Source organism: Erinaceus europaeus, chromosome X (assembly GCF_950295315.1).
Source record: "Erinaceus europaeus chromosome X, mEriEur2.1, whole genome shotgun sequence".
NCBI lineage: Eukaryota > Metazoa > Chordata > Mammalia > Eulipotyphla > Erinaceidae > Erinaceus > Erinaceus europaeus.
In genome coordinates, this window is record NC_080185.1 from 61,702,082 (window position 1) to 61,773,759 (window position 71,678).

The window sequence follows — 71,678 nt, forward strand, 5'->3', positions numbered from 1 at the left end:
AAATTCCTGAAGATAGTGGAGTCTATATATAGCAAACCTACAGCCAACATCATACTCAGTGGTGAAAAACTGGAAGCGTTTTCCCTCAGATCAGGTACTAGACAGGGATGCCCACTATCACCATTACTATTCCACATAGTGTTGGAAGTTCTTCCCATAGCAATCAGGAAAAGGCAAGGAATTAAAGAGATACAGACTGGAAGAGAAGAAGTCAAACTCTCCCTATTTGCAGATTATATGATAATATACATAAAAAAACGTAAAAAAATCCATCAGGATGTTTTTGCAAATCATCAGGCAATACAATAAGGTGGCAGGCTACAAAATTAACATAAAAAGTCAGTGACATTCCTCTTTTTTTTCTCTTTTTTTATTTAAGAAAGGATTAATTAACAAAACCATAAGGTAGGAGGGGTACAACTCCACACAATTCCCACCACCCAATCTCCATAACCCACCCCCTCCCATGATAGCTTTCCCATTCTCTAGCCCTCTGGGAGCATGGACCCAGGGTCATTGAGGGTTGCAGAAGGTAGAAGGTCTGGTTTCTGTAACTGCTTCCCTGCTGAACATGGGCATTGACTGGTAGGTCCATACTCCCAGTCTGCCTCTCTCTTTCCCTAGTAGGGTGTGTCTCTGGGGAAGCTGAGCTCCAGGACACATTGGTGGGGTCTTCAATCCAGGGAAGCCTGGCCAGCATCCTGATGGCATCTGGAACCTGGTGATTGAAAAGAGAGTTAACATACAAAGCCAAACAAATTGTTGAGCAATCATGGACCCAAAGCTTGGAATAGTGGAGAGGAAGTGTTGGGGGGGTACTCACTGCAAACTCTAGTGTACTTCTGCTTTCAGGTATATATTTTGCAATAGTTTATGGATACTTGTGAACATAAGCTCTCTCTCACAGAAACTGGCGTATATCTAGGTTATGGGACTTTGTTAGAAAGTGAACCACCTGAGATGAAATTAGAGTGTACTATAAAAGGAAAGGTCTCACCCGAGTAATGAAGCTGAAGGATTGTCATTCCACTCGTGAAGTCTCTGGACACAGTCTGAGGTGAAGCATGTTGAGGTGGCAATCGTTGAGTTGGTTAGGTTGTGATCGGCGGATGCAATATTACTTGGCATGGATTGGGAAAGGCATACGGGAAAGTGGACCCTATCCAAGGGTTCCAGGACTGGGGGAAGTAGGGGCTCTATAGTGGAGATGTGAGGTTCCTGCTGTCTTAGGGTTCAAAAAGACAATCAATAGTTAATGTTATCATCACATTATTTGGTAATTGGGTTAACTTTGAAAAGTCCTTCTGTTATGGTTTGCTGTACAGTATCCAGTATCTTATATATAGCTGTGCTATTGGATGCTTCTAATCTACTTGGTCTAGGCTTTTGAGAGAGCCCATATATCAAATACACAGCCTATATATTAAAAAGATTCAGTTTGTGTTTTGAAAAACTTTGAGACATACAATTGATTTTCCCCCTCTCATATTAATCAACTACTGATTTATATGTCTACATTTTGCTAGGAGTGTACATACACACCATTCCCACCATCAAAAGACTGTGACCCATACCTCCCACCCACTCCCACCCCCCACTGGCCCAGGAAGCTGCATGTCTACCCCTCACCACTGGGTTTTTACTTTGGTGCCCTACTTACAATTTGATCAGGTCCTGCTTTTAGTTTCCCTTTCAGATCTTCTTACTCAACTTCTGTTGATGAGTGGGATCATCCCATACTCATTTTTATCTTTCTGACTTAGTTCACTTAACATAATTCCTTCTAGCTCTGTCCAAGATGGGTCAGAGAAGGTGGGTTCATTGTTCTTGATAGCCGCATAGTATTCCATTGTGTATATATACCACAGCTTGCTCAGCCACTCATCTGTTGTTGGGCACCTGGGTTGCTTCCAGGTTTTAGCTATTATGAATTGTGCTGCTATGAACATAGAAGTACACACCTCTTTTTGGTTGGGTGTTATGGAGTCCTTGGGGTATAACCCCAGGAGAGGAATTACTGGATCATATGGAAGGTCCATGTCTAGCCTTCTGAGAGTTTTCCAGACTGCTCTCCACAGAGGCTGTACCAATTTACATTCCCAACAGCAGTGCAGAAGGGTTCCTCTGTCCCCACATCCTCTCCAGCATTTGTTGCTGCTGTCCTTTTTGATTTATGCCATTCTTACAAGGATGATGTGGTATCTTAGTGTTGTCTTAATTTGCATTTCTGACAATCAGTGACCTAGAGCAGTTTTTCATATGGTTGTTAGCCTTTTGGATCTTCTCTGTAGTGAATGTTTTGTTCATATCCTCTGCCCATTTTTGGATGGGGTCATTTGCTTTTTTGGTGCTAAGTTTGCTGAGCTCTTTATATATTTTGGTGATTAGTTTCTTGTCTGATATATGGCATGTGAAGATCTTCTCCCATTCTGTGAGGGGTCTGTTTGTTTGTTTAATAGTTTCTTTGGCTGTGCACAAGCTTTTCAATTTAATGTAGTCCCATTGGTTTGTTTCTGCTTTAGTATTCCTTGCATTTGGGTTTGATTCATCAAAGATGTCCTGGAGGTGTAGGTGGGAAAGTGTTTTACCATTGTTTTCCTCTAAGTATTTGATAGTTTCTGGTCTGACATCTAGGTCTTTCATCCATTTGGAGTTGATTTTTGTTTCTGGTGAGATAAAGTGGTTCAATTTCATTCTTCTGCATGTTACAATCCAGCTTTCCCAGCACCATTTATTGAAGAGAGCCTCCTTTTTCCATTTAATCCTTTGGGCCCCCTTATCAAAGATTAGATGCCCAGGGGGTGTTGGGATTTATTTCTGGGCTTTCAGTTCTGTTCCACTGGTCTGTGTGCTTATTTTTGTTCCAGCACCATGCTGTTTTGATGATGATGGCTTTATAATATAGTTTAAGGTCTGGGAGTGTGATGCCTCCATTTCTGTTTCTTTTCCTCAAGATGGTTTTGGCAATTCTAGGTGTTTTCAGGTTCCAGATAAAATGATTGTAGTGTTTGTTCTATTCTTTTTAAGAAGCTTGGTGGAACTTTGATGGATATTGCATTAAATTTTTATATGGCTCTGGGGAGAATATTCATTTTGATGATATTTACTCTTCCAATCCATGAGCATGGGATATCTTTCCATTTCTTGGTATCAGTTTCTATTTCCTTGAGTAGCAACTCATAGTTTTCAGCATACAAGTCTTTCACTTCTTTGGTCAACTTTATTCCTAGGTATTTGATTGATTTTGCTGAGACAGTAAATGGGAGTGATTTCTGGATGTCTTCTTCTTCAGATTTAGTGTTTGCATAAAGAAATGCCACTGATTTTTGTACATTGATTTTGTAGCCTGATACCTTGCTATATTGCTTAATAACTTCCAGTAATTTTCTGCTGGATTCTTTAGGTCTTTCTATGTATACTATCATATCATCTGCAAATGGTGAGAGCTTGACTTCCTCCCTTCCAATTTTTATTCCTTTGATTTCTTTCTCTTGCCTGATTGCTATGGCAAGAACTTCCAATACTATGTTGAAGAGTAACGGTGACAGTGGACAGCCCTGTCTAGTCCCCGATCTGAGGGGGTATGCTTTCTTCTGTCCATTGAGTATGATGTTGGCTGTAGGTTTGCTATATATAGACTCCACTATCTTGAGGAATTTCCCATCTATTCCCATTTTTTGTAGAATTTTGAGCATGAATGGGTGTTGGATTTTGTCAAAGGCTTTCTCTGCATCTATTGAGATAATCATGTTGTTTTTGGCTTTGCTTTTATTGATGTGGTGAATGACATTGATTGACTTACGGATGTTGAACCAACCTTGCATTCCTGGGATGAATCCCACTTGGTCATGATGAACAATCTTTTTGATATGTTGCTGTATCCGGTTGGCCAAGATCTTGTTTAATATTTTGGCATCTATGTTCATCAGAGATATTGGTATATAGTTTTCCTTTTTTGTTCTGTCCCTATCAGCTTTTGGTATCAGGGTGATGTTGGCTTCATAGAAGGTGGAAGGGAGTATTCCTGTTTCTTCAATCTTATGGAAAAGCTTAAGAAGTATGGGTACTAACTGTTTCCTGAAAGTTTTGTAGAATTCGTTTGTGAAGCCATCTGGTCCAGGACTTTTGTTGTTGGGAAGATTCTTAATAACTGTTTCAGTTTCTTTGTCTGTGATTGGTGCATTTAGATTTTTTAGTTCTTCTTGGTTCAGTTTTGGAAGGGCATATGTTTCTAGGAATTGTTCCATTTCTTCCAGATTCTCTAGCTTGGTAGCATATAGTTCTTTATAGAAGTTTCGCAGAATTCTCTGGATTTCTGTAGTGTCAGTTGTGATATCTCCTCCATCGTTTACAATTCTATTAATTTGAGTCTTCTCTCTTTTTTGTTTGGTGAGTCTGGAGTGACATTCCTTTATGCAAACATTAAGTTAGAAGTAATTAAAATCCAGAAATAAATTCCTTTTACTATAGCAACACAAACAATAAAATATCTAGCAATAAAACTAACCAAAGAAGTGAAAGTCTTGTATACTGAAATTTATGAGTCACTACTCAAGGAAATTGAAAAAGACACAAAGAATTGGAAAGATATTCCATGTTCATGGGTTGGAAGAATTAACATCATCAAAATGAATATATTACCCAGAGCCATATACAAATTTAATTCTATCCCCATCAAGATCCCAACCACATTTAAGGAGAATAGAACAAATGCTACAAATGTTTATCTGGAACCAGAAGAGACCTAGAATTGCCAAAACAACCTGGAGAAGAAAGAACATAACTGGAGGCATCACACTCTAAGATCTCAACTTGTATTATAGGGCCATTGTCATCAAAACTGCTAGGTACTGGAACATAAATAGACACACTGACTAGTGGAATAGAGTTGAGAGCCTAGAAGTAAGCCCCCACACCTATGGACATCTAATATTTGACAAAGATGCCCAGACTATTAAATTGGGAAAGCAGAGTCTCTTCAACAAATGGTGCTGGAAAGGATGGGTTGAAACATGCAGAAGAATGAAACTGAAACACTATATTTCATCAAATACAAAAGTAAATTCCAAGTGGATCAAGGACTTGGATGTTAGACCACAAACTATCAGATAATTAGAGGAAAATATTGGCAGAACTCTTTTCTGCATAAATTTTAAAGACATCTTTAATGAAATGAATCCAATTACAAAGAAGACTAAGGCAAGCATAAACCTATGGAACTACATCAAATTAAAAACCTTCTACACAGCTAAATAAGCTACTACCCAAACCAAGAGACCCCCTCATAGAATGGGAGAAGATCTTTACATGACATACATCAGACAAGAGTTTAATATCCAGAATATATAAAGAACTTGAAAATCTCAACAACAAGAAAATAAATAACCCCATACAAAAATGGGGGGTATGGACTAAATAGTCACCACAGAAGAGATCCAAAAGGCCAAGAAACACAAGAAAAAATGCTCCAAGTCTCTGATTGTCAGAGAAATGCAAATAAAGACAACAGTGAGATACCTCTTCACTCCTGTGGGAATGTTTTACATCAGAAAAGGTAGCATCAGAAAATGCTAGAGAATTTTTGGAGACAAAGGAACCCTCCTGCACTGCTGGTGGGAATATAAATTGTTCAACCTCTGTGGAGAACAGTCTGGAAAACTCTCAGAATGCTAGAAAGGGGCCTACCCTATGATCCTGCAATTCCTCGCCTGGGGATATATCCTAAGGAACCCAACACACCCATCCAAAAAGATCTGTGTACACATATATTCTTGGAAGCACAATTTGTAATAGCCAAAACCTGGAATCAACCCAGGTGTCCAACAACAGATGAGAGGCTGAGCAAGTTGTGGTATATATATACAATGGAATACTACTCAGCTATAAAAAATGATGACTTCACCGTTTCAGCGGATCTTGGATGGACCTTTAAAAATTCATGTTAAGTGAAATAAGTCAGAAAGAGAAAGGTGAATATGGGATGATCTCAGTCTCAGGCAGAAGTTGAAAAAGAAGTTCAGGAAAGAAAACACAAGTAGAACCTGAACTGTAATTGCCATATTGCACCAATGTAAAAGACTCTGGGGTGGGTGGGGGGAGAACACAGGTCCAAAAAGGATGACAGAGGACTTAGTGGGGGTTGTATTGTTTTATGGAAACCTGGGAAATGTTATGCATGTACAAACTATTGTATTTAGTGTTGAATGTAAAACATTAATTCCCCAATAAAGAAATAAAAAAAAAACATCTGGAAACAACCCAGTTTTTCAACAGCTGATGAGTGGCTGAGCACATTGTGGTATATATACACAGTCAAATACTACTCAGCTATAAAAATAGTGATTTCACCGCTTTCAGCCTGTCTTGGATGAAGCTTGGAGAAATCATGTTAAGTAAAATCAGAAACAGAAGGATGAATACAGAATGATCTCACCCTCAGGCAGAAGTTGAGAAACAAGATAAGAAGAGAAAATACAAGTAGAAACTGAACTGACGTTGGTGTATTGCACCAAAGTAAATGACCCGTGGGTTGGTTGAGGGATAATACAGGTCCTGGAAAAGGATGACAGAGGACCTAGAGGGGGTTGTATTGTTATGTGGAAAACTGAGAAATGTTATGCATATACAACCTATTGTATTTACTATTGACTGTAAAATATTAATCCCCCAATAAAGAAATTTTCAAAAAAAGACAAAGGGAGATAAGGAACAATACCAAGGCAAAAAAGCAATCTTATCAACTCCCCATCTTGACACTTTTTGAATAATGCTACAGAAACATAGGCAGGCAAATAACTTTGAGATAGTGATATTATTTTCAGTTCTTGCATCTTGATTCTTGTGACATGTACCGCTGGACCACCCTGGGCCATCCTGAAAATCTTAAATATAGGCAGATGTGAACAAGTTAGTTTGAGTGCTAGTACTCATTTTGCAATATTCAACAAAATTTACTGTGCAATATACATATAGCTTTATATATGTATATTTATCAAAATAATATTAGTATAAAGATAAAACTCCATGAAGAAAAAGGGAGTATAGACCTTGTTCGCATCATATTTAATTTAAGTAGATAGGACAGAGAGAAATTGAGAGGAAGGGAAGATAGACATCTACAGACCTGCTTCACCACTTGTGAAGCATTGCCCCTGCAGGTAGGGAGTGGCGACTCAAACCAAGATTCTTGTACAGGTCCTTTTGCTTCATACTATATGTGCTTAACTGGGTGTGCAACCACCCAGTTCCTCTCATCATTTTGAAGACACATTTCCTCATCTCAGAGGAAGGGGCTGACACTCTTCCTTCACTGGGGAGCCTTGCATATATAACTCTGTCCTCTGTGTGAATAAAGGAGCAAAAAGTCCCTTCCTGCTAATGTTACACTGGGGTGACTGGAAAGTGGAGGGATGGGTCAACAGTGCAGTTTGCTGCACATACAGTGTTCTCCACATACAGGGTAAGAGATACAATTTGGGTCCCCCAGGGGGAAAGGGTCTTGGCAAAAGGAACCTTAGAGAAAAGGCTTCCTATGGGGGCGTCCTGGAGTTATGATTACCTTTATCTGCTGTGGTAATAGCTCCAGCTTTCCTTGGGATCGTTGTTCCAGGATATATTTGGCTTTGAGCTGCTGCTGCTGCTGTTGCTACTGCTAAGCAACAGCTTGCCAGTGAGATCAGATAATAGTCAGGGAAACTGACCTGGCAGCTGTGTTCTCAGTGTGGTATATTGAGGGTGGCAGATAGGGGCAGGGAATGCTTGGGAGGCCTTGCAGGGGTGGAGTCCTGGTTTCCGGCCTAGCCCGCTCTTTCAAAGGGTCCTCTGGACAGTATGGACACTTTACCCACACTGATAAGAAAATTTATTGTATGAAATGGATTATTGAGCAAGCCTTTTGTTTTGTTTCTCTGTTTCCTCATATTGAGAAAAAACACAGACATGGGGTCGTTACCAAGGAGGCGATGTCATGGCAAGAGTTGTGCAAATCCTTATTTCCCATTCACATGTATGCAGATTAACAAACTATTCAGGGAATAGTCTTTGAAAACATTCAAATAATGAGTAGTTACAAAGTGAAATATGTGAGTCCTCACATTCTTTCATTCTATATCACTCACAATCCAGCAAGTGTTCTATAAGAAATCCACAATGACAGACGAACTCACCAATGTGTCCTGAAGTCTCACTTCCCCACTAGGGAAAGATAGAAACAGGCTGTGGGTATGGATCAACCTGTCAATGCCCATGTCCAACATAGAAACAATTACAGAAGCAAAAGAATTTTGGTTCATATTCCCAGGGTGGTAAGTGTTAGAGAAAGATGATCAGAGATCTCTGAACTCCAATTTCATCAGTACCCCAATATAGGAGTTAAAAAAAGGACACTTGGAAATAGTAGGTGTGACTTAGAAAGGAAAAGATTGCAGGACCATAGAAAAATGGATATATGTATGTGGCAACCCATATCTGTGATCTTGGGAGAACTAGTACAGTTTCCAATGATGAGAATGGGGACACAGAACTCTGATGGTGGGAAAGGTGTGGAATTACACCCATTATGTTACAATTTTGTAGACCTTGGGAGAACTATTCCAGTGGTGGGATTGGGGATGAAGAACTCTGGTGATAAGAAAGGTGTAGAATTATACTAGTGTTATCTCGGGAGTGGGGCGGTAGCCATCAGGTTAAGAGCATGTGGCACAAAGTGCAGGGATCTGCATAAGGATCCCGGTTCAAGCCCCTGCTCCCCACCTGCAGGGGAGTTGCTTCACAGGTGGTGAAGCATCTCTGCAGGTGTCTGTCTTTCTCTCCCTGTCTTCCTGTCCTCTCTCCATTTCTCTCTGTCCTATCCAACAACGATGACATCAGTAACAACAATAATAACTACAACAATAAAAAAACATGGACAACAAAATGGAATAAATATTAAAAATTAAAAAGAAATTATCCTTTATACTAGTGTTATCTCATAATTTTCTAAATCAATATTAAATCACTAATACAATTTTAAAAAAAGGTAGTCCGGCAGAAGCACAGCGGGTTAAGCACATGTGGCAGGAAGTGCAAGGCCCGGCTCAAGCCTTTGGCTCCCCACCTGCAGGGGAGTCGCTTCACAAGCGGTGAAGCAGGTCTGCAGGTGTCTCTCTTTCTCTCCCCGTCTTCCCCTCCTCTCCATTTCTCTCTGTCCTATCTAAAAATGACGACATTAATAACAACAACAACAACAACAAAACAAGGGCAAAAAAGGGAAAATAAATAAATAAATAAATAAACATTAAAAAAGAAAAATTGCCTATTGCTTCAAGTCACATACTCACTTCTGTGGGTCTCCAGATAAGAGTGTCTAACTGTCACATTGTGTTCAGAGATCATTTACTGGCAGTGGCATACAACTTTTCTCAATGGTGTTTATTGGAATTCTACTGATGGGTAAGGGCTGATATGTCTTTTAGGGACTTCCGGATGAATGGTGGCCTTATAGTCTTAATTTGCTGCCTTGTGATTAGGACAAGGGAATATCAACGGAGGGTACACCATGTACAATATGCAGCATCATTCTTTATTATGAAAATAAACAGAAATAATGAATTGAAAAATACAAACAATTGATCTTCAGCTCTAGCTTCTAGGTTAGTCAGATGTGTAAGTTGAGTCACAGGTGTAGCGTTAAGTTGCAGCAAAGAGAAACTTAAATCTATGCGAAGACAAAAGTGATTTCCAGGAACTCCAGGAGAGTTGTTGAAAAGCCTCTGAGATTTTGTCTTCAGTCTAGAAGGAAAGAGAGGGTATGTCAAAAGAGCCAACTTTCTTGCATTTCATTCCCAACCTACTCAACCTCCAACTACAGACATTAATGTCCTTATTATATTTATTTATTGGATAGAGGCAACCAAAAATTTAAAGGGGAGATAGGGAAAGAGATACCTGCAGCACTGCTTCAACACTCATGAAACTTTCTTCCCTGGGGGGCTTGAACCTGGGTTTTTCCATATTGTAAATCTTCCTCCTGTAGGTGGAGACTGGGGGGCTTGAACCTGGGTTCTTCCACTTTGTAACATGTGCGCTCAACCAGGCGCACCACAACCCAGTCCCTTAATACCCTCAAATGACTTTATCCCCAGACCTCACCTTGTAGCTGAGTGGAGATCTGACTGCCTCTGGGGTAGTCAGAGCCAATGGTCTGATGACACCTAGTATGGAATAAAAGGAGGTGATCTCTAATAGTGTGTTAGTATAGGAAAAGTAGTCATGTGATACCAAGCCTAAATATGACAATCTTTAGCTGGGAAACATATTCAAATTTAAGAAGTAGGTATAGTTACAAAGAAAGACCTAACAACATTAAAAACTTCTATCACTACATTTATGTTCACGAAAATTGAAAACAAAAATACAATTGTTCAAAAGAACAAGAGAACTAAATATATATATGGAGAGATGTTTAAAACTTTACAAATGTAAATTTTATTTATTTTAAAGTATTTTTTATTGCTACCAGAGTTGTTGCTGGGAGCTTGGTTCTGGCACTATATATCCACTTCTCCTAGTGGCTCATGTCCATTCTCATTCTCTCCCCCCTCCCGTCTTTATTGATAGGACAGAGAAGTATTGAGAGGGGTAGAGGAATAGACAGGCCATTAGGTAAAAATAGTATTTTGCTTCCTAAAAAATGTAGGCATATGGTAAAAGGTATTTTGATTTCATAATTATTTTTGTAAGCATTTTCCAAATTAGTATGCCCAGCCCATAGTATACTGTATATGAAAAATTCCAAATGATCCAAAATAAGTTGCATAATATCTGCATGAGCTATTTATTTTGAAATTCTTGAACTGTTAATTTTAAATTTTGAGTGTAATGGCATTTTCATTATATAGGTAAAATAACTGAAAAATTGTACTTTATAGTTTCCATTTGTCAGGCAGGGGTGACAATTTAATGATTACACAAAAGACTTTTAATGCCTGAGGCTTGAGGTCCCAGGTTCAGTCACAAGTACCACAATAAGACAGAGCTGATCAGAACTCTGGTCTCTACTTCTATTTCATTAAAATAAATATTTTTCAATAATTCTATTTGTCATAGCAATGGTGGCTCAGTGATAGAACACAGAATTTATATGCATGAGACCCCAGTTGCTATGCCTGACATCAGATATCCATTTTACCACTTAACCAATTCCTTCATCATTTCCTACTACTAAGTACTCACTTCTGAGAAAACTGAGGATTCACCCTAGACTGGGTAAAGAAAGACTGCACGTTTCCCTTTTGCTTCTGGAAGAGTGTGGATACAGAAATGGAGATGGGTGTTGGCACTGACACAGAGAAGATATTCTGGGTCTCACTTGGGGTAGCAATTCTCACGAACAGCTCATCATTCATGATGCAAAGACTGGAAAAAAAAAAGATCTTCTGACAACTGGATAGAAAGGCAATTCCGTATCCCTAACAGATCTTGTTCCTGCTGCATATCAGCAACAAAATTCCCTCCAAACTTCAACTATGTTTGCCTCCTAGATTCCTTGGTACTTCAACTACTCTAGCACCGTGTACACTGGCAGTAATTGTCTACCAGTTTCATTGTCATTGTAGGTTTAAACTTAGTGCATACATATTGCATAATACCCAAGGGAGAAGATAGTTTAATTCTAATTTCAGAGGATGATAATCACAAAGACATCATGTGAGTCAATGGAAGTCACACATAGTAAGTACTGGGTCAGGATTCTGACTCCAGATGCCATGTTTTTAAGTAAGCCTTAGGATAGACTGCTCTTTGGATCTCCCATTTGCTACCTAAATTTTGAAGTAAATTCCAAGATCCCCACCTCTTGACCACAGTAAGTGTTCCTATACATACCAAACACATACCTTGAATACTTCTCAGGAGTAGTGACAAAAGTCCGGGTGAAAGCACGAACAGAACCCTGTGATCCTCCTTGCACTTCAACAGCAAGCAAGAAAGAACAAAATCTTCTTAAAGCCACATAGATCTACAACTACACAGTGCCCCCCTACTCAGGTCTTACTAGCCACTCATGCTGAAGGGGGGGGCAATTGTCTTCTGGGAGTCAGGGTGTCTGGAATAGGGAGGAAAACAACAGTAGCAATCTGTTCTCGTGATAGGGACTCTACTGTGTGCCTGGTCCTGTGACAACCATTCATAAGTCCATTCATGCATTTCTCATAGGTGCTAACGAGACAGGCATTATTAGCACCATTTTATAAATGAAGAAACCAAGAGGCTAGCATTCACCCCCAAATTCTCAGAGTGAGAATCTGAGATGAGAGCCATGGAGCCCCACAGGCTGTGTCTCTACTACCTGAGCTGTGCAGGACAGACATGCATGGACACAGATCAACAGGATGGTTTGAGGCAAGAATGGAGATGGAAGAATATGGAGGCAACAGGAAGAAAGGGAATAGGTAAGGGGGGAGGGGAGTTCTGAGAAGGATCCTAGCCTGGTAGTGGGGGAGGTGTGAAGGGTGAAGAAAGGGACCACACACACTCACCTTCTTTTAATAGTCCTTGGACAGAAAAGCAGAGCATAGTGTCCTGAAAGGAAAGAGGCCAGTGACTCAGTCACTACATAACCTTTTTACCTAACTGGCTTTCTAGGTCTCTCAAAGGTAGAAGCAGATACTCACTGTCTGCACCCACATGTCCACCACAAAGGAGTTGAGGTCATGCTGAGTTCTGGGCAACATGCAGAGAGCACGTACAACATCCTGCTTTGTGTGTTTCAATAGTTTAATGCGCAGGACTGTGGAAGGATAAGCAGGTTAAATCAGGACTGAAACACCCTAGGTCCTGTGATTGACCTCTTCATGCCCCTTTCCTGCCCATCTATCCTATCACACACTTACTGGGGTCCTTGAGTTTTTTCATATTCCTGCTTTCCTTGTAGAGTTCATATAAGCAACTTCTAGGAAATAAAGAGGTTTAGGAGATGATGGTCTAGACAGTGTGGGTGTTTCGAAAACCTAGTTATGACTGCTGAGAAATCTGCACATCCCAGGATAGGACACTGAGCATATTTGGTACTCACAGGGTTGGGTCCTTTGGATTGAATGGAATGGACAAAGAGAAGAAGGACTTGTCATGGTAAGCACTGAGGAGACTCTGTCGGTCTCCATAGTCATAGATAAAATAATACCTGTGGTAGTGAAAATGAGTAAGTGAGACTATCTACTTAACTCCTTACAATAATTCCATTACCATCATTTGTGCAAATGTAATGACATGAACACAGAAGTCAGTCTTCTCAAATTGCAACACTCACTATCACATGGTTTTTGGGCTGGTAGACAGAGTTAGGGTTCTTGTATCTTCAACTATCCTGATGTGTTCTCTCTCTTATCCTTCCCCTCCCCTCTTTCCTTTCTTTATTTTCCATTTTCCCCCTTTTGTTGCCTTTATTGTTGTAGCCTTGTTGTGGTTATTATTGTTGTTGTTGATGTTGATGTTGTTCGTTGTTGGATAGGACAGAGAGAAATCGAGAGAGGGGAACACAGAGAGGGGGAGAGAAAGACTTTCAGACTTGCTTCACCGCCTGTGAAGTGACTCCCCTGCAGGTGGGGAGCCAGGGGCTCAAACTGGGATTCTTATTTATGCCGGTCTTTGCGCTTTGCGCCACTTGTGCTTAACCCACTATACTGCCGCCCAATTCCCAAGGATAGAATTTCTATGTGATTAAGGTCCCAATTATCAACTTGGAAACTTCAATTAGCAGACCTGCACCTGGATGACCAATCCTTCCCTAACTAAACGCCCCCTCCTCATGGTTATAGTGGCACTTACTCCTGTAAAAATTGAAGAACGAGATTCTTCATCACATCAGATCTTTTGTGGAATTCCTGAAATCAAGAGATATGTGAAACTATGTGACCAACACAGCTTCCCTTGCAATACCCCAAATGTTGTTTCTTTTTTATCTTTATTTATCTGTTGGAAAGTGACAGTCAGAAACTGAGAGGGAAGGGGGTGATAGGGAGAGAGACAGAAAGACACCTGCAGCACTTCTTCACCACTTGTGAAGCTTTGCAGGTGGGGACCGGGGACTTGAACCTGGGTCCTTTTGCACTGTAACATGTGCACTCAAGCAGGTACACCACCACCTGGCCCGTTTGATTCTTTTTACAGACCTTACAGGGCATTATGAAAGCATGGTAACCAACCTCAATGACAACTGGTGTGGGTAGCTCCTGGCCATCCTGTGGAAGGGGATAATTCAGCAGTGAAAATCAGAGAAGTGACTCTGGATAGTCAGGGGAAAGGCAAGCCCAGGAGATGATGATGAGGGTGAAAGAACAGATGCAAAAGTGCTATCAAAATTCATGGGCAAGAGTACTGTGGGAATTTTTTAAATTTTCTATTTTATTCGACAGAATGGAGAAAACTTGAGAGAGTAAGGTGAGTTAGAGAGGAGAAAGATACCTGCAAAGAGGAGAAAGATACGAGAAAGAACTGCTTCTTGGTGGCTCATGAAGCACCTCTCCTGCCCCCGAAGATGGGGTGCAAGTGCTTTAACCTGGTGCATTCAACCAGGTACATCACCACCCGGCTCCCCTGTGGGAATATTTAGCACAAGGTTCTGGAGGAAGTTTACTATTGCATGTAACCTATGCAAGTGTGTGCACATGCATTTTATAGACAACTGATTCATATATATATTTTCTCAGAGGTGCATTTCCCCCCTTAATGGATAATGATCAGATGCAAGCTTATCATCAAGGCAAGACAGAAAAGACTTAAGGACAGGTTTACAGGCTACTGATGTTTGTAGGAGACTTGTAGGTAAGGAGGCACTTACCAGGCGTAGCAATTTGGGGAAATAATCCCGGATGGCACTGTGAAAAAAAATAGATGTGAGTGGCAGTCCAGGGTTATTAAAAGCCCTTTGCCACATTTTTTTCTATTTCCTCTTTTTCCTCGACAGTAGGTTCCACCTAGACTGCACTTATTTCCTTTTGTAGTGCAATAAGAAAGAACATTTGGAGTCCAAGATGTAATGCCTCCTTCTACTCCCTTATCTACCTCCCTTCTCCGTATCACTACAGAAAGTTCCAGAGGAAAAGGGTATGAGATGGAATTCCAGGGCTCACTTAGGTATCCAGCTTTCTTCCATGACCACTACACTACCCTCCACAGGGGGTGGCCCAGAATACTAGGGTAGGGAGGTGACTGATGAAAAAGATTCAGGAGGCAAGAAAGGGAAGTAGATAAAAATGAAAGAAAGGAGAAAGATGAGACAGACACAGAGACAAAGGGGAATAGAAAGAAAAAAGGAAGGAGCAGAAGTTCCACATGGTGGAGATGTCAAGGTAGGAAAGAGGATTAAAGATAATTCTGCTGTAGCTTTTCTATTCGCCATCCCCTGGAATCCCAAGCAGGAATAGAAAACATAGGCCTGGTGGGCTGGAAATCCACTGATGCTCGTTGATCCTGAACTACATATGTGAAGTGGAGTAGCCTGGAGGTAGGAAACAGTGAAGAGTCTGGTCTTAGCTCATCTCTGGTAGAGAGTCTGTGGTCCCTATTTTATCACCACCCTGGTATCCAGATGATCCTGTGTACCTGAGCCTGTCGTAACTGGCTCCTTGCCTGAAGTATCACGTCCATCCTGAGCTACCTGGGGTTCTTCTCAAGGACAAGACAGGATAATCTGAGATGTGGATATATGGAGGCACCAAAGACTTTGAGAGACCTTTACTTCTGTCTTCTTGATCAACTCTGGCTTCCTTTGATGCCTGGTAATTTGTCTGGTTAATGGTAGTAACCTACCTCTGGCCTCCTGACTCAGAAAACCAGGTTTCACCCCTGAAACTCCCAGCTTCTGATTTAGGGCTGGAGGAACAGATATGATGGCAGCCATTCAGAGTCTCTCTCCACAGCATGGAGCATTGACACCCCATGTCAGCATGGGATTGACTGTGAGGGGTAGATAAGGTAATGGAAAGAGAGTCCCTCCCATAGCAGAGGAAGGAAGGACAATATTAGGACACAATAGTGTTCTATGTTAACATGTGGTTCTGGGCTCAAGGATCATTCCAGGCAACTGTATCTGGTTAATAGCTGGTCAGTTCTGGTCCTTGTGAGAGCCCTGATTCCAAGAATACACTCTTAGGATTACATGTAAGTGAAGGCTTTACAAACAGTCATAAACAGATTCCAGTTCATGCAAACGGGTAAGCAAATCAGACAAAGAAAATTCTTTATTGGTGAGGGCCACAAAAAGAGGAGAGGGTGACTGTATTACTACCAGATATATGAATTTATGCCTCCTGCAGACGTACACTCTTGGAGCAGTTCAATTACTGGGTAAATGTCCCCAGGAAGGGTGACGGGGGTTCACACTGACCTTACATAGGAGGATTGGTCTGGGAAAGTATCACACAGAGGGTTCCCTTCCAGCCACAGTTCTTCAAGTTTCAGGCCCTTCATCTTGCTCACTTCCCATGCTGACTTCAGCTAAGAAATATTTGGAGGAAAATGAAAAAGAGCCAGAAAAGAAGAGAGCCATCTGGACTCTAATATTCCCCCCAGAGACCTTTATCTGTCATCACACTAACGGTACCCTCCCCACAATCATGTTTGATCTCTGTCCCTTTTCTCACTTCATTTTTAGAGAGGTTTAGGATCTTGACTGTGGGGGTCTTCTGTATAATGTCAGCCAGTCCATCCAGTTGGTATAGTTTGTTGTTGCGCAAATTCAGAGATAAGAGCTTTTGGGAAAGATTAATGATTATTCTCTAGTCTGGGAGACAAGACACCTCAATAATTCTATCTCATCATAGTTCAGCACCTAGTATAATACCTCACCTCAGGGAAATTCTTTTCAATGATCTGGAGGGTAGCAGACATGCAGTTTCTTCGATTCAGGATTATATCAACTGCATGGTCCATCAAGTCTACAGGAAACCAAAAGGAGGGAATCAGAGGCTGACATATTTCAAGGTCAGCAACAAACTCTCCACATTAACATAATTATGTGCCCTTCATAAGCAGACTCCTCGGTCCTCACATATCCTAGAAATACTGCTGTTATCAATACCTGGGTCAAAACGGAGTTTCTGGAGATGAAGAGCTTTCTGGGTAACATCATATCTTTTTTTCACAGTTAGCTACAGAGAAACAGGGAAAGAACAGCTCAGAGATTGTGGTGGTGATGGGGAAATCAGGGGCTGATGAAGAGAAGGAGGGTGGGCACACAAGGTGCCTTTAGTTTGTATTACCTCCAGCTGCTCCATTTCTTCTGGTTCCAACTTATTCCGCACAGAGAAGGGTGCAGCAGATTGATTGACATAGATACATATCTGGAGAAAGGAGCACTATGGTAAAACTATCCAAACACTAATTCCGAAGAAGATGACCAACCCTGATCTGTCATTCTGTCTCAGAGTTAAGTACAGGTAATGCCCATGATACGTACCTTTTCATTCTCTTTATCATAAATCTTATTACTGACATCTTTCAATGAAGAGGCAACTGTAGAACGCTGGACAAAGAACCGAGCCCGGTTTTTTATATAGTGAAACTGCAGAAGGGGGAAACATCAATAATATTTTTTTTTAAATAAAGAACTCCTGTTCAGTGCATTCCCCACTCCTATTCCCTTTCCTTAGGCCCACTCATCTGGGTTTATCAACCTCTCTTACATCCACTGGAGTAAAGGAAACACTGCAGTGGCTCTGGATTGAATTCACGAGCCATTCCTTTTCATATTTTTTCCCATTAGGAACCTACGGATAAAAAAAAAAATGATGGGAAAGAGGAAAGAAAACATGGCTTTAATACCAAACAATAGAATTAAAACTGGTTTTGTTTCTTTTTCTACCATCTACTGAGTTTTAAAGGGGTTCTAAAGAAGAGTATAGCCACTGTCATGCATTGTTATTTGGGAACTAAATATGGATTCCTAATAATTCACTTTTGTTTACATTCAAAGCTCTCCTCAAATTTATCAGTTTAACGTATTAGAGAGGAGCTCCTTTTACAATGTGTCAAGGAGCCCTATTTAGTGCTGACCCTGTTTGCACCTCAGACAAGGTTTCCAATGATCTGACTTGACCCCGTATCTCCTACATTCAACATGAGCCAAACCAGTGTGGAAAAGTTCTGCCTGTTATGTAGTAAGTAACTCCTCTCTCTTTCATTTCTTCCCTCTACCCACCTCTTCTCTTCTTCACAGAGCCCAGGCCTTGTCCAGGAACTTCACTGCTTACAGGGAGTTCCTTCACTTGAGCAGAGAGGGATAACACAACATCATAGCTTTCCCCAAAGTTATGGCAATCTCCACATAGTATAGGGGGCTGAACCTGAACCATACACATAGTAAGGTATCCCTACCTGATGAACTATCTCACTGTTCCTCATCTTTGTTGTTACATAATCTTCCCATTATACCTATAACCAGACTTTCCCTTTATTTTACTCCTCTGAATTTTCACTTAGAAGAATAAGGATGTCAACTTTTATTAATAAAAATAAGATTAGAAATAGTCTTGAGAAGAGTACTTAGCATTTCTACACGAAACCAACACAACTCCCCCAAAATTTTTCTGTAGCATATCCCATAAATTATTTTCATGACACGCACTGTGATCTTAAACCAGTTCCCCTGGTTTCTCTTATTTTTTATGTTCTTCGCCATTTTTCTGTCCAGATGTTTTCGATCTCTCCATACAGTGATTTGGGTGCTGCTTTCATAGTGCCATTTTGCTTTCCTCTTATTGGAGACAGTATAAGGAGTGCTGCAGGAATGTGCGGGGGAAAAAGTGCCATATAAATGCCATGAAAGTCTTCTATAAGCCTTTTTGTTCTTAACACCAATGTCATAATTATGATTGCTAAACTATAGTTTCACTTCTATTTTTCTTCAAGTTTCCAGTGGGACAAAGAAAAGATGACCATGGAATGTGAAAGAATCACATAGTTCCAGTTACATCAGCCTGATCACTTACTGTCTAATTTGGGGAGCCTCTTGGATATCCCTAGTCTCCACATTTTCATACTTCTCCTGGAGGTTTAAAGGTTGAGGCCCATATCCACCACTTTCATAGTAAGGATTCTTCCTGCCATAATTTCCTTGGAAAGAATTCCAACCTTTCTTTCTTCCTTGAAGTGAGACACCACCATTATTATATCCTGAAAAGGGAAACAAAAATATAAGTGGTGCACTTGTTGTGAACCAAATTTGAGGTTAAAAGACAGGACATCTTAGCTGTAGTAGGGCAAAGTGCCCAGCTAACTATATATATATATATATATCGAACACACACCATATGCCCCAAATGGAGGATGAGGAAATTGATGAATCTTTTTAAATTATTAATTAATGTTCTGTAAAAATTGGACATTGCACATACTCAGTTTAATCACTCACTGTCCAAATTTTTCATTCATATGGGGGGGTCAAAGATACCACAGTACTGGAACTTCCCCAGTGTTATAGCATTCGCATGTGGCACCAGAGTTTGAACCAGGGTCACTCACATGGCAAGGCAGACTTTCTTGTGAGCTATTTTACTGGTGCAGAGTTTTTTAAAAGTGGGGTAGCATTCAAGAAAAAAAAAATCCATATACATCTATGCATTAGACTGTATACCCGCTATGCATCACCAAGCTGTGAAAATCTTGATTTCTCTCAGGTCTAACAACCATATCAATACCTGGGAGTCAACCTGTTGCACTCTTTTCAAATCATCAGACACCAAGATAATTCCACCAATAATCAGCAAGCTTTATTTCCTTTCCACATGTAGTATAAACTTCTGCGTCAGGCAGGGACTGATATAACATTCTCCCTCAAGCCTTGCTCTCTACAATGCCCTATTTGAATAAATCCAGCATTAACTTTCTTTCTTACTTCTCTGACATCTGTGCATCTTCACCTCTCCCGGTGAACTTTTCCAGATAGAAAGGTGTGTGTGGGTGGGGGGGTGGGTCAACAACAGCATAGAAGCTTCCCCTTCCTTGAATTTAGTGGGGCCTAGACTTGAACCTGGGTTGCACAAATGGCAAAAAACTTCTTTTGAGTTCAGCCAAAAAAGCCACTGGTGCTTTCTAACATTAGTTTGTCCATGACAAAGGTTTACAGGACACATATGAATGATCTGTCACCTGCCAATGCCTACTGCCTAGGGATTCTTCTGCCTATTGCTGTTTTATGCTGTCACTCCATTATGATGAGAGAAATACTCTAATTTCAATTATTTTTAAATGTGCTGAAGATAGTTTGATGGTGCAGGAAATGGTCTTTCTTGGTGAACTTTATATACACACTTGAACAAAAAAGTGTACTCTGTTGTTGAGGGGAACATTCACATCATATAAATCCTGGTATTTTACATCATATAAATCCTGCTATTTACTGTGCTCTTCACATTTCCTGAATGGTTTTGTGGTGGCTGTAGTGAGTTGCATACTTATGTATGCATCTGTTTACTGTAACTATACTTTTAAAATATTTTACTATTGTAAGCCAATGTTAATATAATTATTTTTGAAAAAGATACTAGAATTTCTCTTTGGTCATATGTGGTGCCAAGGATTAAATCCAGGGAAGCAAGCATGCAAAACCTATACTCTACCCATATGTTCTCCTGGCCACTGTTTTTTTTTTTATTACCTGCTATCAGTCTAAAGAAATAAATTTGAATAAGCATGGTCATCTAATATTAATCCTTATCAATAATTGTCAATGTAAACCACCATTTGCTCAGATGATAAAGAAAATAATAAATGCTGTGATGATAGAGAAATACATTTCTTTTAAAAATTTTTATTATTTATTTTCCCTTTTGTTGCCTTGTTTTATTGTTGTTGTAGTTTATTGTCGTTGCTGTTGGATAGGACAGAGAGAAATGGAGAGAGGAGGTGAAAACAGAGAGGGGGAGAGAAAGATAGACACTGCCTGTGGGGAGCCAGGGGCTCGAACCAGTATCCTTATGCCAGTCCCTGCGCTTTGTGCCACCTGTGCTTAATCTGTTGCGCTACCACCCAACTTCCAAGAAATGCATTTCTATTTCCAGTTAACTGAGTGTTAATGTTGCTTAATCTTGACTGGTTGTTAAATTCTATAGTATGCCTTTTTTTTGGGAGGGGGTTGTGTTAATCTCCCCTTTTTTGTTCCGCTGCTCATTAAAAGTTTGAATCATATTATAGCTTTTCTAATATTAAATTAACATTGTCAGCTTGGAATAAATATAGTTTTGTCATGATGTATTACCTGTTATAGCCACTGATGAATTTAGCTATTATCTCTCTTTCTGATATTTCTATAGCTAATTAAGATAATTAAGATGTCCAACAAATTTGCCTTTTCAATCTATGCCAAGAATACTTCTAATGTTGGTAATTTGTAGCTCTTTAATATAAATTTTATGCTTTATATTTTTTCCTAGAATTTACCCATGTAACAAAGTTTCAAATTTTGTTTATTTTTCATAATATTTTTATTTTACATTTCTTCTCTTAAGGACAAGCATGAATTATTTGTCATCTAAATGTGGTTTATCCTTTCATTCCAAATTTTGTGACTCAGCTTGCCAATCATTAGCCTATCCTTTAAAAATAGTAAAAACCACTATTTTTTCAATTCTTTCACAGCTGACATAAATTTTACTATGTTTTGCTTATTTTGTTTCCTTGACATTATGGAAAGTCATGAGATTATTTAAAAATTTTTAATCATAATTATTTATTGGATAGAGACAGCCAGAAATTGAGATGGAAGGGGGTAGCAGAGAGTGAGAGACACACACCTGCAGCACTGCTTCACCACTCATAAAGCTTTCCCCCTGCAGGTGGGGATTGAGGGCTCAAACCCAGATCCTTGCATATTGTAACATGTGAGCTCAGCCAGGTGCACCACCACCCAGTCTCCACGAGGTTATTTTTATTAGTTATAAGTGAACAGTATTTTCATTTGCCATTAAGTTTTATTTTATAATAGCTGTCTTTGAATAGAATTAATATAAAAATATGCAATACATTTACTTGTAAAACATTTATGGCTTACTAATGCTGAGGATTTTAATCAATTTAATTAAGTCTACTAAATTCTACTGTTGGAATGTTGACTGATTTAAAAGGATGGAATGGCTACATTTAATAAAAAGATTTCAATTGAAAGTATATATAAACTTCACTTAAGAGATATTCTATATTGTAATAAAGTGTAGGAGTACAGAGGGCGAAGCCTTTTAAGGTGTGTGTGTGTGTGTGTGTGTGTGTGTGCGTGTGTGTGTGTGTGTGTGTGTGTGTGTTATTCTCTACAGCCTATGTATTTTTTAGGCAATTACATGGTATTTCTGAGTTCTGATAGTGGTGCTGTCATTTCTATACTGTTCCATGCACTTGACAGAAGTCTACTTATTGGCCTCCCCTTGTTTGTATGGTATTCTATATGTGACTTGCTCTGGCTAGTAGGTTGTAACATGAACTATTTCTAGATCGTACCATCTGGCTTTTGGCTTGAGACTCTTTAAGGGCATAGTGACTGTCAATTTTCTAGATGGTGGATACTGTACCAGTTTAGATCTCCAAGTCATTCCAGTAAGAAACACTCAAACCCCCAACATCCAACATCCTTTGATGGATGTGCACCTGCCCTAGACATGTAACAGCAGTGAGGAACAAACCACTGGAATTTGGGGACTGTTTAACACCACAGCACAAGTCACCCTTTCTTACTCATGGATCTCACCTGCAAGCTAAAATACCAGTCTCTCACAATTTTCATGAGGAATAAATTAAACAACATATGTTATCATCATGATACCAGGCATGAAATAGGGACTTAAAGTGGTAGTTATAATGATTAAAAAATAATGGCATTGGTTCTGAAAAAAGTGGAAATTTGGTCTAAAGTGAGAGCTACTACATTTGCTTATCCTTACAGGTAAGTTGTATTTCACTTTTAGAATCAGGCTATCAGTTAAGATTTTTTTTAAAAAAATTATTTTAGTAGTGATCTAATAATGATTGACAAGATTGTGGTATAGGAGGAGTGCAATTCCATACAAGTTCCACCACCAGAGTTCTATATCTCCTTCCCATTCATTGGAAGGCTCCTTATTCTTTTTTTAAAAAATAACTTTCTCTTTTAGAAATTATCTTTATTTATTTATTGGGTAGAGATAGCCAGAAATTGAGAGGAAGGGGGAGATAAAGAGGGAGAGAGGCAGAGAGATACCTGCAACACTGTTTCACCACTTGTGAAGCTTTCCCTCTGCAGGTGGGGACCGGGGGCTTGAACCCCAGTCATTATGCATTGTAAAATCTGCGTTTAACCTGGTGTGCTACTGCCTGGCCCCAGGTTCTCTATTCTTTATCCCTCTGGGAATGCAGACCAAAAATTTTTATGGGATACAGAAGGTGGTCCAGTAGTGCTACGCCCAGATGAGCGTGGACATTACTTTGCAAAAGGACCCAGGTTCAAGCTGTCAGTCCCCACCTGCAAGGGGAGCACTTCACAAGTGATGACATATTCCTGAAGGTATCTATTTCTTTCTCACTCTCTATATCCCTTTCCTCGCAATTTATCTCTGTATTATGAAAACGAAAAAAAATTAAAAGCTGCCAGGAATGCTAAACCTGGAGACAAAAAAGGCCTTCCTAGTGATTTGTATTTAATTATTTATTTAATATTTATTCCCTTTTGTTGTGCTTTTTGTTTTATTGCTGTAGTTATTATTGTTGTTGTTATTGATGTCGTCATTGTTGTATAGGACAGAGAGAAATGGAGAGATGAGGGGAAGATAGAGAGGGGGAGAGACAGACTTGCTTCACCACTTGTGAAATGACTCCTGTGTAGGTGAGGAGCCGAGGGCTTGAACTGGGATCCTGAAGCCAGTCCTTGAGATTTGCGCCACATGCACTTAACCCACTGCGCTACTACATGACTCCCTTGTATTTATTTATTACCATCATAATATTAAGCTTATATTTATAAAATGAAAAATAAATAGATTAATAAGATAAACATCAGAGTCACAAGTAACTTCTTAAAGATATCTTTTTTTTTTTTTGTAAATGTGTATTTTATTGCTCTTAGCAAATATGGCATGAAAAATTTAGTTTGAAAAGGTTCCCAAAAATGTTTTCTGAAGACACTAGCACCTTAAATGGTCTATGGGAAATGATCCATCCTCATAAAGTTGAGGAAACAACTTGCTATATAGACTGTCAGTATTTCAACATGCTGGTATTTAGAGGTGGGGTCTTTGGGAAATGATGGAGGAAGAAACCTCCATGAATGGGATTAGTGCCATTAAAGAAAATTCCAGTGAGCTCCCTTGTCCTTTCCTTCATGTAGGAATATAATAAGAAGGTATTGTTTATAAAACAGTTATCAACATGTTTACAAAACATGTGCTAGCACCTTGATTTTTAACTTCTAAATCTCTAAAACTGTGATAAATAAACCATTATTATTTATACCAGTTCATGCTATTTCTTTTACGGCAATATAAATGGAAAAAGACACTGCCTCTCAAGTTTCATATTCACATGTAATCTAAAAATCTACTGAAACGTGGGTATTCTTTTACCTTTATTTCTACCTGTCCCATACTTCTTCATAAATGGTTTGGGATGGTTTTTTTGTTGCCTTCTCTCAGACATATTGTTTTGTGGAACAAAACTGGGAATGCTGAAGGGAAAAAAATAAAGGGGTTGTAATATAATAGCATTGAAAGTGATATTCTTTGAACACCCACCCAACAATATTTAAGCAATCTACAAACATAAACAAAACAGTATGGAATTTTCTCACAAAGTTAAAAATAGTGTTACTGTATTATTCAGTAATTCCACTTCTGGGTATCTAAAGAATATCAAAACAGTGGTTGGTGGTGTTGGAGATTTTCCTGATCCAGACTCCCTGATACTTGTTATCTGAAATCCTACTGTTTTTTTCCTATGCATCCATGCTTTTAAGAACATGGCTGCTTGTTTTTTACAAGGTACATTTCTTTGCCTAATAACACCATGAGGCCTGCTTACTGAAGGGCCTCAGGCTGTCCTTTGTTACAATGCCCACACTATAGGGGAGAAGTCTGGAATAGGTATGCGTTAAACTATAACAGTTCCATAGGCTGAAGAAAATAGTTACATGCAATTATCCATGAACTCTGACAACTGGCATTCTCCATGAGACTAGGGATTGTACACTGGATAACCAGAGGATAAACTTAGTATTTCTTGGGGCATCGAATAAGTTTGCCTGAGATAATGACATTTAGACAATTGCTAATGTAGTTAAGTGTAAACACTCCTACCCACATTCTGATGTTTTCTCCCTATGAGACATTCTAACCTTTATATTTGATGTACACTACCATATATATATATATATATATATATATATATATATATATATATAATTATTTAATGTATGTTTACTTGAAAAACATTTTGTCTTGCTCATTCCTTTGGATGTTACGAATAAATCTGTCAATAAATATTCTATCAGAGTTCTGGTTGGGGTTGGTAATTTTAATCTGTCCTGCCTTGGGATGTCTTATATGAGTTCATCCAGATGACTTCAGATCATCACCTTGGTGTCTGAAGTTCTCTCTGGACTCTGAGATGCCCTGGATCTCTGGGTCCTGGTATCTGTCTAAGGTTCTCCCTTGTCCCAAAGTCATATAGAAGTGGAGCAACCAGTAGAGCATACATGTTATAATATGTAAGAACCCGAGGTCAAGACTCCAGTCCTCACCTACTGGAGGAAAGCTTCACAAGTGGTGAAGTAGTGCTACAAATACTTTTTCTCTCTCCATATCTCTCCAGTCCCTCTACATTTCTCTATATATAGCCAATACATTAAGTCAAATATTTTAAAACTATATAAAAACATTAACTTGAAAAGTTATGCTTTTTTAAAAAAAATACCAGAACACTGCTTAACTCTGGCTAATGGTGGTGCTGGGGATTGAAACTGGGACCTCAGAGCCTCAGTCATCAAAGTCTTTTTGCTGATATTCAACCTGACACTTGTTGCAGTGTTATTTATAATAGCTAAGGTATGTAAATGCAGTCCAAGAGATGGCACAGCATGTAAAATGCCCAACTTGTAAGCATGGAAACTTGAGTTTAATCATTGACATGTAAGATATCAAAGCAATGTTTTGTTTTTCTCTTTCACACATACAAATAAAAAAATAACATTGGGGCCAGGTGGTGGCGCATCTGGTTAAGTGCACACATTACAGTGCACAAGGATCCAGGTTCAAGCCTCTGGTCCCCACCTGCATGGGAAAGTCTCATGAGTGGTGAAGCAGTGTTGCAGGTGTCTGTCTCTCTCCCTCTCTATCTATTTCCCTTTCCCATCTCAATTTCTCTGTCTCTATCCAATAATAAATAAATAAACAAAAGAAACCTAAAAAAATATTGAAAAGATGTGGAAATTGTCCCTCACAAAAGATATAGAAATAAAATGCCCATTAACAGATCACTGGATAAAGAAGATATAAAGGACTGGTGAAAACGTTCACTTTTGAGAGATTTCACTAGGTAAAGCACATATGCCTTGTCACACACACAATCCAGATTTGAGCCCCAATACCCACTGGAGATGGAATACCATGCCATCAGGAAGCTCTGGTGCTGTGGAATGTCGCTCTAACAACCTATATTTAAGTGAAAAATCATCCTTGGGGCAATGAAATAATGCAGAACTTTTCCTCAAAAAAAGGACAGGGTATATATACCAATGGGGTGCTATTCAGCTATAAAAAGATGAAATTTTGCCATTCTCAACAATGAAGTAAGGTACACTAGGGGACTATGTGCAATGAAATGCCTTAAGGGGAAAAAGATGTACTGAATTGTAGTATCTTACCCATATGAGTAGTTCAAGGATTTTTTAAAATAACTGATGAATGGACCACTTAAAATGAAAGATAACAAACTTGCAAAAAATGTTAGCAGAACTGTTTTTCAGTCTGTAAAAAATGTGGTGGTTATGGGGAGGGCACAGAATCTTGGTAGAATGCATGGTGCCTTACATAATTGTGTATGGAACTATATCCCCGTAATCTTACAATTTTTTAAAACTGTCTAATCACTAATAAAAATATAAAAATAAAATAAAAGAAGCCAGTGAACACTAAAAACAAGACTAAGGTTACATGGAAGGGGTGAGCTGGAAAAAGTTGTAAGAAAAAGTGATGTGTTTTATTTACCTTTTTCCCTTAAAATGGGGAAATTAACAAAGATAAAGAATATATTCATAGGAGTGACATTAGCAAGTGAAAACAGAAATTTCTACAGATATAAAAGTAACAGTCCCTTAGCTAGACTAAATTATGAAATTCAAAGTATGAAAATGAGAGGGACTGCAACTGACACTACAGAAATACAAAGGAATACAAGACTATTATGAATACCAAAATTGGATAACCCAAAGAATGGATAGATTCCTAAAAATCATACAAACTACAAAAATAAAGTCACAAAGAAATAGCAAATTTTAACAGACAAACAGCTTGAAATCCATATAAAAATCTTGACAAAAGGGGACTGGGAGATGGCGAGCCAAAGCACACATAGTACTAAGTGCAAGGACCCAAGTTCGAGCCCCCCCCCCACCTGCAGGGGATACTTCACAAGCTTCGAAGCAGGACTGCAGATGTCTCTGTTGCTCTCTATCTCCCCCACCCCTCTCAATCTCTCTCTGTCCTAGCCAAGAAAATGGAGACAGAAATGGCCACTAGGAGCCCTGGATTCATCATGCTGGCACTGAACCCCAGCGGTAACCCTGGAAACAATAATAATAATGACAATAATAGTAATAAAAATAAACCTTCACCAACAAAACATTGAGTGGGCTCATAGAAAAATTCTACTGGGGAGTCGGGCTGTAGCACCGCGGGTTAAGCGCAGGTGGCGCAAAGCACAAGGACCGGCGTAAGGATCCCGGTTCGAACCCCGGCTCCCCACCTGCAGGGGAGTCGCTTCACAGGTGGTGAAGCAGGTCTGCAGGTGTCTATCTTTCTCTCCTCCTCTCTGTCTTCCCCTCCTCTCTCCATTTCTCTCTGTCCTATCCAACAACAACAACAACAATAATAACTATAATAATAAAACAACAAGGGCAACAAAAGGGAATAAATAAATAAAATAAATATCAAAAAAAAGAAAAGAAAAATTCTACTGAAAACTGAAAAATACTCAGTGATAACTTTTCCTCTCAGACTCGTTTAAAAAGCTGAAGAGAAGGGGAAAAAACTGGCAGTTTAGAGCTTCACAAACACTTGAGTTCGTCATTCTTGGGCTGAGTTTTTATTTCATTCCGTTAATTTTAGATAGAGACAGGGAGACCCTGTCGAAGAGATGGCGACGTCCCACAACAACGCACTTAATTTTTTGTTGTTGTGGCTTCAATATTTTATTTTATTTATATTTTATAGTACAGAGATATGTTGAGAGACGAGGGGGTAGAGAGTAGAGAGACAGACACATGCAACACTGCTCTACCGCTTGTGAACCTTCCCTCCACCCTGCAAGTGGGGCCTACCAAGCACAAAGCACCGGAAATGAGCTTTGACCACTCCTGGGCGGCCACTTTTACTCTTTTCTTCCACCATTATTCACACCCTAGACCTGAGGGGCACAGTGCGAAGCCGGGGGCCCCAACCACACAACCTCTCACAAGCCCAGCCCCCTGCCTGCCCTGCACCTCCCGCCCAGGCCGCCTAGCCCACCCTCCATGGAAACCTTCAAAGTCTTTGTTTTTTTAGTCAGTCCCCATCTCTGTCAGAAAAATCAAATGGGAAACTTGGGAAATGGCGCCGCCAGGAGGAATGGGCTTCTAGGAAGCCTCAAGCTCCCCCATGGCGGCCCAGCGCGGGAACCCCAATTCCCACCTCAGCCACCACAGCCAGAAACCAACAGCCCCCACTCCCACCTGCCCCCCCATTCCAGCCCCACAGTGCAGGAGCCCCATCCCTACCTCACACTCCTAGCGAGGAACCCCTCACCACAGCCTCCCCCCAGAGCGGGACCCCCACCCCCCGCAAGCCTCAGCGCCAGACCCCCCATTCCCCACCTAAGCCCCCCCAAGGTGGAACCCCACCCCTCACCTCCACCTCAGGGCCCCACAGATGAGGCAGGCCGACTCCATCTGTGCAGCCTGTGCCGCGAGGAGCCAGCGGGTTTTCTGCCTCAACTTCCCGACCGGCTGGCGCCTTGCCCACCCAAGTCCCGCCCTCCCGGCCGCCCACCGGAGCCCCACACGCTACAGTGGGCTGGGCCCCAGCGCCTGCCCCCTCTAGTTCGGCTTGAGGCCCGTGGGGACACTCTTCTCTCCTCCGTGGCCGCTCAGGGTAGGTCTCTCCTCTAGCCTCGAGGGCGGAGCCTCTTCCAAGGCCTCGAAGTCCAGCCGAGGCCTCCCAGAACCAGGCTAACCTGCAGCGGAGGGCAGGGCGAGCGGCCTCCTACCTGCCTTCCACTCCCTCCCGTGGCCGCCACACCACAGCTAAGAGACTAAGGAGGCTTTGAGATCCTTTGACCTCGGCCTGACTGAAAGCTCAGTTTCACTAGATTCCCGCTCGGTGCATGCGCAGCGGGCAAGTGAGTTCAGCGTGGTGCGTGACTCCAGTGTAGCAGCTTACGAGCCGCAACGTGGTTAGCGGCAGTGCTCGCGAGACCCTGGAGCACGCGCTTTCTGTTTGGGTCTGAGTAAACCTGGGGCTCCAGTCTGCCTTGTCAGATGAGGCTTTTCCACATCCAGGTAGCAGGGCCCATGGGACGGGAAGTGTATGGGATTCAGGCCATTTTTTTCTGGTTGCTTCAGTGGGTGGACTACCAGCTTGACATCCAAATTAAAGCGGAGAATAGAAACAGCTAGGTGAAGAAAAACGAAGAAAGAAAGAAACAAAAAGAAAAGACAAAAAACTTAAAAAAAAAAAACCTGCAAATTTAACCAAACCAAGTCAACCAAGAAAAAAACTCTCCTCCCAGAAACAAAGCAAAAACAAACAACAGCAAAAAGCTGCAATGGAACATAAGCTAAAGTAAAAAGAAAGAAGAAAAGAAAAGATAAAAAAAGGGCAGTTAATGGCAGCCCATAGAGGGAGTATACATAGACAATCTTGGAAGTTATTGACAGATTAACAAAACATATATATGCATATATACTAATTTTCAGATTGTTTCAGAGGGAAGACTTTTTTATATTTATTTATTCCCTTTTGTTACCCTTGTTGTTTTATTGTAGTAGTTGTTGTTGTTATTGATGTCATTGTTGTTGGATAGGACAGAGAGAAATGGAGAGAGGCGGGGAAGACAGAGAGGGGAGAGAAAGACACCTGCATAACTGCTTCATGGCTTGTGAGGCAACTCCCCTGCAGGTGGGGAGCCAGGATTCGAACCAGGATCCTTAAGCGGGTCCTTGCACTTTGTGCCACCTGCGCTTAACCCGCTGTGCTAGTGCCTGACTCCCCAGAGGGGATACTTATAAGCCTGTCAGACTGCTATCTGTAGCTCAGATCCAGTCAGGCGATGTCACATAGATCCCCGCTGCATTCTGACAAAAGGTTCAGCTTTGGAATCTTACTTGATGAGTCTGACTTCACATGGGGGGGGGGTGCTCCTTGTCTGTGGCTGCTCCTATTTCCCAAATAAGCCATCTCTGTCCTGAGGGATGGATTTGGGTGGTGCAATGGGAGATTCACTGCTCAGCTCTCCTTTATCGTTTTTGGCACTCCTTTGCCAATTCACATCTGAGTTATAATATTCCACCATGGTTTCTTTTTGTCCTCTCCTCTATAGTTTCTCTCCTGCTGCCTGGAAATTCTGCTTCCACTTAGAATGCCAGTATTTTTGAGGAAAGTCAGTGTAGGTACTGTCTTCACACAGCCATCTTTCCCTTTTGTCCTGTTTTATATCTTGGCCATCAAATTCCAAATGCTAATATTACCCATCTCTTTTTGTCTCCTTGGACAGATGCACCAATGTGTCCTACAGCTTACCTCTTCATAATCATATCCTACTAAGTAAAAATTAGGGACAAGTCTGGGGATCATGGGGTCATTGTTCTTTGTCAACATGAAGATGCTACAGAAAGTGGATTTTCCTCTTCCTGCACTCCATAAAGAATTTTAGTCCATAGTCCCAGAAAGAGAAATGTTAGGGCAACTACCATCATGAATCAGACATGTGGGAGACTCTCAGGTCTCACCTCAGCTCCTGCTATAATATATCTAGACTTGCATAGCTACACATATATTTTAAGGCAGACATACACATCACCTAAAAAGTGCATCTGGAAATTGTAGATTAATCTATTTATACTTAATATCTTGTATATATTTTAGCCATGGTTTAATTTACTTTGCAGGAAGATATCATTTTCTATCTGTATAATTTTAATATTTAATTTTTTGTAATTAGACAATTTTGTTGGGATGCTTGAAAATATCTAACAACTAATTGACTGAAACCCACTTATTACTTAACAGGTTATAAAGTTTTTCACATGACACTTGTTTTACAAAAAGTAAAGTCTCAACACTTTACTTGACAGTTATCTGTTTCTATGTGTGCATTTCTGTCTTAATACTTTCCTTCGCCCAAGATACACACTTTAATTGTCCAAAATTTTCTTCAGCACTCAGGAGATGGACTTCTTCTCTCATGGTGTACAGATACAGAAAATTATTGTAGACAACGAGTGAAACATTCCAGAAACATCTGGCCAGTGTATTGGAACTTCTCTTCTTTCCAATTCTTTACAAAACCCTTTGGTCTAAGACTATCAGAGTTGCAATTCTGGCTCTAACCAGTAGAGGCCATATGTTCAAATTGACTATAGATAATTTTATTTTTCAAAAGAAAGACTGTGATTCATTTTCTTCCTGAATATTTTAAAAATTTATTTATAAAATGGAAATACTGACAAGATGATTTCCACCACCAGAACTCCATATCTCATTTCTTCCCTTGAAAACTTTCCTATTCTTTATCTATCTGGAAGCATGGATCCAGGATCATCATGGGGTTCAGAAAGTGGGAGGTCTGGCTTCTGTAATTGCTTCTCTGCTGAACATGGGTATTGGCAGGTGAATCCATACTGCCAGACTATTTTTCCTGATTCTTAATACAATGATCCACCAAACATGATCTGTTATTACTTTTATTATTTGAAGATTTTAAAAGTAATAACTATGAAAGTGTGTTGTTAATTTTAGCTACATGGCTTGTCAGGAAAGGGGGAAATCCCACATCTCTCTGCATTCTTTTCAGGTCTTAAGAGTAATCAAAATAGCATAAGATAAATTAGCAAATGGAAAAAGTGTGTGTGTGTGTGTGTGTGTGTGTGTGTGTGTGTGTCTACATTTATGCAGATCCTAATTCTTCAAAATAGACTAGGGCTATATATCCCTGGTTGGAAGCCTGAGGTACCAGAGAGGAGAGGTAACTTTCACATGACAAGGAGGGGATGGTCTCGTTTTTCTTATCAGAGGAAGGATGCGATTAGGAGAGAGCATATCTTTACAAAGAAGCCCTAAAGCTGGTAAGTATCCTCCTATACCATGCTATGAAAATGTGTGTGTGGGGGTAAGTATTTTGTTTTCAGTTAGGAAAAATGCAAGAGCTTGGGAATATCTCACTTTTGAAAGAACTAAGGCAAAGTAAAGAAGTTCTCCTCAGCCTCCAGAGCTTTCAGGAGTCTTAACTCAAAATAATTTTCATTTCAGAACAGGGTTACTTGAGAAGAACAATTCTAAGAATCTTGAGGTAGTCTTATGGCAGAACTTTTAGATTGTTTTCAGAACAATTCTGATACTTTGTTCTAATTTAAGAAAGCCCAACATATTGCAGCAGGACTTTTTAAAGTTATGCATAAAGTGGTCACCCCCTCCCATTCCATACAACTCAGTTCCAATCTCTATTTCTCTAGGTAGCATCTGAATGACTTCAGACAAGCTCTACCACCTCAGTAAGTCTGGATAACCTTGGGAATGTGGTAATTTAGAGATCAGAGTCCCCTTGGAAGGCATACATGAATGAACAAATATGATGTAGGAAATACAGAGCCTGACCTACAACTAGAATTCAGAGTTCTCTCCCCTTGCGGAAATAATGAACACAATGTAATACAGTTGATGCAGAGCTGGCCGTAATGCTTCCTTTGTATCTATAAGTACCTGGATCCAAGGACTTCTGATTCTAGTTAACATCCTCTGCAAGTGTGCTTCAGTTGGATACATTTTCTGGGTGTTACGCTGGTGTAAACTTAGGGGGCAGTAAAGCAGGAAGTTAAGTCTTCTCTGGCCCTTAGAACTTTGCTCTCTATGCTTTGTAGAAGGAACTTCCTGTAAGGACTCCATTTTACTTGAGTGACTCTGACGAAGTGGTCTGAGCACAGTCTTTTACTTTCCTTGGCAGATCTCTCCTTAGTCTTTTCTGAATTTCCAGCTCAAGATTCTACATATTATCTACACAAGAACTTTCTGAAGACCTTGACGAATACTTGGAAGCCACACACTATGGGTGAGTTGGTCACTATGGGACCTCATATTCCTACAGGGCAGGAAACTTTGGGTGTTCTCTCTTAACTCAGGAGATATAGCCTTTTATATGAGGGGTAGGTAAAGACGCAAGTTTATTTTTTACTTGCTTGGGGAAATTGACTGAGTGGGCCCTGACGTACCCGTTCTGTTCCAATAAGGAATCCTCCCTGTCCTATAAAAGTGTTAATGACTGAAGTAATTTTTCCTCCATACTTGATGTTAAAGAATTGGTAAATGTAGCCCTTTCAGATCTAGGGTCTGAGACACTGAGCATGCCTCCTAGGGTAAGGGGGTGTTTGGTATAAACTAACATTATTTGAATTTGTAATAGATGTAGGGTAAGGGCAGGGAGCCCACCATTACCCTTGAATCCTCACACCAACAAATTAGGGTAGATGGTATCAGTCTCCTTAAATTTCATGAGGTTCACTTTATGGCCCAACATATAACCTACTTTGGAGAGTTTCATGTGCAGATTTTATGTGCATTGTACTATGAAAATTAAGTGAATTTCTGAGTTTACTTAATTCATGTTTTCAAGCCTTTCCAATCTAACTGATTTTTTTTCTGTCATTTTGTGTGTCTCTCAGTGAGGTGAACTAAAATTTCCCACTGTGACCATGATTCTCCCACTTCTCCATATTTTTCTCACTTGCAGATTTTTCCTCTGTTAATACACACACACACACACAAACTTAGAACTGTAAATTCATATATTTTTATACATTGAAGTTTTTATCATTACAAAATCTTCCTTTCTCTAGTAATTATTTGGTAAAAAAAACTTTTTTACTAATATGGTTATGAAGTGTTAGTATGAACTTGTATTTTCGTCTTCTTTTTTTAAGTATTTTATTCTTTTTTATTGGTGTTGTAGTTATTGTTGTTGTTATTGATGCCATCTTTTGTTAGGACAGAGAAAAATAGAGAGAGGAGGGGAAAACAAAGAGGGGGAGAGAATGATAGACACCTGCAGACTTGCTTCACTGCCTATGAAAGGACCCCCCCTGCAGGTGGGGAGCTGAGGGCTCCACCCAGGATCCTTACACTGGTTCTTGTGCTTCACACCATGTGCGCTTAACCCACTGTGCTACCACCCAACTCCCGAACTTGTATTTTCAAATATTCTACACTATACATTTTGCATGTGGGTTTTATCAAGGTTATGTTGGAATGCTTTTAGCCAGTGTGATAATTTCTCTTTCTCCCTGGAATATTTAGTATGGAACTTTTAATGTAAATATACATATAACTTCGTTTAAATATATGTTGTTAGTGTGCATGTACTTTTGCCTTTCTCAATTACGTTTTTCCTTTCTTTTGAAATTATTAGCATTTTATTTATTTATTTATTTATTTATTTATTTATTTATATTGACTAGACCACTGCTCAACTCTGGTTTATGGGGGTGCTAAGGACTGAAGTTGGGACCTTGAAGCCTCAAGCATGAAAGTTTCCCCAATCTTAAAATGATTACTATACTAAACTTCTAAATTACTACATGATTTGGCTAGAATGAGTTTTTTCCTTATCTTTTAGTGTTTACACTCAACATTAAAATATAGCTGTCATTTCATAGTTCAGTGTAAGTTTTTTCTCAGCTCCTCATATAATGAAAGGACTTTGAATGTTTTATATTTCATTCATTTCCTCCTGTATATTGCTAAGAAATTAAATTCTATGTATATTTAACATTCCAAAAGAAGTTGTCATTGTGTTATATCATCAATATTCATTAAGATTTGTCTACATATTAACAAATGTCACTATTTTTCTTTCCCGCATCTAAGTTCTTATCTCTGGGGTCATCTTTCTTCTGCCTCAATAGGAATCTTTAATATGCCTCTCCATTTCAATCTTTTGGTCACGACTTCCCTGTTTTTTTTTTTAATTTTTTATATTTATTTTAAAAAGGAGACATTAACAAAACCATAGGATAAGAGGGGTACAACTCCACACAATTCCCACCACCAGATCTCTGTATCCCATCTGATCCCCTGATAGCTTTCCTATACTTTATCCCTCTGGGAGTATGAACCCAAGTTCACTGTGGGATGCAGAAGTTGGAAGGTCTGGCTTCTGTAACTGCTTCCCCAATTAACATGGATGTTGACTGGTCGATCCATACTCCCAGCCTGCTTCTCTCTTCCCTAGTAGGGTGGGGCTCTGGGGAAGCTGAACTCCAGGACACATTGGTGGGGTTGTCTGCCCGGGGAAGTCTGGTCAGCATCATGCCAGCATCTGGAACCTGGTGGCTGAAAAGAGAGTTAACATAGAAAGCCAACAAATTGTTGAACAATCATAGACCTACAGGCTGGAATATTGCAGATGAAGTGTTGCGGAGGGGGGTCCTCCATTTTGTAGATAGCTAGTAGGCACATTTTAGTTATATTTCAAAGGGCTTGTAACTATACTAGTTTTTTTTTTCTCTCCTAGCCTGAAATCTAATATGCAGGTGGATCCAAGTTATTGTCTGGGGAGATGATGTCATGGCTGGAAAAGGGACAGAAAGCTGGATCAGGGAAGATGGTAGCTCCCTAGTATGGGAAAAGGGTATAAATATTGTTTACTGTAAACCCCATCGTTTTGATTTGGTCTGGGACCCATATTCAGGTTAGGAGCCTATGTGAGCTCATAGCCTGTAGATCTGAGCTCACATTCTGTGGTTATGAGTAGGAATATTCCAAACTGCCCCAATATAAGGACCAATCTTCCTCAGGTGTAGCATAGAGTATGTTGTCCAGCCTCCCTTCGGATCAATTGTTGTTGATCCAAGTTGAGGACAAGGTCCTATGGGGGGCCCACAAAGGGGTCTTTTTATTGTTCCTGATAGAGATTACCTGTAACAATGGAGAGATGGATTTATCTGAGGTCTAGGCCCATCATGTCTGTTTGGGAATCTCAGGACTCCCTGAATAGGGCCCTAGCTGATGGGGTGGACTGATAGTGACTAAAGAGTCATCATTAAAGTAAGTCAGTCTCTTGCCCTTATTCAGCTTTTGCAGTCCTTGCTTTGCTAAGGTTAGCTTTGAAGTGAGTAGGAGAACTGTAATAGGAAGTAGGTGAGGAGGGTATCTAAGTCTAATTAGATACTATTTCATTAGGAACTTTATACTGACTCACTGCAGACTATTATGTACTTTTGCTTGCAGGTATATGTTTTGCCCTAATTTATGGATACATGTGAACATATGCTCTATCTCATGGGACCTGGTGTATATCTAGGTTTTGGGACTTTGTTAGGAAGTGAACCACCTGGAATGGAATTAGAGAATACTATGAAAGGAAAGGTCTCACCTGAGTAATGAAGCTGAAGGGTTGCTATTCCACACCGGAAGTCTCTGGACATAGCTTGAAGTGAAACATGCTGAGGTGGTACTTGTTGCTTGATTAGGTTGGGATCAGTGGATGCAATATCATTTGGTATGAATTGAGAGAAGCATGCAGGATAATAAAATAATATTTTGGCATCTATGTTCATCAGAGATATTGGTCTGTAGTTTTCCTTTTTTGTTGTGTCCCTATCAGCTTTTGGTAGCAGGGTGATGTTGACTTCATAGAAGGTGGAAGGGAGTGTTCCTGTTTATTTAATCTTGTGGAAGAGCTTTAGAAGTATAGGTATTAGCCATTTCCTGAAGGTTTTGTAGAATTCATTTGTGAAACCATCTGGTCGAGGACTTTTTTTTGTTTGGAAGATTCTTAATAACTGTTTTTATTTCTTTGTCTGTGATTGGTGCATTTAACTTTTGTAGTTCAATTTTGGAAGGATTTATGTTTTCAGGAATTCTTCCATTTCTTCCAGATTCTCTAGATTGGTTGTGTATAGTTAGTCGTAGATGTGTCCCATGATTTTCTGGATTTCTGTGGTATCAGTTGTGATATCGTCTCTATTGTTTACAATCCTATTTATTTGGGTCTTCTCCCTCTTTTTTTTTTTTTTAGTGAGTCTTTAGGGGTTTGTCAATCTTGTTTAATTTTTCAAAGAACCAACATTTGGCTTTTTTTGTGGTTCTTATTTTCGATGTTGTTTATTTCTGCTCTAATTTTAGTTTGTTCCATCCTTCTAGTTGCTTTAGGCTCCCTTTGTTCTTCTTCCTCTAAGTCCTTAAGGCGTGAAGTAAGGTAGTTTATTTGAGCTTTTTCTTATTCTCTAATATGTGATTGTATGGCTATGAGTTTCCCTCTCAATACTACTTTAGCTATGTCCCAAGTATTTGGTAGCTTGTATCTTCATTTTGATTTGTTTCCAGGAACATTTGAATTTCTTGCTTGAGTGTCTCTCTGATACAGCGGTTCTTAAGCAGTATGTTGTTTAGTTTCCAAATTCTGTGACTTTTAGTAATTTTCTGTTTGTTGTTAAATGTTAGCTTTAGTCCACTGTAGTCTGAGGAGATTCTTGGGATGATTTCAATGCTCTTGAATTTGTTTATACTGTCTTTGTGGTCTAACCTGTGGTATATACTTGAGGATGTGTTGTGGTATATACTTGAGGATTTGAAAAGAATGTGTATTCCAGTTTTGGGGGGTGAAGGACTCTGAAAATGTCCAGATAGTCTAGTCTGTCCATCTCTTCATTTAATTCTCTTGCTTCTTTGTTTATTCTCTGCTTTGTTGATCTGTCTTAGTGTGAGAGTGGGGTGTTGAAATCTCCCACTATTATTGTATTACCATTGATGTATTGTTTGATGTATTTAGATGGTCCCTCATTGGGTGAATAGACTTTACTTTAAGTCTGTGTTTGTCTTGTTGGGTCAGGTGGGATTCTTGCAAGCAGCATATGGTTGGGTTGTATTTTCTGATACATCCTCCCACTCTGTGCCTTTTAATGGGTGAATTTAATCCATTGACATTTATTGATATTATGGATTTAATGTATTGTAGTGCTATTATTCAACAATTCCTTATTTGCTCTGATATATGGCAAGTATTATGGTGATGTTCTTATTTATAAGAGGTCTTTTAGAAACTCTTTCAGGGAAGGCTTGGTGATGGTTGCCTCCTTTCACTATTGTTTGTCTGAGAAGGTTTTGATCCCTCCATCTAATTTGAATGAAAGTCTAGCAAGATATATTAACCTTGGTTGAAACCCTTTTTCGTTCAGGGCTCAATAGATATCGTACCATTCTCTTCTGGCATTTAGAGTTTGAGTGGAGATGTCTGCTCATGGTCTTATGGGTTTTCCCCTGTATGTGACTTTTTTTTTTCTCTTACAGCATTTAGGATCATTTCTTTAGCCTTGCTTCTTTTCATTGTAACTATGATGTGTCTTGTTGTCTTCAGGTCTGGTTTGATTCTGTCTGGGATCTCTGGACATCTTGAATCTTAATGTCCTTTCTGTTGTTTAGGTCTGAGAGGTTTTCTTCCATTATTTCCTCTAGAATATTTGCTTCCCCTTCCTCTCTTTCTTCCTCTGGCAGGCCAAATTATATGAATGTTACTTCTTTTGAGATCATCCCATATGTCTCTGTTGATGTTATCAGTGTCTCTCAACCTCTTTTTGAGCTCTTTCACCTCTTTCTTAGTTTTCTCTAGCTCATCCTCTATCTGGCTAATTCTGTTACCTGCTTCTGTTAATCTGCTTTCCCTTCCATCAGTTTCTTTCTTCAGTTCATTTATAATATTAGCTTGTTCAGCTAGTCGGCATTTTAGCTCAGCTATTTCAGCTTTCAGTTCTCTTATTACATTGAGGTAGCTTGTATTTTCTTTGAGGTTCTCCTCTGTTGTTTCCCTAATTCTGATACCCCTTTCCTCCATAGTTGTCTTCATTTCTGCGATTATTAGGTTTAGTATTGCTTGCATACTTTTCTTATCTATGGCTACTTCTGACTGATTTGGAGTTTCTTCTGGGCTCCTGTCCTGATTCATAGTGGTAGCAGTTTTATTTGATCTTGATTTAACCATTTTTATTGATTTATTTTTTTATTTTTCTGTTCTGTCATTCTTTAGTTGTGTTTTGGGTACAAGCCACGCTATACTAAGACCTTTTTGACAAATGCAGTCACCAACCTCAGAAACTACAACAATAGTAACTGAGGCAAGGATTGATGCAGTTCAACCAATACTATTTAGCCAAACAACACCTCCAGTCCAAGAAAAATAGCAAACAAACAAAAGAAAAGGAAGAGACAGGAAAAAAGTGAAAGCAAGAATAGAAAATTATGCAAATGTACTGTCCACTATAAATTCTAGGGATAGAAATGGGAGAAAGGGAAGTAGAGAAGACACACACAGATAGATTCCACTTCGAATGAGATTTCTTCCCCAGATTAATTTACAAGCGAGTATCAGTGAATTCAGAAAACAAAAGGGAGTAAGGAAGGAAATAATAAAAAAAGAAAGGAAGGAAGAAAGAAAGAAAAAAAGAAAGAAGAAAACAGGAAGAGCAGTGAAAGGAGAAAGCTTTTTTTTTTAATTAGCTAGAAGGAGTTAAAAAGGAGAGTGGAGAGAAGTGGTAGAAACAAGTTCCTCTCACAGTGGATAGGACACCCAATCACCTAGCAATGGAAAAAACATCAACTGTTAATTTTGGTCAGCCTGAGGGAGGTGGATGGAAAAGGGACATGTGTATATAATAATAGTAGTAATAAAGTAAAATAAAATAAAATAAAATAAGAGTAGAAAACCCCTAGTAGTCAGTCTGCAGCTTGGACCGCTCTGGATTTCCTGCAAAAAGAGATAAATTAAAGGAAGAGGCTTGGAATGACATCCTTGGTGAGCCAGGAATCTTGGTAAAGAAAATAGCTCAGTGGGGAGCCTTCTGTGCTGCCCTTGGGGACTGGTGCTGGGGAGAGGGGTGAGCTCAGAAATAATCAAAGGATTTTCCTTTGTCCTCCTGACCTCCATCTGTCTGCCCAAGAGAGAGTTATGGGACTGTATTTTGGTGTCACTTTCACCAGCCCATGTTCACCCTCCAACAGACAGCCTAGTATCCTATTCTATCTAGTGGATTCCAGGTTGCAAGCTGCTGCCTCTTGGAGCTCAGGGCAGCTGTGGCTCCAAAGTCGCCATCTTGGCTCCACCCCTTTTCTATTATCATTTTTACCATTTTATTATTTTAATAATTATTTAATTAAATTTATTGTTTATTTTATTAATTATTTTAATTATTATTTTTGCTATTATTATTCATTAAGAAATGTTTATCTTTTTTTACAGAAAGTTTCTATAAAATATTGCTTTTGGGGGGCCAGCCAGTGGTACACCTGGTTGATAGCACATGTGACAGTGCACAAAGATCTGGGTTCAAGCCCCAGAACTCAACTCCATGGGGAGAAGCTTCATAAGTGATGAAGCAGTGCTTCAGGTGTCTTTCAGGTGTCTCTCGTTCTCCCACTCTACCTCCCCATTCTTCCTCAATTTTTCTGTCTCTATCCAAAAGTAAGATAAAAAGGTATTTTAAAAGAATATATATTAATAAAACAAAACATTGTTTTCTCCCCTATTAATATTGTCATACTACTTGATTACTTTTGGAAACTTCTCAGTTAAGTGCTTTCAAATACCACTTTTCCACTGTCCTTTCGGTTTTCTTGGACACGAAACAAGCATGTTAGCTTTTAATTATCTTTGCCTCTCTTTTGGTATTCTCTGGTATATGTTTAGGCTTGATTCTCGAAACTTTTGCAAGTCTTTTATTATACTTCTCTAATCATTCAGGCAGGAAACTCACATTTGACGTTGAGACCACACCACCACTTTTTTTTTTTTTTTTGCCTCCAGGGTTATCACTGTTGCTCCGGTGCCTGCACTACGAATCCACTGCTCCCGGAGGCCATTTTTCCCCATTTTGTTGCCTTTGTTGTGATTATTGTTGTTTTTGCCGTTGTTGGATAGGACAGCGAGAAATTAAGAAAGGAGGGGAAGACAGAGGGAGGAAAGATAGCTGCAGACCAGCTTCAAGGCTTGTGAAGCGACTCCCCTCCCCCCCTTGTGGGGAGGCGGAGTCTAGAATTGGGATCCTTCCCTGGGTCTTTGTGCTTTGCGCCATGTGTGCTTAACTTTCTGTGCTACTGCCTGACCCCGATATCACACCACCAAAACTTTAAGGTATATATTTTTTCATTTTGAAATATTTTATTTCTTATACCATTAGTAATAGTTGCATGTTACGGTAGAATTTATTATCACCCTAAAGCAGAGAGTGGAAGTGAGAATTAGAGATCAACTTTTCCTTGGCCACCTAGCCTGAAAAGAGCATGACTAATATCACAGACTAAAGCCTACACTCAGACTCTTCCCTTTGTGCTTACCTTTGAATGCTCCCTACCACTCAGCTTCCAGGAGGTGATACCACAGTCAAGTCTTTGAACTGTTTTTGTTGGTTTAGAAATATATATATATTGGGGCCAGGCAGTGGCACATTTGGTTAAACACTCTCATTACAGTGTGCAAGGACCCAGGTTCAAGCCTCTGGTACCCACCTACAGGGGAAAAGCTCCACAAGTGATGATGAAGCTGGGCTGCATGTGTCTGTCTCTCTTGCGCTCTGGCTCTCCCACCCTCCCCTTTCAATTTCCCTCTGTTTCTGCCCAATAACAAATAAAATATTTATTTATTTACTTATTTCATTTGAGATAGATGAAGCTTTGAGAGAGAGAAAGAGAGATAAGTAAAGTTGGACCACCACTCAGTACAGGAACTGAACTAGAAGCCTCAGACATGCAAGTCTTGCACTCTACCAATTGAGCAATTTCCCCCAGTCAGTTTATATAGTCATCTAGGAGTAGAATATTTCTTTTCTTTCTTTTTCTTTCTTTTTCTTTTTTTTTTATCCCCAAGCATAATATATACAAGTCTCTTTACCCACCTACTAAAGTTCTGTGCTCTTCCCCCTCCCTGTAACCATCTTAGTTCTCACCATGTACAAGAGAAAGTCTCGTCAACTTTATTTTTAGTTTTATGACATATTTACTTTTATATTCTGTCATTAACTGTGATATTTCCCCAGGAGTCCTTTTAACATTGAGACAATATATTGTTCTTAATTTCAGGTTATAATAGCAATATTAACACCTCACCAAGAAGATCAAGATGCTCGGGTAACTACCGAAGGAGATATAACAATATGTCTGGACAAGTCAGTTCTGGAGTTCATCCTTCAACTAACCAGCAGCAAGCTGGACATGCTGCAGCCAGTGGTGCTCATGTTGACAGACAAGTGAGATAGTAAGTGACCAGTGGTCTGTGTTTTACCAACCTGACCAGTGAGCTGGGTTGTACCAACCCATAGAATATGCAAACCTGTATCTAAATGTGATTCCTTTTTCCAACTAAGAAGTGTGGGGAATGACAAAAATCAAATTAATGAGTGAGAAAATTTTATTATAGCCCTGTTAGCAGTGGGGATAATGTGTACAGAAGACTTTCTTCTTTTTAAAAATTTCTTTATTGGGGTATTAATGCTTTACAGTTGACAGTAAAATGTAATAGTTGGTACATGCATAATATTTCCCAGTTTTCCACATAACAGTACAACCAGAGGCTAAACCTTCCACTTTCTGCACCCTATAATGACCCTGGGTCCATACTCCCAGAGGGATAAAGAATAGGAATGCTATCAAGGGAGGGGAGGGGATACGGAGTTCTGGTGGTGGGAATTGTGTGGAAATGTACCCCTGTTATCCTAAAATCTTGTCAATATTTCCATTTTATAAATAAAAAATTAAAAAAACGCAATCCACACTAGGTCCTCCTCTGACATCATGTTCCAGGACCTGAGCCCCCCACCCAACCCCCACCCTAGAGTCTTTTACTTTAATGCAATACACCAACTCCAGTCCAATTTCTGCTTTGCGATTTTTCTTCTGATCTTATTCTTCAACTTTACAGAAGACTTTCTGAGCTTATATGGAATATGTCCTTCTCTCCCCTTCTCCATAGCACTCCCTATGCCATTCCATTCTATCGTCATAGAAGCCGTAGAGAGAACATGGAGGGAAATAAAAAACCCCAGGAGCAAGGAATGGAGGGAAATGGGCAGGATAAACCTTCCAGAAGCTGGTTCAAGATCTCGGTGAGTACCCAGGCAAACTGACCCGAATATGTCAAAAATGGTGATCAGAGGGAGTTATGTTGAATTCATGTAGAGATGTGAAGGTACTTTTCTGGGGCAGAAGTGTTTGTAATCAATATTTTATTGCTAAGCATTATCATTCCAGATCACCTAAAAACAAACTTGGAGAAACAGTATAAAGGGAATAGACCGCTTGTTGGGAGAATGGGAGAGGTTGTATAAAAGCATAGGTGGGCACTACTGCCAAGGAGATGGAGCAACTCCACACCAGAAGGCTTACTTTGGCTCAATCTGGGTGTGAGAGGAGGGTGAGTTTTTGAGTTCCTAAGTTTGGCAGGCCAGGTTTTCCTTAGGAAGAACTCCATGCAACTTTATAAAAGAAAAGTATGTATTAAATATTTTAAGTTGATTATCTGAAGGAAAACACCTGAAAGAAAATGTATTTGTGAAATCTATACCTGGTATAAAATACAGAAGTAGCTGATATTGTATTAAGAAATTATTTGGCTCACAAGTGAATAAGAAAGTTGTAACATATATAAATATGTATAAATATAACTTAGCTATAAGTAATGATGACACATTCTTTTTTGCTACATCTTGGATGGAACTTAAAAGAATCATGTTAAAGGAGATAAGTCTAAAGAAAAAAGATGAATGCTAGATGACCTCATTCATAGGTGGAACTTAAGAAAGAGAAAACTGGGAAGTCAGGGAAATGGCATAATGGTTTTGCAAAAAGACTTTCATGCCTGAAGCTCTGAAGTCTCAGGCTCACTTCTTGACCCCCACAGTAAGTCAGAACTTAGCAGTGGTCTGGTAAATAAATAAATAAATAAAAACGAAGATAGAAAGGAAGAGAAAACACAGGGTAAAACTTAAACAGTTTATGATAATCCATTTCAGCAGAGACAAGGCCTCTAAAGGGAGAAGCCAGAAGATGATTAAAAGAGTAGTGGTGATTTCCCAATGCATGATGGTAGAGGAGGACTTAAGTTGGTGGTGGGAATGGTATGCATATCTATTACAAGGAAATAAGAAATTGTATTCATGTAACAACAGCTGTCTCATAGATTATTCCTCTAACAAAGTGAGTCAAAGAAAATAAAACAAGGGCTTTAAAATACACTTTTCAAGAGATGGGTGAACTTTCGTGGTGGGTACAGTGTGGAGCTATACCTTATAATCTTACAATCTTATAAGTTACTATTACTTACACATTAAAATGGCTTGAAAAATAATAAAGAAGTGTATATTTGTCTGGGTTATATCTTAAAATTAGATATTATTTTGACAATCACCTCTCCCATCTTTTCTTTGGTTCCTAGATTCCATTTGGCATAAAGTATGATGAAAAGTGGCTGCTCAGTGTGATTCAGAAGCAGTGCAATGCCCCTTTCACTCCAGTTGAGGTAAGACAGGACAGCAAGGTAAATGAGAGGACACAGGGCAAATGGTATTGCTGTCGTCTCATATACTGTTTCTCTTGATATTCTCTATATAGTTTCACTATGAAAAAATGGAGGCCCAGTTTTTTGTGGAGGGTGCTAGTGTTGCCTTTGAATTGAAGAATATCAGTGGAAGGTTGTTGGATGAGGACAATGAAAAGGTATGTGCCCATCATTTGAGTAGGGCTGTCTGATAATATTCCTGATATTGACCCAGTTCCTCTTGTGCTCTCTGTAGATATCTATACTTGTCAGTGCCTCTGAGATACCCCACTCTGTGCAAAGACAACCACAGTCAGAAATGGTGGAGATGACAAAGGTAATGTAGACCCAAGATAAGCTGTGTACTGAAGAACAGACTTACCACTGATCCACACACCTATTCCCCCCTTCATTACCTCAAACCCAAAGCCACTAAAACCCATCTCTAACTCTACAGCCGAACACGGACAAAATCTGTGATATTTCCCAGCTATCTCTTGACATCCAGAGACTGTGCTTTGACCCTGGGATGGATAGTGGCAGCGGTCCTAAAGCAGGTGAGGGTACAATGATCTGTCTGGGAAAGAGGCTTAATACTATGAATGGTGCTATGAAAAGGGGTTGGTGCTGGAGTTGTAATAGTCAGAGCCCTCTCAACCTTCTGATTCCTTCCCTTTGGCATTCTGAAGACTGGACAACTGATAATACTGCAATAGCACCAGAACCTAGAGACTACAAGGCTGCCTCCCTGCAGAACCATGAAGCTAGCATGATGAAGGTGAGGATCTAGACCTATCTCTGAGATTGATATGACAAGGATAGGCAAGATTTCCCTGGTTAGTAACCAACTCTGTTTTCATTGTAGCTTTTGCCCTCAAAGCTGTCCAACACTATACAGAATGTCTCCATTACTGAGAACCTGGATGTCTCCAAATATAAGGTGACGTATCAGATCCCTCCTTATAGGGAAAATAGGAGGGATCACTGGATTTTGTGGGAAAATCAGTGGATTTTTCTGGGAAAGGTAAACCTAGAGCTGTAGAGCCATTTTAGCTCTTTCTCTTGTCTATGTGATTCTTCTTTCTAAGTACAGATGAAGCCTGCAGTAGAGTTGGGAAGAGAAAAAGGGCAGGGATCAGAAGAGATGTGCACAGAGAAAGCCTCCCTGAGCACTACCTTCCCAGATAAGTGTAGTGGAATAAGGTAAGTTATAACATCTGCAGAACTCTGGGAGACTGACCTGTCTCAGATTGTGCCAGTTTGTAAAAGAAGGTAGTCCTGATTCTCTGGAAGATCCACAGGTATTTTATCAGTGATTTTCACCTATGCTTGAGGTCTCTTTTCCTTCCTCTGACCAGTTCACCTGTTCTCAGAATCTCTGGTCTTTCTATATATATCCAGTCTTCTCTAGCTTGTTCCCCCATGAGTGTTCTCCAAGAAGCAGGGTGTTCTCCCTTCTCACAAGGACCAGTGGTGGTCAGCCTTGAACCATATCTTATTGCTGTGGACTGAGCAAGGTCTTCTGGCACTGGAGCTCATACTGAGAAACTTACCTACTATGCTATAGCACTGCTTCCTCCTTCTGCTCTAGGAGGGACCCACCTTCCCTAGAAACATATGTCCACTGCAATCCCAGTTGACAGGAGGGATTGCACTCCTCATGCTGAGACTGAGATCCTGGGTGGTTACCATCATATCTATGTCTCTGACCACAAGTCAGAAGCTGGGAACTCCAAGGGAGAAACCTGGGTTTTCTGAGTCAAGAAATTAGATGTATGCCATGGAGCCAGGTGGTGGTGCAACTAGTTGAGCACACACATTACAGTGTTTAAAGACCTGGGTTCAAGCCTCTAGTCCCCACCTGCAGAGGGAGGAAGCTTCATAATCAGTGAAGCAATGTTATAGGTGTCTCACTCTTTCTCCCCCTTTTCTCTTCCCCTTCTCAATTTCTCTCTATCCCTATCCAAAATAAATAATAACAAAATGAACAAAAGTTTATAAAAGAAATCATGTGTGCCACCACCACTGAACAATTTTCCAGGCAGCAAAGTAAGCCAGAAGTGGTTGAGGGGACAGAAGGAAAGGTCTCACAGGAGCTCTGTGCTTCCTTTCATCCACATCTCCCACCATTCTGTATAGTCCCTGAGAAGAACTCTGGTAGCAAAGGATTGATGTGATTCCTCAGGCAAGGAACCATCTGAGACAGGTCCAGGCACACAGGATCATAAAACGAGAATGTGGTGGTCATAGAGTAGCCATAGACTCGGTACGCATATTGAGCTGCATCCTGACACTTCACTGACTCCTGCCCCTGGGCTATTCTGTTTCCCATGCCCAGCTGAAACCAAGTTAAAGACCTGAGAAAGCATCTATTTTTCTCACTCCATAGCACTATAGGTACATTTTCCCATCTCTACCTGGATTCCTAGGGCCTCTGAGGGGCAGATGAAGGAAAGGACTGCAGTAGAGGGTTTCTTTCCCTTAATGCTCTCTTCTCCCTTAGCTCCTACTACCATGGTAGAACTTCTGTCCCTTCCTTTTTGCTTCCTTGTTTTCTCTTTGTCTCTCTTTCTCACTCTTTCTTCCTCTCTCCCTCTCTTCTCTCCCTCTCTCATCTCTCCCCTTCATGTTTTACTTCTTCTTTTGTCCTTCTTGTCCCCTAAATATTTCCTTAATAACTTCCCTGTCCCAGTATTCTGGGCCCTCCCCAGTGGATGGGGGGGGTGCCCTGGTCCTGGCAGAATGCTGGACATCCAGAGAAGGAGCCTTGTGTTGACACCTCATACCCTCTTCTTCTGGGATCTTCTGTGGTGACATTAGGGAATGCAGGGAGGTAAAGGAAGCATTGCGGCCTGGGCTCCAAGTGCTCTTTCTTGTGGCACTGGAGAAAGGAAAAAGAAGTCCAGTTGAGAGCTATTGTGAAGGTAGGGAAAGAGGGAAGAAGAAAGAGCTAGGGAGAAATTTGCCCTTCTGAATTAGTCCTTGGTGGAAGTATTCAGGGCCCTGGGTTTCTGGGGCATATAGGCTGTGTATCTGTTTAGGTACTTGCTCTCAGGAATCACATTCACTCACCATTTTTTTATTTAGTAGCTCTGTCCTGGAAATGTTCCCCAAGTTACTATGCCTGGTAAGTGTCTCAATCCTTGACCATTGCTTTATCCTGCTGCACTGACATCACCGACAGTTTCCCTGAATCTCTTTACCTCTTACCCAAGTGACAATGAGGGATAGGATTTCAATTCTCTTTGGGGTAAACCCATGTGGAAACTCACAAATGTTCTGAAACTGCTTTACACAAATTCCCCCACAAGTTCAGGCACCCTGAAGTAATGATCTTCTTCTTCTTTTTTTTTTTTTAACCAGAGAACTGTCAGCTCTGGCTTATATTGGTGCGGGGATTGAACCTGGGACTTTGGATCCTCGGGCATGAGAGTCTGTTTGCATAACCATTATGCTATTTACCCTCCACCTAGAATGATCTTCTTTGTAGTCATGCCCATGGAATGTTTAGGGCCCTTTCAACTTGACCTCTGACCTCAATATATCCTGGCCCCACCCTTTTCCTGATTATCCTAAGCCTTTTACTAGTCTACACTGCTGACTTACTCTTCTCTACCCCAGGGTGGACAATATTCACTCTCAGCAAGTAACTTTTGCACTGAAGTTTATAAGACACTACCAACTTGCAAGGTGAGTGAGGAGAATTAAGCAGTGTGGTCTGTGGTATATGACATGGCATCAGCCATAGTCCTGACCACTGCTTTGTTTTCAGGGAGGCTTCCTTGGAACTGATGCCCTGAAGGATCTAGTCCTACAATTCCTGCAGCAGTAAGTACTCTTGGAGCCATGATGAAGGGGCCAGCTAGGATGGTTGTGGTCTCTGAACACCATCACTGCTCACTGGATCTTTGAAATATCATTTGCAATTTTTATCAAGTAAATAGAGGATTATCTTTTTTTTTTCTTACACAGGTATTATTCCATCTATGACTATGGAGACAGGCAGGGTCTTCTTGCTGCTTACCATGAAAAAGCATGCTTCTCTTTGTCCATTCCTTTCAATCCTAAGGACCCAACTCTGTGAGTATCACAAAAGCATAATTAGTGGTGCTGGTCTGGGTGGATTTCCCGGCAGTCATAAGTCAGCTTCTGAAAATATTCACACTGTCTAAACCACCACCACCTCCTCATCCTCTTTATCTCCTAGGAGCTGCTTGTATGAGCTCTACAAGGACAGCAGAAATATGAAGAAGCTTACGGACCCCTGTAAGTGTGTGATGAGGAAGACTGGGCAGGAAAGGGGGGCTGAACGGGTAATCACAGGACCCAGGGTGTGGGGGTCCGTGACCTTCACTTGTTTCTCCCCTCACAGACCTGCGGGTTCAGCTACTGAAATACACAAAGCATGACATTGTACGCTCCCTCTGCATGTTGCCCAAAACTCAGCATGATCTCAGCTCCTTTGTGGTGGACATGTGGGTCCAGACGGTGAGCACCTGCTTCCTTTCTCAGGCAGGTCCAAAAAGCTTCAGATGGGTAGGAGGGTGAGATGGTGACTGAATCAATGGAATCTTTCTTTTCAGGAAACTATGTTCTGCTTTTCTGTCTATGGGATCTTCAAGGAAGGTAAATATGTGGAAGCCTGTCCTCCACCCATCCAATAATCCCTCCCTCAGGTTGAGATCCTTCTCAGAACACTCCCCCAAGAGCCATTTCTCTTCTCTTCCTGTTTCCTCTGGATTATTCCACCTCTACTCTTCCCCAAAACCATCCTATTGATCTGTGTCCATGCCTGTGAGTCCTGAACAACTTAGGTAATAGAGATGCAGCCTGTGGGGCTCCATGGTTCTCATCTCAGATCCTCACTCTGAGAATTTGGGGATGAGTGCTAGCCTCTCGGTTTCCTCATTTATAAATGAATGCTAATAATGCCTGTCTCATTAGCCCCTGTGAGAAATGCATGGCTGAACTAGTGAATGATTATCACAGGACCAGGCACACAGTAGGCTCCATTATAGCTCTTCCTATACCAGGCACCATGACTTCTAGAGAATAATTGTTCCTTTCAGCATGACTGGCGAGTAAGACCCTGAGCAGGGGGCATTGTGTGAGTGTGTTGAGCTTGTGCATCTCTCATCCAAGTACTAACAGAACCCGACCCTACTTAGCTTTCAAGATCAGAAAATATTGGGCATGTTCAGGGTAGTATGGCTGTAAACTAGAGCATGCACATCTCTAAGAGGATTTTCTTCTTTGTGGTTTTCTGTTAAAGTGGAAGGAGAATATCAGGGTTCTGTTCGTGCTTTCACACGAACCTTCGTCACTACCCCTGAGAGCCATACCAGGTAAGTACTTGTTTTGTGTGGGGGTACACATTGCAGCCTGATGTCAGGGGTCTGGGAATGTGTCTGTGCAGATCTCTGGAATTTCTTGGCATTGTATAAAGCAGATGGGTAGATCTAAGGAGAAGACTGGTCTAGTGCTTAAGAGCATGACATTTGGAGTGAGAACCCCTGTTCTCTACCTGAGTCAATACTCACTACGTATGGGTCTTCTTTGAGTCATATGATTGCCCTGTGACTGAGTATCTTCCTGGGAAAATGGAAATTAGACTACTTACTCCCTTGGTCTCTAGTGAAGTGTGGATGTGAACGTATTGGATTCTCAGAAAAGTCATGACACATTTTTGCATAGAAAAATATATCATGAATTTTTCTGAAAGCCAAAATAATATTGTTTCTGGGTTGCAGCTTATATACAAACCTAGTGAGACTGATGCTGGTAGGCAATCTGCAAAGACGTGCTCTGTGGGAAAGGTGGAATTATGAAAGAATTCAGGAAGCAAACACTGTAGAAGTACAGAAGAGATTTGATTGCAGAGTTGGAGAAACAGGATGGTTGGTGGGGATGGGGGGTTGTCCATCTGTGTCGTCTAGTTGTCTGAGTGTCCCTTTCTCCTCCAGTCTATGTATCATGAATGATGAACTGTCTGTGAGGGTTGCCACCCCCAGTGAGATCCAGAGAACCTTCTCCATGCTAATGCCAACACCCACACTCATCCTCTCCCAGGAGCAGCAGAAAATGGTGCAGGCTTTCTCCATCCAGTCTGGAATGAATCTCCAGTGGTCTCACAAGTGAGTGCTGGGTATGCAGAGGTTATGTAGGAATGAATAACTGAAACTGTCTAGACATTTGACTGACTTGTTCATTTTGTTTATCACACCCTGAACACTTACCACTTGGTACATATAAGCTATGCAGTCAGAAGATGTTCATTACTTTTTGGAATTCTGTGGGCCCTTACAAGTGGGTTCCAGGAGATTTTACCATCACACAATGAGCCACAGGGCTCATTTTTGCTGTGTATGACTATATATATATATACCTCCACTTTGGTGCTAATGGATGCTGCTTATCCTTTCTATACCCCAGGTACCTTCATGACAGTGACTGGGACTACAATAGGGCCATACAGGCTCTTTCACTGCCCAAGCAAGGTATGAAAATTAACTGGTGAGTGGCTAATGGATAAAACTCAGGGCTCCTGGTTCAGCTAATATCCCAGCAATTTCTCTCACTTCCTCTAGGCAAGGTGAAGGACTTCAGAAGAGGCCCTCACACAGACTGAGACAAGGTCCTGAGGACACAGCCCCCAAGAAAGCCTGAACATCCTCATCTTCATACTCATCATACTGATTGTAGTTTTCCTCTCAATATGAGTGCATTCCTGTAACAAAGAGAAACGTTGGCTTGGGGCTAGGAAACTAACTCTAAAATGATACTAATTTTCCCTAAGAGTCAGTTGCTCTGTGTATATGTTCTACCCAGATTCTTTTTTCCCCTGACTTTAAAGCATGGCATTATAGCATTCACAGAGGTGTGTTAGAGCACAAGACTTGTTATAGTTTTAATTTCAGCATCACATATATAAGGATAGTGCTCTGTTATATTTTCCTTTCACTCTCATTCTCTCTTGCAATAAATAAATAGATATTTACAAACTAATGTTGCGTGTTATGTCATATTCCTGAGAAATCTATTCTAGTCAAGTATTTTGAACTCTGGCATATAGAAAGTCAGGGAGGGGATGGGATATGGAGATTGGGTTATGGGAATTGTGTGGTACTGTACCCCTCTTAGTCTATGGTTTTGTTAATGTCTCCTTTCTTAAATAAAAATAAATAAATAAATAAAATAAAATAAAAAAGAAATTCAGAGCTAATCAGTGACTATCAGGGAACAGTAGAATAGAGACTCAAAACCTGGAACCTCCCAATAGACCAAGCTGTGTTTGCTCCCCAGAGACACATGTCTGCTGAGTTGCAGTATATTCTGTTGCCCTACTAAACCTAGTATCTGGGGATCTGGTTTTCTCGTGTAGTAGTTATAGGGTATTCTTTCTTCATGATACAAATTAAGTCTGTCTTAACCATTACTCTTCTATGTGAAAACAGTATTAAAGATCACATGAAAACCTTGGAAGGAAAACTTGTTCTTATGTATAATTCATATTGGATAAATTTTCTTGGTATATCAAATAGTAGAGAAAGGAAAATGTAAATAGGAGAATTCCAACAAAATTAAAATGACAATTGAAAACATTGAGATAAGGTGCTAATTGAGAAAAATGATTACTAATCACTGTTTTCTTTGTATGGGAGTGTATATGTGTGTGCAAACATGTGTATACATGTCTTGATATTGATGTAATAATAATTTCCTAGATCTATCATAACAATACCACACAATAGGTGACCTGAATCAATAAGAATTATTTTTTCATCATTCTTGAGTCCAGAAATCAAAATTGAAGGTACTAGCAATTCATACTCATCTTAGAGGCTTTAGCCAAGAATCTCTTTCTACCTTTCTGTCTGGTCATTCTTGGTGCTTTTATTTTATTTTTGTCATATGATGATATAATTACTATCTCTGTATCTTTCATCACATAGCCATTCTTGTCTTCTCCTTTCTGTTCTTAAAAGGTCACCCATGGTAGAACTAGGGCCTGCTGGAATCTAGGGCAATTTTTTCTTGTTATTTCTACATTCATTTTAACTGAAAAGATCTTTATTCCAAAAAAGATCATATTCTGAGGTACCAGATGAACTTTTTTTTTTTTTGATGGTCACTGTTCAACACCGTATACTCCACACTTCCCTCCTGAAGCACCAAATTCATACCCACCACACAAATAAAATACATTCATTCGTTCCACCATTCCCAATATATTTTGTAAGGGATATATAATTTGAGCCTTTTATTTCCTTACAACATTCAAAAGGCCACATATCTCATGAACTTTCCCAGCTGTGATTTTGCAGGTAATAGTCTCATGCTATTACATGGCATGTCTATGAATTTCCTTTTTACATATTGACAATTCAAGCTAGTGACTTGCATTTATTTTTATTAGTGACTTATTGATTGACAAAGTTATAATATAGTGGTCATAATTCCACACCATTCTCACCACCAGAATTCTGCATCCCCATTCCCTCCATTGGAAACTGTAGTGGTTGACCCAAGGTCATAGATATATGCTGACTATTATTTTTATAACTGTCTGTCTGTATTTCTACATATTTGCTCATTTTTGTGGTCCTGCCCTCTCTTCATTTTTTTAGTCACTCCCACACCTATTACTACTTTGAAGTGTCCGTCCTTTTTTCCTCTTCTTTATCTGGTCCCCATGAAATTGGAATTCAGATCCCTTTCGTCATCTTCCATCTTCATTTCTCCTCTTCTGGGAGTATGGATCAGATTTCTTTTTTTTTTTAATAACTTGTCTTCATTTTCTCAAACCAATCTTCAGCTGCATATTAAACTCTATTTCAAAGTCACAAATATTTGTGTGTGGGGGGGAACTACTAGCTGACGACTCCTATTTATTGCTTTACAAAGCATGAGGGGAAGTGGTTCTGTTGTCTCAAAGATATACATCTCCTCCCTAAAATGTGGCAGCACACCTCACACACCACCAAAGTGCTGTCTGGGTACCCAAGACTTTTTTAAAATTATTTTATTTATTTAAAAAAGGAAACAGTAACAAAACCACAGGATAATAGGGGTACAACTCCACAAAATTCCCACCATTCGATCTCTGTATCCCATCCCATCCCATCCCCTGATAGCTTTCCTATTCTTTTATCCCTCTGGGAGTATGGACCCAAGGTCATTGTGGGATGCAGAAGGTGGAAGGTCTGACTTCTGTAATTGCTTCCCCACTGAACATGGGTGTTGACTGGTTGATCCATACTCCCAACACTACATCTGCACTATTCCAGCCTTTAGGTCCATGATTGTTCAACAATTTGTTTGGCTTTTTATGTTAACTCTCTTTTCAGTCACCAGGTTCCAGATGCCAGCATGATGCTGACCAGACTTCCCTGGACAGACAACCTCACCAGTGTGTCCTGGAGCTCTGCTTCCCCAGAGCCCCACCCTACTAGACAAAGAGAGAGGATCAGATTTCCTTATGAGGTGAAGAAGGTGGTGGTTCTGGCTTCTGTAATTGCTTCTCTGTTAGACATGGATATTGGCTGGTCGATCCATACCCCCAGCCTGCTCTGTCTTTCCGTAGTGACATTGAGCTCTGAAGAGGTGAGGCTCCAGGACACTTGGTGTGGTTGTCTGCTCAGGGAAGTCAGGATGGAATCATAGCAGTAGCATCTGCAACTTAGTAGCTGAAAGGCAGTAAGATATAAAGCAAAATGCAGATTTAAAAAAAAAGAAGAGAGAGAGAGAGACAGAGAAAGAGGCTAAGAGAAGAGGCACTAAAACAATGTTTTTCTTCCTAGGAAGCTCCCCTACCACCTGCAGGTGCTCCTATGTGGTGGCTGGAGGCTCAAATTGATGTCATCACTAATGGTGAAGTGTGTGTTCTATCAAGTGAGCTGTCTCCAGAACCATGGTTTCTCTTTTCAAAGATGTGCGTGATATATTTCATCTGAGATAGAGAGCTTGCTTCATCTGAGATGAGGGAGGAGGGAAGAGAGCAAGACCAGGGCCTCACTTTACTACATACATACCACAGTTTTCTCTGTCACATAAAATATAGACAAAGGCTACAACTTTACACAATTCCCACTACTAGAACTCTGTGTCCCATCACCTCCCCTGATTTAAAGACTTCCTATTCTTTAATCCTCTGGGGGTATGGACCCAGGGTCAATATGGGGTGCAGAAGGTGGAAGGTCTGGCTTCTGTAATTGCTACCCCACTGAACATGGGCATTGGAAGGTCCATCCATACTCCCAGCTTCTCTCTCTCTTTCCCTAGTGGGGTAGGGCTCTGGGGAAGCTGGGCTCCAGGACACATTGATGGGGTCATCTGCCCAGGGAATTCTGGTTGGCATCATGCTAGCATCTGGAACCTGGTCCCTGAAAGAAGAGTTAACATATAAAGCCAAACAAATTGTCAACTAATCATGAGCCTAAAGGCTGGAATATTGCAGATGAAGATTTGGCGTCTCCGTTTTGAAGATAGCTAGTAGGCTTATTTTAATTATATTCCAAAGGGCCCATGATTATACTAATTTTTATCCTGAGCCTGACATCTGATATGCAGGAGGATCCAAGTTATTGTCTGGGGAGATGATGTCATGGCTGGAAAAGGGGCTAGAAAGCTGGATCAAGGAAAAGAGTAGATTCCAAATAGGGGAAAGGTATATAAATATTGTTGACTGTAAACCTCATCAATTTGATCTGATCTGGGGCCCATATTCAGCTTAGGAGCCTATGTAACCTCTGCATTCTGGTGGTCATAATTGTGTGGAGTTGTACCCGTCTTATTCTATGGTTTGTCAGTGTTTCCTATTTGTAAATAAAAATTAAAAAATAAATAAAATGATATATAAATAAGGTCTGGGGAGATAGCTTTGTGGATCTGTAAAAGATGCCTGAGACTTCAAATACACAGATTCAATTCTATGTACTACCATAAGCCTGAGCTGAGTAGTGCTCAGTATATATAGTCATGTAAATAAACTGATGTTTATGTAACATACATCTATATCAATATAAACATTTCTATGTAAATACATCCGTGCACAAACTGTATCAATTTATATAGAGATAAATGCACATATATACATATTCATTAATATTTCATATAGATGTGTGCCAGTGTTTATGGTGGTGCCAGTATTTACATGTTTCAATACATGAATATAGTGTCTCCATATTAATGTATATTCATATTTACACATGTATAAATGCATATTTTTATTTTTTAAATTTTATTTATAAAAAGGAAACATTGACAAAACCATAGGCTAAGAGGAGTACAACTCCACACAACTCCCACCACCAGAACTCCATATCCCATCCCCTCCCCTGATAGCTTTCCTATACTTTAATCCTGTGGGAATATAGACCCAAGGTCATTGTGGGATGCAGAAGGCAGAAGGTCTGGCTTCAGTAATTGCTTGCCCGCTGAACATGGGCGTTGACAGGTCGATCCATACTAACAGCCTGCTTCTCTCTTTCCCTAGTGTGTGTGTGGGGGTGCTCTGGGGAAGCTGAGTTCCAGGATACATTTCTGGGGTTGTTTTTCCAGAGAAGTCTGGTTGGAATCGTGCTAGCATCTAGAACCTGGTGGCTGAAAAGAGAGTTAACATATAATGCCAAACAAGTTGTTGACTAATCATGAACCTAAAGGCTGGAATAGTGCAGATGTAGAGTTAGGGGTCTTCATTTTGAAGATAGCTAGTAGGCTTATTTTAGTTATATTCCAAAGGACCTGTGGCTATACTAGTTTTTTTTTTTTCCCTCTGAGTCTGAAATCTGAAATGCAGGTGGATCCAAGTTATTGTCTGGGGGAGATGATGTCATGGCTGGAAAAAGGACCACAAAGCTGGATCAGGTAAGAGAGTAGCTCTCAGATATGGGAAAGGTATATACATATTGTTGACTGTAAACCCCATCAGTTTGATGTGATCTGGGACCCATATTCAGCTTAGGAGCCTATGTGAGCTCATACCCTGTAGATCTGAGTTCACCTTCTGTGGTCATGAGTAGGAACATTCCAAGCTGCCCCAATGTCGACCCATCTTCCTCAGGTGTAGCATAGAGTATGCTGTCCATCCTCCATTCGGAGGATGGAACATTTTCTACTATTGTTGATCTAAGTTGAGGGCAAGGTCCTATGGGGGGCCCACAAAGGGGTCTATTGTTATTTTATTATTTTTTAACCAAAGCACTGTTCAGCTCTGGCTTATGGTGGTCTATTCTGTTGTTCCTGATAGAGGTGACTGGTAACAATGGAGAGAGTGATTTATTTGAGGTCTAGGCCCATCATGTCAATTTGGGAATCTCAGGACTCCCCGAATAGGGCCCCAGCTGATGGGGTGGCCTGATAGTGAATGTATATCTTTTCTTAGCAATTATTTCATCTGTCTCTCAGAGAGCCTTGACTTATACACAAGATGCTGGACACCTTCACTTGAGCATAAATTTGAAATTTACCATAAAATTACATTAAACGAAGGAAAAATGTTTAATAAAGGGGAACCATAAGGTAGGAATAGAGCAAATGAGAACAGGAATCATGGGATGAAAAGAAGCTAGAAAGTCAATTTTAGGTATGATCCTAGGGGCCCATGACTTTAATAAGTTTTGCTTGAGCCTGATACCTAACGTGGAAATGGACTGAAAATATTGTCATTTGCTGTATTCAAACAGGTACAAGGTTTATGGGTTATGGCGTCAAGTTAGGGAAGAAATACACCTAGGATTTTAATGGGGTCTAAGTGAACCTTGGGTTTTACTGCATTTACATGTTTGATGATTCTAGTAAAGGTTGTCATAGGAACAGTAATTATATATTCATATATGTTATGTGAGTATATCTCTTGGTCAATTGTAGACAGTGTTTATCCTAAAGATTATTAAGGTATGACAATGATTGTTCTGTCAGAAGAGACTGGGAGATACATCTTACTTTGTGTAGTTATTTGAATAGAGTGACTGAGGGTAGTGAAGTAAAGGGTATGAGGGGAGAGTTTTAGCCCTAAGTAGTAAATATTTGATTAGACAATTTATGGTGTCTTCTTTAGGCCTTTCTATTTGATTTTTGAGCTTTTTAGATCTAAGTCTAATTACAGTGGACTATTAAGAACTTTTATTTTGAGGTATATAGTTGCCCCTAATGTATGGATACATCTATACATGTACCCTGTCGCCTAGACCCTAGCCTATATCTAGGGTATGTAGCTTTATGAGAGAGTGTGCCACTTGAAATGGAACTAGGTCATCCCATGTGTTAGGAAAGGTCCCACCACAGTATTAAAGTTGGAAACTTGACATTTCAGGCTTGGCTACAGTGGCAGCGATATTTGGCATGGTGACACAGGTTGCATTGCTTTAGTTGAGATCAGCAGAGGCAGTATAATAGGGTAAAGAACCATAAGAATAGGCATCAAGAAATGCAAGAAAAGCTCCAGATGTTCCAGGAATGGGAAAAATATGGATTTGTAAAGAGAAAGGGGGAGGTTCCTTGCAGTCTTAGGTTTTCTTTTTAGAGGTAGGATGATTTTTTTGTTTTTTTAAACTTTTATTGGAATATTTTATTTAAATTTTTGTTATTAATACATTTATAAAAGAAAAAATATCGACAAGACCATAGGAGAAGACCATGGGAAATTCCATACAATTTCTACCACCAGTGTTCTGCATTCCAGCCCTTCCCTTGAAAGCTTTCCTATTCTTTATCCCTCTGGGAGCATGGACCCAGGATCATTATGAGGTGCAGAAGGGTGGAGATCTGGCTTCCTGCTGAACATGGGTATTGGGAGGTAGATCTATACACCCAGCCTGTCCCTCTCTTTCCCTAGTGGAGCAGGGATCTGGAGAGATGGGATTCAGCGTACTTTGGTGAGGTTGTCTGCCCAGGGAAGTCAGGTTTGCATCATGGTAGCATCTGCTACTTGATGGCTGAAAAAGCATTAAGATATAAAGCAGACAAAATTATTTAATAGTCAGGAGTGTAAAGATAAGAATATAGCAGATGAGTTTTGGGATTCTCCATTTTGGAAAAAACTAGTAGGTCTATTTTAGGTATATTCCAAGGGCACATGACTTTGCTAATTTTTGCCTAAGCCTGAGAGCTAACATGCAGATGGGCCAAAGGTATTGTCTGGGGAGATGGTGTTATAATTGGAAAAAGGACTAGAAAGCTGGATTTGGGAAGAGAGTAGCTCCCAACTGTGGGAAAGGTACAGCAGTATCATTTTATGGTGCCTTTTTCTTAGGTCGTTCTACTTGCTTGCTGTTTTGGGTCACTGCAAACTATTGTGCAATTTTGCTTTAATGTGTATATTTTCCCCCTAACTTATGGGTGCATGTGCACATATGCTCTGCCTCATGGGCCCTATATCTATATCTAGTTTCTGTGGCTTTGTTAGGAGGTGCACCACTCAATATGGAATTGAGTCCTATGAGCTATCAACGGTCTGACCAGGGTATTGAAGCTGAAGGGTTCACATTCCATGCCTGGCATCTCTGGGCACAATCCAAAGTGAAACGTCTCAAGATGTTACTGCTTGCATTGACTTGGCTGAGCTCAGCAGATGCAGTATCAACTGGTGTGGATTGAATGAAGCGTGTGGGAAGACAAGCCATGCCCTGGAGTCTCCAGGACTGGGAGAAATATGGATTTTATAGAGAATGAGGAGGATTCTTGATGTCTTGGAGTTTAAGAAGGCAATAGATAGTTATTATTGTAACCCAGCTATTAGGGAGTTTGGTTTATTTTGACAATTCTATGGTTAGGATTTTCTGTATCATACAAAACATGTTGTTTAATACTATTTACTATAGCTGTATCTTTTTTTTTTTTTTTGCCTCCACGATTATCACTGGGGCTAGGTGCCTGCACAATAAATTCACTGCTCCTGGAGGCTACTTTTTCCCTTTTTGTTGTCCTTGTTGTTGTTGTTATTATTATTATTCCTGTCATTGTTGTTGGATAGGACAGAGAGAAAGCAAAAGAAGAGGGTAAGACAGAGGGGGAAGAGAAAGATAGACACCTGCAGACTTGCTTCACTGCTTGTGAAGTGACCCCCCTGCAGGTGGGGAGCCGGGGTTTGAATGGGGATCCTTATGCCAATTCGTGCACTTTGAGCCATGTGTGCTTAACCCACTGCCCGGCCTCCTTATAGCTGTATCTTATATAGTGACACAGCAGTTGCTGGTCTCCCTGGTCTAAGACTATAGGTCATTTAATATTTCAATTAAACAGTCATTTTTAATGGGAGCTTATTATTATTTTAATTTTTTTAAATTATCTTAATTTTATTTATTGGATAGAAACAGCCAAAAATTGATAGGAAAGGGGATGATAGAAAGGGTGAGAGACAGAGAGACACCTGCAGAAGTGCTTCATCACTTGCAAAGTTTTCCCTCTGCAGGTGGGGACCAGGGGCTTGAATCGAGGTCCTTGCATACTGTAATGTGTGTGTTCAACCAGGTGTGCCACCACCTGGCCCCTTAAACAGTCATTATTAGAAATGCATTAAAAATTTGAGCCCACTGTTAAAATTCAATCAGATTATCGACTTGGCATCTTAAGTGCTTAGATTGAAGGAATGTATACACAGAACTGGGGTCTATGAATAAAAAGTTTGAGTGTTTCAATCTATTTTCCCCCTCACATATTGATTAAACAGTGATTTATAAGATTATAAGCTAATAGGAGTGTATATTAACACCTTTCCCACCATCAAAGGTCTGTGTCCCCATCCACAACCCCCTATAGTGAAGCTAAAACTCTACCCTCTTCCCCCAACCCAATGCGTCAATAAATGAAGTAATCAAGTAGAAATACCTAAAAAAAAAACATAAAGTTGCTAATGAAATAGTGTCTACTTAGACCTAGATACCCTCCTCCCCTACTTCCTATTATACTTCCCTCAGTCACTCCAAAGCTAACCTTAGCAAAGTAAAGACTACAAAAGCTGAATAAGGAGAAGAGACTGGCATACTTCAACAATGACTCTTTAGTCACTATCAGGCCACCCCATCAGCTGGACCCTAGTCAGGGAGTCCTGAGATTCCCTGACAGACATGATGGGCCTATACCTCAAATAGATCACTCTCTCCATTGTTACAGGTCATCTCTATTAGGAACAACGTAACAGACCTCTTTGAGGGCCCCCATAGGACCTTGCCCTCAACATGGATCAACAAAGGTAGAAAATGATCCATCCTCTGGAGGGAGGCTGGACAACATACTCTATATTCTACCTGAGGATGATGGGTCCTGAAATTGTGACAGCTTGGAATGTTCCTACTCATGACCACAGAATGTGAGCTCAGATCTACATAGGCTCCTAAGCTGAATATGGACCCCAGATCACATCAAATCGATGGGGTTTATAGTCAGCAATATTTATACATCTTTCCCATATTTGGGAGCTACTCTTTTCCTTGATCCAGCTTTCTGGTCCTTTTTCCAGCCATGACATCATCTCCCCAGACAATAACTTGTATTTCCCTGCATATTAGATGTCAGGCACAGGAAAAGATATATATATATAGTATATAGCCATGGAATCTTTGGAATATTACCAAAATAGGTTTACTAACTATCTGCAAAACAGAGAGCCCCCCAAATCTTCATCTGCAATATTCCAGCCTTTAAGTTCATGATAAGTCAACAATTTCTTTGGCTTTATATGTTAACACTTCTTTTAGCCACCAGGTTCCAGATGCTAGCATGATGCCAACCAGAATTCCCTGGGCAGACAACCCCACTAATGTGTCCTAGAGCCCAGCTTCCCCAGAGTCCTACTCCATTGGGGAAAGAGAGAGGTGAGCTAGGAGTATGGATCAACCTGTCAATGCCCATGTTCAGTGGGGAAGCAATTACAGAAGCCAGATCTTCCACCTTCTGCACCCATAATGTCCCTTGGTCCATACTCCCAGAGGGATAAAGAATAGGAAAACTATTAGGGGAGAGGATGGGATATGGAGTTCTGGTGGTGAGAACTGTGTGGATTTGTACACCTCTATTCCAATGTCTGTTTGTTTTATCAGTGTTTTCTTTTTATAAATAAAAATTTTAAAAGTACCTGAGTTTTTCTGATGCAATTGTAAATTGGGTTGTTTTATTCATACATTTCATACTAGCTCACTGTCTGCATATAAAAATGTGTGGTCCGGGAGGTGGCGCAATGGATAAAGCATTGGACTCTCAAGCACGACGTCTTGAGTTTGATCCCTGGCAGCACATGTGCCAGAGTGATGTCTGGTTCTTTCTCTCTTTCCTCCTATCTTTCTCATTAATGGATGAATAAAATATTTTTAAAAAAAGTAACAAATATTTGTATATTGGTTTTGTAGCCTGTCACTTTACTATACTGACTTAATATTTCTTAGTATGTCTCATTAGAAATGTACAGAAATATTTTTCCTTTGCTCCTTAGCCCCCTGTGGGAAGCAGAGTACACCAGAAGCAGATTTCCTAGGTTTCCTGCACTGTGGATCAGCAAGCCTTAAGCCCTCTATGGGATGTGCCTATCTGTGCTGGCCCAGCCCAAGGCCCATAGCATTAGGGTACTCAGAGATTGAGGGCTCAAAAGATCATACCTTGGTCAACTAGAGCACTTGTTCCAACTTCTCCTCCAGAACTTACAATTCATTGATGAGATGGAGGAACTAACTCAGCCTGATGGAACAAAATAAAGGCTCAGAGGAAATGACTACACACCAGGAAGACTTCATGAAGATGACTTCAAAACAATTCTATTGATCATAATGTTGACATCACACAGTTTTTTAAATTAAAGATTGGTATCCTAGATGAACACAGAATCAAAAATTCTTAGAAAAATAATACTAAAGCTCTGAGTAAACATGTGCATTTCTAGTGGGGACACACGGAGACAGTGTGTGGTACTTGCTCTAAGGCTGACATAAGGTCTTATAGCATTTTACCCCAACAAAGTGATTTAAAAAGAAAGAAATGGAAGTGATCTAAATTGGAAAAGAAGAAGGTCACATTTGCTGATGGCACAATAAAATACATAGAAAACAGTAAATTAGTAAGATTCCACTAAAAACTGGAACATGACCACTAAGGTTTTTCACATCCCCTGTGTGATTTTGCAAATGAAAAGGCATAATGTTCTTTTTGAGGCATGGTGCTGTTATTTAGCATGAGGGGGGTGTTGGAGAGACAGAGAGGAAGAGAGAGAGAGAGAGAGATTGAGAGAGATGGATTGAGGAGAGAGAGAGAATTAGGAACCAGATAAACAGGGGGCAAGGAAAAGAGAGAAAACAGAGAGAAAAAAACAAGAATCAAGTGAATCGCAAGGCTTTGGGAGAAGGAGAGGAAACAGACCCTTCTTGTTTTCTTCTGTTTTGTTTTCTTAAGCTCACACATTTGAATTAATTAATTAGTTAATTATTATTTATATAAAGGAAACATTGACAAAACCATAGGATAAGAGGGGTACAACTCCACACAATTCCCACCACCAGAACTCTTTATCCACTCCCCTCCCCTGATAGCTTTCCTATTCTTTATCCCTCTGGGAGTATGGACCCAGGGTCATTATGGGATGCCACAGACCCTTCTTTGGTAATAACCAGAGAAGCACAAAAATCCCAGTTACTGGGCAGTGTTGGAGGTAGAGCATTAGTAATGGTTAGGATCTAGCTGAAAGATGGTGATGTGCCATGGAGGAGCCGCAGGGGATGGGGGGGGGGCTAGGTGGTGACGCTGGGGCCTCACGTGACTGCGAGCTGCAGAGCCACGCAGCTTTCCCGAGCTGGAGCTGTCATCACTCCTGTCTGGGTACCATCTCCCATCAGGCCTCCTCACTGCTGCCTGGCATCACGCCCTAGAGAAAAAGCCGTGCAGGTAAGAGCCCTGCGGTCTATGTGCTGTGCGCCAAGGCCAACTCCGTGCTGAAGATCAGTGCAATGAGTCCCAGCCAGTTTTCTCATTCCTCCCGCATCCTGGGGAAGAGAAATAGTAGTCCCCAGGTTGGAAGTGCAGGGACTGAACTGAGCTTCCAGAGAGGGCAGTTGAGCAACTAAGAGGGATTGGGGGGGGGGGTGTTGACTGAGGGTGGAGGTGGGGGAGGGGGATAGGGAACTGTCTGCCTGGGGTTCTGAGAAAGGTCTAGGGCTGTGAGAACAGAAGGGTCCAAGCAGTTGGGGGTCGTCGCTGAGTTCTCTGATGAAGCAGCCCCTGCTCCCCACAACCTTAGCCCTCTGCAGGTCTGCGAGTGTAAGTGTCTGCGGAGGCGCACCTCATTGCGAGAATCAGGAGGAAGAGGACTGCCAAGGATAGGCCCGGGTTGGTGTGAAGATCTGTACTGGAGGATAGTTGTAGACCCCATGTTGAGACTCCTTCCATTTCCAACTTTCTGTTCACCACCCTTCATTTCCGTGCCTGCAAAAATCTGGGGATGAATCTGACTGGGGGTGGGGGGTGGGGCGGGGGTGGGTGGCTCTTAATGTGATGGGAAGAAGACAGAAAGCTAATGGGAAAGGGAAGGCCTTGCTGAGGGTCCTCTAGATGGCGCATGAAACGTTTTTATGTGGAAATACCAAAAAACAATAATGATAATAACCTATGGTACCCGAGGTCCGGGTGATCTATCCACTAAATAATTAATTCCTTCTTTTGCCTTTTTTCTCCTAGGAGTAATGGAGTCCAAAAAGGAACAACTTGTAAAAAATCTCAACACTGAAAATGGGGAAAAAGTTGAAGATGCGCAAGATGCTAGGAAAAGAGAGCCTCCAGCCCTTGCTTTGGGACCTGATGAATATTGCCTGCCTAGAGGCAGCCGTAGGCGTTTCCGGGTTAGGCAACCCATCCTGCAGTACAGATGGGACACGGTTCAGAAGCTTGAAGAATCAAAGGCAAGGATGAGAGAAGGGAATATTGAGAGTATTGAGGAGGAGATGAGACAGCTTCTGCAAAAACTAAAGGAAAAGCATTCTAGTCATAGTTTGAGGGCTGTTAGCACTGACCCCCCTCACCATGACTATCATGATGAGTTTTGCCTTATGCCTTGAATCCTGATATTTACTCATAAGTTAGCAGGGAGACATCTGCTTTCTAAACTTACATTTTGTGATATGCTTTTGTTGTAAACAATTTGATGTCATTCCTTTCAGAGCCTCTAATTACCAGCTTGTAGGTGAACACTGCATTTTTGACCCTGTCTATGAGATTTTGTTGGCAAAGCAATTTTATGTATTGCATGGAAAGATGCTCAATATATATTGTGAAGTTAATAAAGCAGTTTAAAAAGCAGTCTTTGTACTTATTTCAAATCTTACAAGTATTTAATTAAGGCAAGAAAGAAAACTTATATATTAAATATACAGGGACTCATTCATTCTTGAACTGTTATGAGTAGGGAACTGGCATGTCTGAAAGTTCCTGGTTCAATCCCCAGCAAGTATCTGTCCTAGTGGTGGTTTGGATTCTCCCTGTTTGTCTCTCACATATGAAAATCTATTGAATATGGCACAAATAATTTTTGTCTCTCATATTTCAAACCCATAGCATATGACATAAATAACTTCTTGTAATCTACAGGGTTTCGTAGATCTGGGCTGACTTTATCAGATAGACACACACACACACACACACACACACACACACACACACACACACACACACAACTAAAGACTGACAAAGCAGTCTATCTAGGTAAGCTGTTTTCCATGCCTAATAAGTCACTTTTTTCATTTGTAAGAACTGTCCTTTATTTTTTTATTTTTATTTATAAAATGGAAATATTGACAAGACCATAGGATAAGAGGGGCACAACTTCAAAAAATTCCCACCACCAGAACTCCATATCCAATCCCCTCCCTTGATAGCTTTCCCTATGTATTAAAAAGACTCAGTCTGTGCTTTAAAAATTTGAGACATTCAATTTCCCCCTCTCATATTAAGTAAATAGTAATTTATATGACTACAAGTTAATAGGGGTGTACATAAACACCATTCCCACCAGCAAAAGACTGTGTCCATCCCATCACCCCCCCCCCCCCGCCCCATGAAGCTGAACATGGGCCCCAGACCACATCAAATCGATGGGGTTTACAGCCAACAATATTTATACCCCTTTCCCATATTAGGGAGGTACTCTCTTCCCTGATAATAGATTTCTGGTCCTTTTTACAGCCATGACATGATCTCCCCAGAGAATAACTTGGATCCACCTGCATCTCAGATTTCAGGCTCAGGCAAAAAATATATATATAATAAGATAAAATAAAACCTATTGTAGCCATAGGCCCTTTGGAATAGAACTAAAATATGCCTACTAGCTATATAAAAAATGGAGGACCCCCCTAACTCTTCATCTGCACTATTCCAGCCTTTAGGTTCATGATTGGTCAACAATTTGTTTGGCTTTGTATGTTAACTCTCTTGTCAACCACCAGGTTCCAGATGCTAGCATGATGCCAACCAGACTTCCCTGGACAGACAACCCTACCAATGTGTCCTGAAGCTCTGCTTCCCCAGAGCCCTACTCCACCAGGGAAAGAGAGAGGCATGCTGGGAGTATGGATCGACCTGTCAACACCCATGTTCAGCGGGGACGCAATTACAGAAGCCAGACCTTCCACCTCCTGTATCCCACAAAGACCTTGGGTCCATACTCCCAGAGGGATAAATAATAGGAAAACCATCAGGGGAGGGGATGAGATACAGAGTTCTAGTGGTGGGAATTGTGTGGAGTTGTACCCCTCTTATCCTATGGCTTTGTCAATGCTTCCTTTTTATAAATTAAAAAATAAAAAATAAATAAAAAAGAATAGAACCTAAAAAAATTGAGACATTTATCAGTTTTCCCTTCTCATATTATAAATAGTGATTTATGAGACTGCAAGTTAATAGGAGTGCACATCAACAACATTCCCACCACCAAAGGTCTGTCTGTGTTCCTCAACCCCACCCTGAACCCCCAGTGAAGCTGATCCACCCAGAGATTTTTTACTTTGGTGCCCTACTCCAAACTCAGTCAGACCCTGCTTTGAGTTTCCCTTTCTGTTCTTCTTTCTCAACTTCTGTTTATGAGTTGGATCATCCCATACTCATTTTTGTCCTCCTGACTTAGCTCACTTAATATGAATCCTTCTAGCTCTGTTCAAGACGGGTCAGAGAAGGTGGGTTCATTGTTCTTAATAGCTGTGTAGTATTCTGTTGTGTATATATGCCACAGCCTTCTTAGCCACTCATCTGTTGTTGGGCATCTGGTTTGCTTCCAGGTTTTAGCTATTACGAATTCTGCTGCTATGAACATAGGTGTACACATATCTTTTTGGTTGGGGGATATGGAGTACTTAGGATATATCCCTAGGAGAGAAATTACTGGATCATATAGGAGGCTTAGTTCTAGCCTTGTGAGGGTTCTCTAGACTGGTCTCCACAGAGGTTGGACCGAGTTATTAGCAGTTAAGGAGGGTTGCTTTGTCCCCACAACCTCTCCAGCATTTGTTGCTGCTTCCATTAAAAAAATTATTTATTTGTAAAATAGAAACACTGACAAGACCATAGGATAAGAGGGGTACAGTTTCTATCGCCAGAGCTCCGTATCCCATCCCCTCCCTTGATAGCTTTCCTATTCTTTAACCCCTTAGGAGTATGGGCCCAAGGTCATTATGTGGTGCAGAGGTTGAAAGGTCTGGCTTCTGTAATTGCTTCCACGATGAATATGGGCATTGACAGGTCAATACATACTCCCAGCCTGTCTCTTTTTCCCTAGTGGGGCAGGGCCCCGAGGAAGTGGAGCTCCAGGACACACTGGTGGGGTCATCTGTCCAGGGAAGTCAGGTTGACATCATGGTGACAGCTGGAACCTGGTGGCTGAAAAAGAGTTAAAATATAAAGCCATACAATTTCTTTTATTGATGATGAACCTAAAGGTTGGCATATTGCTAATGAAGATTTGGGGTCTCTGTTTTGGAAATAGCTAATGGATCTATTTTAGGTATATTTCAAAGGGTCCATGACTATAGTAGTTTTTGCCTGAGCCTGACATCTAATATGCAGGTGGACCGAAGTTGTTGCCTGGGGATTTGATGTCATGGCTGGAGAAAGGACTAGAAAGCTGGATCATGGAAGAGAGTATCTCCCAAATATGGGGAAAGTGTATAAATTTTTGATGTATGCCATTCTCACAGGGGTGAGGTGGTATCTTAGTGATCTCTTTATTTGTATTTATCTGACAATCAGTGACTTGGAGCAATTTTTCATATGTTTGTTAGCCTTTCTTATCTCTTCTGTAGTGAATATTCTGTTCATATCCTCTGCACATTTTTGGATGTGGTCATTTGCTTTTTTGTTGCTAAGTTTGCGGAGCTCTTTGTATATTTTGGTTATTAATTAGTCTCTTGTGTGATGTATGGCATGTGAAGATCTTCTCCCATTCTGTGAGGGGTCTCTTTGTTTGGGTGATGGTACCTTTTGCTGTGCAGAAGCTTTTCAATTTGATGTAGTCCCATCGATTTGTTTTTGGTTTAGTCTTCCTTGCAGTTGGATTTGTATCATCAAAGATGTCCTTGAGGTTTAGGTGGGAAAGTGTTCCACCAATATTTTCTTCTAAGTATTTGATAGTTTCTAATCTAACATCCAGGCCCTTGATCCATTTGGAGTTGACTTTTGTTTCTGTTAAGATAAAGTGGTTCAGGTTCATTCTTCTACATGTTTCAACCCAGTTTTCCCAGCACCATGTATTGAAGAGAGCCTCCTTCCTTCATTTAGCACTTTGGGGCCCCTTAACAATTAGTTGTCCAGAGGTGTGGGAGTTTAGTTCTGGACTTTCAATTCTGTTCCACTGGTCTGTGTGCCTATTTTTCTTCCAGTATCAGGCTGTTTTGATGATGATGGCCTTATAATATAGTTTGAGATCTGGGAGTGTGATGCCTCCATTTCTGTTTCTTTCCCTCAAGATGGTTTTTGACAATTCTAGGTGTTTTTTGGTTCCAGATAAATGATTGCAGTGTTTGTTCTATTCTCTTCAAGAAACTTGGAACTTTGATGGGTATCACATTAAATTTGTATATGACTCTGGTTGGAATATTCATCTTGATATTAACTCTTCCAATCCATGATCATGGGATGTCTTTCCATTTCTTGGTATCATTTTCTATTTCTTTGACTAGGGACTCGTAGTTTTCAGTATACAAGTCTTTTACTTCGTTGGTCATGTTTACCCCTAGGTATTTTATTGTTTTTGCTGCAACACTGAATGGAAGTGATTTTTGGATATCCTCTTCTTCTGATTTAGTGTTTGCATAAAGAAATGCCACTGATTGACACCTTGGTATATTGCCTAATAACTTGGTATATTGCCTAATAACTTCCATTAGCTTTCTGCTGGTTCAATAAGAGAGAAAATAAAAAAAATGAAACAAGAGTGTATTTTTCTCTTTTCCTTTCTTTCTTTCCTTCATTCCTTTCTTCTTTCCTTTCATCATCATCATCATCATCATCATCATCATCATCATTATTATTTGCCTCCAGTTTTATCACTGGGGCTCACTTGCACTACGAATCCACAGCTTCTGGAGGCCATTTTCCCCATTTTGTTGCCCTTGTTGTTGGGCTTGTTGTAGTTGTTATTGTTGTCATAGCTGTTGTTGTTGTTGGATAAGACAGATAGAGGATGGGAAGACAGTGAGGAGGAGAGAAAGATAGACACCTGAAGACCTACTTCACTGCTTGTGCAGCTACTCCCCTGCAGGTGAGGATCCAGGGGCTCTAACCGGTATCCTTAAGCTGGCCTTTGTGCTTTGTGCCATGTGCACTTAACCCGCTGTACTACCACCTAGTTACCCCTTTCTTTATTCCTCTCCACCAACATTTTCACTGGGGCTACAATGATTCCACCACTCTAGACATAGTGTTTTTACTGGTGGGGGGTTAATGGCATATATTAAAAACAGTTGTTGATACCTGTGTAAAATTTCTCAATTTTCTGCAAAACCCTTTCATCCCCAGCCTGGGTCCTCCTCCATTACTATGCACCAGGATTTAAAGCCACCCCACCCCACTCCCAGAGGTCTTTACTTTGGTGCAATTCACTAAATCCAGTACAAATTATTTTAATTATTAATAAATCACAAGAGACACACAGAGGGAGAGATAGGGAAAGACAGAGGAAGAGACATAGAAGGTCAGACACATATAGAACTGTTCCACAGTTTGTTAGGCTTCCCCTTATAGGAGAAAACCATGGACTAGAACTCAGATCCCTGTGCACGATAACATGTATGCTCTACTGAGTGAGTCACTATCCAGACCTTAAAGCATTTTCAAGCAGTAAGTTGGCAAATAATTTGCATAATAACAATCAGCATTTATTGACTACTGACTTAGATTTATTGACCAAGTACTTTTCATGCCTTACAGAATTTCCCTCATAATACTTTGTTAGGCCTATTTTATAGTTAAGGAGAATGAACCACAAATCTCAAACAACATCACTATTAAGTTGTATAGCTTGAATTTGAACACAGACTGTCTCCTAAATCCATCATCCCAAGTCTATTCAAAATCATTACTAGTGATTCATGCCTAGATAATAAGGATGCAGAAAAAAAAGGAGCCTTTTTTTTTTTTTTTACTCCAGCCTTCAGCATACTAGGGTGTGCTTTGGTGTTATATTTCCACCTCCCCGCTGCCCCATCTCTCTCTTTTTTTCTCTGAAAAGTACTGAAAAGAGTGTTGAAGCTTTGGAAACAACAACAAAGGGACATTTTTATACAATGTTGGAGACTGAGAACTGGAAAAAACTTTTCTCAAAGCTAGTTTGAAAATAGGTATCCAAAGCCAGATAATAATAATTTTATAACGTTTAGCCTAAAAAAAAACCTATGCCTATTCCTGCATCCAAGATAAGAAGTAACACAAATAATACAAATATGAGCTGTGTCAAACATGAAAATGGTAAGTGTGTAGAAATATGCACCAGGTAGAATAGCTTTTCTAGTATTTTTGAAATACTAAAACCAGATAAAACTTTTATCCCTCAATGAGAGAAAATAATATAATAAGATGCACAAATACTTTGCAAAGCTATGTAGCCTTTATAAATAATGGGGTAGTTCTGAACAGAATAACATGAAAAAATTCTTTAAAATACTGTTCCATAAAATATATTGGATATAATATAACTATGTAAAAAATTGAAGATGACTTCAATATTAAGGTGCTTATTATTTTACACAGCAAGTAAATAGGTTGAACAAACTTTATTATTGATAGATTCCTCAACTAGAGCAGGAGTGAGGAAACTTTTTTCTTCCAAGGTCCATTTGGAAATTTATGACATCATCCAAGGTCTAAGACAGCACAATGTTTATGCAACAGACTTTCATACTTGATGCTCCCGGGTCCCAGGTTCAGTCCCCAGCACCACCATAAACCAGAGCTAAACAGTAATTTGACATCACTCTATATTTCTTTCTCACTAAAGTAAAGTAAATAGATAAAATTAACACTTAATATTTCTATTAAAAAGTTCTGGTTACCTTGGTAGTGAAAGATCAAATGATTTTGCTGACTGGGCATTCCTCACCCCTGCTCTAGAGGATGCCAAAACAGGCTAAGATTCCTTCCATCAGCAACCCAGGTGTCCAACAACAGATGAGTGGCTGAGAAAGTTGTAGTATATATACGCAATGGAATGCTGCTCAGCTATTAAAAATGTGAGTTCACTTTCTTGACCTCAT

At 40.3% G+C, this 71,678-nt stretch overlaps 3 protein-coding genes across 3 annotated transcripts; 2 read left to right on the top strand and 1 right to left on the bottom strand.

Annotated features, from left to right (window-relative positions):
* Window positions 1-11,207: 11,207 nt before the first annotated feature.
* LOC103126295 (nuclear RNA export factor 2-like) lies at window positions 11,208-28,595 on the bottom strand. Its single transcript, XM_007537190.2, has 19 exons — window positions 28,526-28,595; window positions 18,966-19,149; window positions 18,602-18,755; window positions 17,661-17,744; window positions 17,435-17,539; window positions 17,238-17,318; window positions 17,057-17,126; window positions 16,825-16,913; window positions 16,620-16,727; window positions 16,364-16,473; window positions 14,816-14,852; window positions 14,148-14,216; window positions 13,804-13,859; window positions 13,052-13,159; window positions 12,870-12,928; window positions 12,651-12,766; window positions 12,516-12,558; window positions 11,874-11,946; window positions 11,208-11,394 (listed from the first exon to the last, which is right to left on the bottom strand). Exons 1-19 carry the CDS (start codon window positions 28,593-28,595, stop codon window positions 11,208-11,210), a joined length of 1,803 nt encoding a protein of 600 aa, XP_007537252.2.
* A 4,779-nt stretch (window positions 28,596-33,374) lies between these two features.
* Window positions 33,375-51,972, top strand: LOC103126294 (nuclear RNA export factor 3). Its single transcript, XM_060183697.1, has 21 exons — window positions 33,375-33,512; window positions 42,526-42,690; window positions 43,405-43,537; window positions 44,866-44,949; window positions 45,042-45,146; window positions 45,224-45,304; window positions 45,425-45,524; window positions 45,657-45,745; window positions 45,833-45,907; window positions 46,061-46,170; window positions 48,055-48,094; window positions 48,589-48,657; window positions 48,740-48,795; window positions 48,940-49,047; window positions 49,175-49,233; window positions 49,340-49,455; window positions 49,551-49,593; window positions 50,240-50,312; window positions 50,931-51,101; window positions 51,400-51,464; window positions 51,555-51,972. The coding sequence occupies exons 2-21, from the start codon at window positions 42,590-42,592 to the stop codon at window positions 51,593-51,595; spliced, it is 1,719 nt and encodes a 572-aa protein (XP_060039680.1). The 5' UTR covers window positions 33,375-33,512; window positions 42,526-42,589; the 3' UTR covers window positions 51,596-51,972.
* Window positions 51,973-63,719: 11,747 nt separating this feature from the next.
* Window positions 63,720-65,238, top strand: LOC103126285 (protein BEX2-like). The gene is made up of 3 exons (XM_007537179.3): window positions 63,720-63,831; window positions 64,184-64,272; window positions 64,621-65,238. Exon 3 carries the CDS (start codon window positions 64,626-64,628, stop codon window positions 64,995-64,997), a length of 372 nt encoding a protein of 123 aa, XP_007537241.1. The 5' UTR covers window positions 63,720-63,831; window positions 64,184-64,272; window positions 64,621-64,625; the 3' UTR covers window positions 64,998-65,238.
* Window positions 65,239-71,678: the final 6,440 nt, after the last annotated feature.

What these genes read in the sequence shown, in the direction of transcription:
- LOC103126285 (XM_007537179.3), top strand. Translation starts at nt 64,626, where the DNA reads ATGGAGTCCAAAAAGGAACAACTTGTAAAAAATCTCAACACTGAAAAT.
- LOC103126294 (XM_060183697.1), top strand. Translation starts at nt 42,590, where the DNA reads ATGTCTGGACAAGTCAGTTCTGGAGTTCATCCTTCAACTAACCAGCAG. An exon ending in GAAGAAGCTTACGGACCCCT is followed by an intron (nt 49,234 to 49,339) that starts GTAAGTGTGTGA and finishes CTCCCCTCACAG; the next exon opens with ACCTGCGGGTTCAGCTACTG. An exon ending in CTATGGGATCTTCAAGGAAG is followed by an intron (nt 49,594 to 50,239) that starts GTAAATATGTGG and finishes TTTCTGTTAAAG; the next exon opens with TGGAAGGAGAATATCAGGGT.
- LOC103126295 (XM_007537190.2), bottom strand. Translation starts at nt 28,595, where the DNA reads ATGGTGGAAGAAAAGAGTAAAAGTGGCCGCCCAGGAGTGGTCAAAGCT. An exon ending in TTTCCGGTGCTTTGTGCTTG is followed by an intron (nt 19,150 to 28,525) that starts GTAGGCCCCACT and finishes TTCCCTTTTCAG; the next exon opens with GATATAATAATGGTGGTGTC. An exon ending in GAAAAAACTCAAGGACCCCA is followed by an intron (nt 12,767 to 12,869) that starts GTAAGTGTGTGA and finishes ATCCTTCCACAG; the next exon opens with TCCTGCGCATTAAACTATTG.